This window comes from Gossypium hirsutum, chromosome D10, assembly GCF_007990345.1.
Source record: "Gossypium hirsutum isolate 1008001.06 chromosome D10, Gossypium_hirsutum_v2.1, whole genome shotgun sequence".
Taxonomy (NCBI): domain Eukaryota; kingdom Viridiplantae; phylum Streptophyta; class Magnoliopsida; order Malvales; family Malvaceae; genus Gossypium; species Gossypium hirsutum.
The window spans coordinates 33,859,823-33,931,911 of record NC_053446.1 but is presented as its reverse complement, the minus strand read 5'-3'; the positions used below and the strand labels follow the sequence as shown (position 1 = coordinate 33,931,911).

Here is a 72,089-nt window from a genome sequence, read left to right as displayed (position 1 = left end):
AAAGTATGCAAAATTTGTTAAACGATCAACGATTACCCAAATAGCATATTTCTTTTTCGGAGATAGGGGTAACCTTGATACAAAGTCCATAGTGACTCTTTCCCATTTCCATTCCGGTATTGTCACTCGTTGTAGCAAACTTGAAGGCATCTGATGCTCAGCTTTAACTTGCTGACATACCAAACATCTAGATACAAATTCATAAATACCACATTTCATTCCCGGCCACCAGTACATCTTTTTTAAATTATTATACATTTTATTACTCACTGGATGAACAAACATAGTACCATTATGAGCTTCATACAAAATCTTCTGTACAAGTTCCGAATTCTTTGGTACACATACTCTGCCTCTGAATAATAGACAATCATCAAACCCAATCTGAAATTCTGAATCAGAAATTGACTCACATTGTACCCGTTTAGCTTATAATTCATCATTATTTTTTTGAGCTTCGTAGATCTGCTGCAGAAATGTCGGTTTAGCTTATATCTCAGCTAAGATGGAGCCATCATCAGACAATGTCAATCGGGTATTCATTGCTCACAAGACAAACAAAGATTTTTTGCTCAGAGTATCTGAAACCACATTTGCTTTTCCCAGATGATAGTAAATAACCAAATCATAATCTTTTAACAGTTCAAGCCACATGCGCTATCTTAGATTCAAATCCTTTTGCGACATCAGATACTTTAAACTCTTATGATCAGTGAATATATGACACTTTTCACCAAACAAGTAATGTCGCCAAATTTTTAGTGCAAAAACAATGGCTGCCAATTCTAAGTCATGTATCGGGTAATTCTTTTCATGTTGTTTTAGTTGTCTAGAAACATAGGCTATTACTTTTCTTTCTTGCATCAAGACAAAGCCTAAACCATTCAATGATGTATCACTGTAATTTACAAATTCTTTACCCGATTCAGGCTGAACTAGTACTGGTGTTTCGGTCAACAAGGCTTTCAATCTGTCAAAACTCTGCTGACATTTATCAGTCCATTCAAACTTCACATCTTTCTGCAACAACCATTTCATCAGAGAATCTATCATCGAAAACCCTTTTACTAACCTCCGATAGTAACTAGCTAATCCCATAAAACTTCTAACTTTGGACACATTTTTCGGTGGTTTCTAATTAACAATTGCTAAAATTTTATTCGGGTCCACTCTAATGCCTTCAGTAGATACTATATGCCCAAGAAAACCAACTTCCCAAAGCCAAAATTCACATTTACTGAATTGCAACACAATTTTTAAATGGTTAACATGTTCATTTTCATCTCGGGAGTATACCAGAATATCATCAATAAACACCACAATAAATCTATCTAGAAACGGTTTGAAATTTCTATTCATTAAATCCATAAATACCGCAGGTGCATTAGTCAAGCCAAACGGCATCACAAGAAACTCAAAATGTCCGTACTTGGTTCTGAAGGTTTTCTTTGGCACATCTGACTCTTTTACTCGTAACTGATAGTAGCCAGAACGGAGATCTATCTTTGAAAACACTGTAGCATATTTTAACTGATCAAACAGATCATCAATACCAGGCAGTGGATACTTATTCTTAACTGTGACTTTGTTGAGCTGCCTGTAATCAATACAAAATCTCAACAATCCATCTTTCTTCTTAACAGATAAAACCGGTGAACCCCAAGGTGACAAACTAGGTCAAGCAAAACCTCTGTCAATCAGTTCTTGCACTGTGCTTTCAACTCTTTTAACTTTGTGGGGGCTGTTCAGTAAGGTGCAATAGATATCAGTGTTCTCCCTGGAATAAGATCTATAGAAAATTTAACTTCTCTATCCTGCGGTAATCCATGTAACTCCTCTGGAAATACATCCGGATATTCACAGACTACTAGCACTGATTTAATCTTCGATTCAGGTACTTTGGTATCCAACACATAAGCAAGATAAGCATCATACCATTTTCTAACATATTTCTGTGTTGATATAGCTGATATCACATTAGACAACCCGTCCACTTTATCAGATTCAATACAAAGCACTTCACCATTTTGACATTTCAATACAATATGCTTTTGTTTACAATTTACTACGGCATCATGCTGAGTTAGCCACTCTATACCCAGAATCACATCAAACTCATCAAATGGTAATAACATCAAATCAGACAGAAAATAGAAACCTCGTATCATTAATGGACAATTCTTACAAATCTTATCCACCATCACATACTAGCCTAGGGGTTTGAAACTTTAACCACAAATTTAGTAGACTCGACAGGTAAATTTTTATTAAACACTAAATTCGTACAAATGTATAAATGTGTTGAACCAAGATCAATCAAAGCAATAATATCAGTATCAAGAAGAGAAAAAGTACCAGTAATAACGTCTAGTGTATAGGCATCCTCACGTGCCTGAATAGCATATGTCATTGCCGATGCTCGTGCTTCAGATTTGACAGTTGCGTCTTTTATCGCACCTTGACTACCACTGACATTGTCGGGGTTACGAGATGGTCTACCTCTCAAGGCAGGGTTGCTCGACCTTGAAGTCTGAACAATATCTTTTTCAGGCTTTTTCAAGCAGTATCTAAGATAGTGGTTCAGAGAACCACATCTAAAGCAGGCTCCACTTCAAATGCGGTACTCACCAAAATGTAATTTATTACAATGTTTGCATCTGGGTTTGGGATTTCCAACACTTCCTGTACTTGCTATAGATGGGGCCGGAGATCTTGATTAGAACGTTGAATACCTTGGTCTCTCCTAGAATACCCCATAGATGTGGTAAAACGATCATGATTTTTCTTCAATTTCTTTGAAGCCAACAATTATGACTTTCCCATAAACCTTTTACTCGAAGTCCGGGCTTCCATCTCTTCTTGTCTCTTTTCTTTACTTAGTTTTTCAGTTTTATATGCTCGGTTGACCAGTACAAAAAATTATTTTAGTTCCAGAATTCCAACTAACAACTTAATGTCTTCATTTAATCCCTCTTCGAACCATTTGCACATGGCAACTTCAGTCGGGATACATTCTCTGGCATATTTACTTAACCCAATAAATTCTCGCTCATACTCAGATATAGTCATATTCCCCTATTTAAGCTCTAAAAATTCCTTCCGTTTCTGATTGAGGAATCTCTGACTGATATACTTCTTTTTGAATTCATTTTGGAAAATTTCTCAGGTGAAACCTCCCTTGGTACAACAGAAATTAGAGTGTTCCACCATTGATAGGCTCAATCTTTTAGCAGAGATACAACACATTTCAAACATTTAGCAGGTGTGCAAGATAATTCATCCAGAACCTTGATAGTGTTTTCTAACCAAAATTCAACCCTTTCTGGATCATCTTCAGCAGTAGCCCTAAAATCTTCTACCCCATATTTCCAAATTTTATCTACCGGAGGCTTACCAATTCTAATAGATTCAGTACCTTGTGGCATATCAGGAACTGATTGAGAAACAAAAGAGGGAGGTTGTTGTACAGTAGGATTTGTTCTTACTAATTCAGTAAACCATTTGCTCATCATTTAGAAAAAGGCTTCTTTAGCCTCTTCCCCTTGGCCCTCAGATACGAGCCTTCTACTACTTGAAGCTACTCTTTGAACTTAAGCTTAAGCGTTGCTCTCAACTTCTTCGAATTCAGCTCGATTGGACGATATTACTATATAAAAAACATGTTTAAAATGGTCAGGAGATATTACACTATCACAAATTATATAATGGCATGTATAGCTAGACTCGTACTTATTACGTTAGTCTAAGAATCGGTTAAACCGTAGCTCTGATACCAATAAATATAACACCATTAACCCATATCCCTCGCCAGCATAGGGTTATAGAGCATTACCAGAATTTACAGAACAAATACAGTTAATTCATATAATTTACTATTCATATTCGAAATCAATCATATTGTCCCTTAAATGGGAAAAATTACTATTTTGCCCCTATACTTTTTATTAATTACAATTTCATCCCTAGGTTCGGAAAATAAAATTCATGCAATTTAATCCTTATTCCAAGCCTAACTGATTTTTACATATAACAATAACAGTCCATGTATTTCACAAAAATCAGAATTTTTTCATGAATTTTACATCTTTTTAATTTAGTCCCTAAATCACAATTTCATGAAAATTTCCTTTACGAAAGTTGTTTATCTATCAATAACCTTTCCATTTCTACCATAAAACTTCATAATTCATGCATATTCATCTATGGTAAAACTTTAATACTTTGATAGCTTTACAAATTAATCCCCAAAATAGCTAGATTAGGTTACTAAAAACGGGACAAAATTACTTACCCAATTAAGCCAAGTAAGCTTGCTTGAATTCTTTTCTCTTAGCTAGGGTTTCCATGAAAATAATTTGGGGAAAGATGATATATTTTTATTTAATTAATTATCATATTTTCATCTTTTTATTTCCAATTTAGTCCTTTTATTATTTAATTTTCCATGGATGAATCATCATACTTATCTACTAACTCCATTTATGGTTTAATTACCATATAAGGACCTCAAATTTTGAATTCCATAGCTATTTGATACTTATAGCTACTAAAACTCCACTTTTGTATTTTATGCAATTTGGTCATTTATTAAATTAGACATGTAATTGGTAAAATTTTCTTAACGAAATTTTTATACGTTATTCCTATCATAATGCAGACCATGCACTAATATTAAAATAATTTTTCTTTCGGACTCGGATTTGTCGTCCCGAAACCATTGTTCCAATTTTACTGAAAACGGGTTGTTATATTCCTCCTCTTTTGTTTTTTGACAAAATAATAACAATTACACATTAACCATAGTACCCTAAGCTAGATGAAGAATTCTCTCTTTGTAATTGATCCATTATCACTAAAGGTATATCTTGAAAAACATGTGGATCTATAAGAAATTACTTCATCAATCTAGCAAGAGCGTATGCAATTGTATAAGCCTCCCTCGAGACATATTGGATCACTACCTTCCATTATCTTTGACACAGTTCAATAATTCTTATACTTAAATCCCTATTCAATTGGTCTTGAAATCTACCCTAATTGGATTCAATAGCAAGAACACAATTCCTTTCTATGAAGACATTTTTTGCATTTTGCCTACCATGCAAACTGGAGGCCATCATAAATAGCCCTAACTAAGCTTGCTCAACGTTATTTCTCCCAATTTTTCTTTCGATTCCACAAAGCCAATTGTCGTATTCCTCATTAGCCATAGTCGCTGAAAACCCTAGCCCCGAATAAGGATTACGTGCCCTACCCGTATTCAATTTAATGGATCCTGGCGTAGGTGGCTTTTATTAATGATTCTGAATCTGCCGCATATTTATACCATCTATTCGTCCCAACCTATGCTTGGTGACTTTCACCCAACACTAACTAGATTGGATAATTTGAGTATTGTTAAACTGCTCACCTTGGAAAACACATAAGTTTTTTTGTTTCCAAATTTTACAGCATAAAATCCCAAAAAGGGACTGCCAATCAACCTCATGAAAAACTAGTTCAAATTTTCTAGTCTATTCTTGATTGATTGGTTGTTCGATTATATCGAAATGCTTAATACATTAGAATTGACACCTCTAGCAGAAAACCTAGATAAACGAGACCGAGAAGAGAGTTTATCCTTAGATAGTTCGATATAATCCTGCCGATAGTGAGACCGAGAGGTAATCTATATGCCTAGGTGAGACCGAGAGGTAATCTTAAGTGGTATCTTTTAGTTTAGGATGAGACCAAGAGGAGATTCCTAACTAAGAGTGCAAACCAATAGGTTCATTAGTTTCATTAGCACTCAACTAATCAATCGACCATCGTTTAGATATTTACATGATCTAAAACATTAGGAATGAAGTTTAGCTTAGTTAGTATAATTAATAGTTTAATTTTAGTTTATAAACAATTTTATTTAGAATTGCACTAATAATTTTTGACTCGGTTAGATTAGTAATTGTTTAACTTGTAATTAACTTGAGAAACACATTTACCCACTTGGTAATCCTTTGGGTTCGACCCCTTAGAATACTTCAGTGTTCCATCAGACACTATAAATAATACAATCGACATTGTCCACTTGCAGTTAAAATCCACTTTTTAAATTGTTTCATAAAATTGTTTGTTTTTCTGCGCACAAGTGCGTGCAGGTCAAGTGCCAAATCCACCACCCAACAAGTATGTGCCCTTCCCACCATCCGACGAGACTGAGGGGGAGAAGAGGAGACTGATGATGATGAAGAAGACGAGGGAAATGATGATGATGATGATGATGATGATGATGGACCTTTCCCAACCTACAACTACGAGGCAACGTTCAACCTTAACATCCCTCGACGAAGGATCTTCGCATCCGTAATCTGAGCTAACAAAGCCCAACCCAACCTTCGGGTCAAAGGGCTACCAAGACATTTGTGGGCCGAGATCAAGGAAAATGAAAGAAATGATGGTTGAAGAGTCGAGGCCCGACTCTGATTAAATTGAAATTTTTTTAATTTTTATTAGGACTTGTATAATTTTTAACTTGGATGATTTTTACTTTTCTTCTTTAGTTAGATTTTATTTTTATTTGTTTTAACTAACAAAAAAATGTGTCTTTTTCTGTGTAGGAACCCCATATTTTGGATGACACAAATATTTTGAGCTAAAATGGAAAGGATAAGACGACCCAATAACAATTGCGACACTAACATGCCAAAATGGGTAATTTTGTTCCTTAATTTTATTTTGAGCACATTAGGAACAATGTGCCAAATAAAGTGTGGGGGTGACGTAGAATTTTCAATTTTTAATTTTCATTATTATTTATGTATAATTTTATCAATTTTTAGAGTTAACTTTTTTATGTTTGTGCTTGAACTTGTAGAAATACAATTGATTGGTTAAGAGCATGTATATAGGTTGTTTGCTTAAACTGTAAATTTAGCTTGAGAATAAATGATTTTAGGTTATTAGCATTTAAACTAGTTAGTTCAATTTGTTAAACTATGAATAGGAAAAATGAGTTAAATGTACCGAATGACATAAGTATATACAAGTAGGTATATATGTTAGTTGAATTCTAGGTTGTTTAAATTCGAATACTCAGTGATTAAATCCATGGTTATTGAAATGGTATAATATAATAAGTATAAAATCCTTACAAGTATGTGCCTTCAAATGAAAATAAATGAGCGGACAAAACCATTGTGAGGACTAAACGGATAAAAGCTAAGAGAGTGAAAAGTGATCACAATGATCACAATGGATTAAATTGAAAAATATGAGGAATTGAGAAAATCTCACTTATATTGGCACAAATACACATAAATTACTTGTACTTAGAAATATTGTATTAGAGTTCAAAGCATGGATAAAAGAAATTGAGTATTTAGAATTTGAACTATCTGTACTCTTCGACCATAGATGCTATACTCGTACCTATCTTTTGATAGAACCATATGTTTACTTTCTTTAACCTGTTTGTTTTGTAATATATTGAACTAACATGTATGAATGTGAAAATTGTACATCGTTTAAAAATCTAGCTAGAATTACTTGTTTAGAAAATTGTCCTATTGTCATCACTCCGATCCAGTCTCGTGTACTAAGCATGCTTAAGTACTTTAGTTTAGTCACGTGTTTTCGTTTTATTATTATTTTGTTTTTTTTTTGTTTTCTTTTTCGTTTTCTTGAGGACAAGTAACAACTTAAGTGTGGGGGTATTTGACCTACCACAAATCGTAGTGGCAGTTTAGGTACTTTTTGGCACTTAACGAGCTTGTTTTCTAGCCATTTTAACAACTTTTATTGCATATTCGGTTCTTTTAGCTTAAAATTAATTTTTTACAAAATAAGTGTTTTTCACACAATATTTCGAGTTAGTTGACCCATTGGGCCAATATCGACCTTAAGGTAGTTTTAATGCTTTAACTAAGTGTGCAGGACACCTATTTTTAAGTCCAAAAACATCAAGAACAAAAGTCAAGTTGCTACACAAGCTTCTGGGGTCGCAACAAAACCAAACCAATTCAAGAAGTCACATTCGAAGTTTTATGTCGCAACACGAATAAGTCTGTGTCGCAACACAGGTCTGACAAAGGGTAAAAATTCATTAACGGTGCTTCCATCCGTACAACCTATATTTAGTGTGATAGAACCCAAACCGTGTGGTTCTAGACATGGCTGTGTGGCTAACCACACGCCCGTATGTGCAAACCGTGTAACTCACTGTACCCGTGTAATATAAGGTCACACGGTCGTGTCGCCAGACCGTGTCACTAGGCCGTGTCACCAGGCCGTGTAACTCTTTGTGCCCATGTGGATCAACCTGTACCATAACATGCTAGAGGCACAAGCTTGTGTGGGTTGCTCATGTGGGTTGCTCGTGTGTGACACACAGTCGTGTGACAGCCTGTGTCCCAGGCCATAAATGTCTCAAAACATTTTTATTTCACAAAAAAATGCTTAAGTGCCTAACTATACACTTACATACATGTTCACAAGACTTTGGAATGCATTTTCAACTACTCAAATCAAGTTAAACAACCAACCTAGGTGCCTAACCAACGTGCCATCAATTCCTTTATACCACACCTAATTCAAACCATACTTACCATTTCATGCTTGTTCACTTATGCTTAAACATGGAATTAAGCATACATACCACATTAACTACTCATACCACAACATCAAAATGCACAACCCGAACACATTACATGTACTTATGAAACATTACGGAACATGATTAATGGTCCTATTACATGCTGTATAAGCCAAATCGAATTCATAATTTACCAAAGAACCTCAGATAGTGTGATCTCTTTGAGTTGATCCGATCGCCCTATTACCCACAAAATGTTATCCACAAGAAAGCACAACAAATGACGAGTAAACTTTTATAAAACTTAGTAAGTTCGTCAATTAAACGATAAAGCTTATCGAATTAAACATAATAATTCAAATAAAAATATTAATAAATCGAGTTCCTATCAACAAGGTTCTTAACATAATTCCTATCAATCACAAATCACAACAGGTGAGTAATGTTCAAATAATGGTTCAAATTAATTTTCCACATTTCAATAACATTCAGTGATTAATAAAACCATGCTCAATGAATGATATATGGATACGAGTACACGATAAACCATCTGAGAACACAACAAATACTCATATTAGCTAATCCAACCGATAACACACCCCGGCACCAAGTGCCTAGCCCATAGGCTAACGTCCGCCCCCGGTAACACGCCAAAAAAACATTGAAATATAACATGATAGTCCGCAACAAATGCATGACTTCGGTATTTTAGTGAAAAAGAGGTGTACTAAAATCCTCATCACATCCCATTCCAAGCCCGTACCGCGTGCAAATAACCTATTGGCATGCCAATCATACTTTATCCTACGTTCATCGGCTCTAAGCATCTCAATCAACAAAAAAACAATGTTGTCATGTCAATATATCAGTTCTCATTTACAAAGTATCATTTGTAGTAATAAACATTCAACAATTGAATTTCATCTATTATGCATTTAAAAATGTATTAAAAATTAACCAAACTAATCTGTAGCAATGTCAAAGTACAATGACTATTTTGCAACTTCTCTATGCCTCGATTTCAACCCATTCTTGATCTAAAATAATAATTTCATTAAATTCACTAATTCTAATAGAAAAATCAACTCATTTTATGCAATTAATTCATTTTTTAAATTATTATAAAATTACTCCCAATATTTCATTTTTTATGATTTAGTCCCTAAGCTCAAACTTGTAATTTAAACAATTTTCAACCAAATTCAAGCTTAGCCAAATTGTTTGGGACCCTAATACAATCCATATTTATTGTTATTACACAAAAAGTACATTTAATTTTGCTATTTCACATTTTAGTCCTTAAACATCAAAATTACCAAAAACTACTTTATAAAATAGTCATATTGGCAATAAAGTTTAATAATCTACCATTAAAATTCAAGAACACACTAAAATCATTAATGGAATAATCCATAATATTTAACAGTTTTACAAATTAGTCCTTGGGTTAGCTAAATCAAACTAATACGAGCTCAAAAACATAAAAATTACTAAAAACGGGTGAAATTTCACTTACCAATAGGAGATTAAAGTTTGACCAAAGCTTTCCCAACCCTAAAAATGGTTATCCGGGTTTTCTTCCACAAAGAAGAAAAGAAAATGATCATATTATCATTTTTTTTATTTTAACTTAAATTTTAATTATTTACAAAATTACCCTTTCATTACAACTTATAAAATTACTAAATCTTATACATATATGTCCATAATATAATTATATGGTTTAATTACCATCTAAGGAGAGTTTAATTGCACAATTAGTCCCTCAATTATTTTAAATTATTAGTTAATTAAGCTTTATTTCAATTTAGCCTTAAACTAATTAGGACTAAATGAGCAAATAGCCTAAAAGCTGGTGGATTAATTATATCCACCACCGCTTGGACTTTTTTTACCATGGTTTAATCACTATTTTGGTCCCTTTACTATTTTAAATTTATAGCGATTAACGTTGACCTCTTTTACAATTTAATCATTTTACCTTTATTAAGCATCCAATCGTCAAAATTACCAGACCAAACTTCAATTCACCTAACATACGACTATGTAAATATTTAATAAAAATATTCACAAGCTAGGTTTACAGAAACAGGGTCCCGATACCTTATTTTCTGAAACCACTTGACTTCCGGAATAACCACTCATACTAACCATTAATTCAATTAGTTAAAATTCATCAAATAAAAATTCAATATAAAATTATTTTTGAATCGTATAATTTAAATACTAATTATACGAGCTTACTCGTCGAATTTGTGGTCCCGAAACTACTATTTTCGACACCATTAAAAAACGGGCTATTATAGGAGTTTTTTTGCCAAGTCGTTTTAAGGTTTAGTTAGTAGATTTAGGATTTTAATTTAGGTTTATTTTCTCTTAAAAATAGTTCTATTTCTTGTTTTTCAACTTGGATTTGATTTGAGTCTAAGTGTTCATTGTTAAGTATTTTCATAATTTTCCTTTACGTTTCTTTTGCAAACGACGATATCTCGCTAGCTGTTAAAGGATTTCACAGATTCGAGCACATCCATTTTATCAAACATATCAATTTCTATCATTCTCTCCTTTTAATTTAATTTGTGTGTTTTGCATGATTAGTTTAATTCTAATGATGATGGTAATTAAATCGATGAGTGACTAAGTCCTTTAAGGAGATTAACGAGCAGATGTGGGAGTGATTAACGGAAGAATGAGGGTTTCCCATACGGATTAGTTGGTATACATTTATGTATGCTTAAACCCTAGGATTGACGACACTAGGAAATAATCTAGGCTAAACGAGGTCGAAAGATAAGTTTACCGAGTAAATCGTAATTTATCCCAATCAAGAAAGTGAGGTCAAAAGATAAGTGAGTACTGGTTGATTAATTAATTAGTAAAGGCTGAAAGGTAATACTAGTTAGTTAATAACTAATTCACTAAAACAAACCTGAGTTCTGGTGTTAATTATAATCACTGAAGCAAGTTAATCTTTTGTCTGTTAATTGAGATTTTCTTCGTTGATTTATTTTTTTCTAGTTATTTTATTTGATTTTATTTCATAATATTAATTTTAATATGCTTATCTATCGTAATATGATTTTTGGTGATTAATGTTTAAACCTATTACTATAAAAATAATTTTAAATTTAATCCATCCTCCCTTTGGTACAATCCTCGGAATACTTACCGGTGTTCCATTGTAACATTTCTATATTACAATTTGACTCATATATTTACGGACATCGCTATTTAATTCCTTATCTTTTGTTGCAATATTTTTTGTTCAAACGTTTGCACGTCTGGTGGCGGTCACACTTCTCAACTTCTTTTCATTAATTCTCCTACTCAAAATTACTTTATTTTCATAAGAATTCATTTATCTAATAATTTTTTCAACTTTTATCAAGAATTTATTGTATCCACTACCAGAATGGTGTCATGTGTTTAATTGAAATTTTTGGGGAGTTACAAAAATACATACAAAATTATAAGAATATTTATAAATAAATTAATACCCATTTTTCTATTTTTCTAGCATGAAATTTCTTTATTATAATAATATTTTAGAAATAAAATAATAATCTTATAAAAAAATAATACAATGGGGAAAACATAAAGAGGACTTAAGCATATTCATATTTTCCCTTTTTTTAACATTAATGACCACCATGTTTAGGTTGAGTAAAAAATTACAATTTAGGGGTGGGCACAATTGGGGGATATACAAGTTAGGATGAAGTCTTCGAGCCCTAGTAGGAGGAAGGTCATGCTAGTAGCTCTACAATTGATTCTTAGTTGAATAATATAACTGTTGGATCGTCAGTACGTCTCGTGGCACGGCGGAAAAATTATTCTGACGATCATCAACCATGGATCAATGCACGAGGAACGAATCAGGTTGAAATAAGGGTCGAAAATATACCTTTTCAAAACTGGGAGAATGAAGAACAACGTTGTTGATATGATTCCTTTGAACGATGTTGATCCCAAGCCGCAACAATAACGTCTTGGCTTCTACTTAATTCACCCAGTAAAAAACGAACAGCAAAATTCTCTTGAACTTTTCAGAGAGAAAAAAAAAATCAAAAACAGGTGTTAGATCTTTTGATATTATTTTTCTTGGTAACCCTAACACACTAAGGGATGATATTCCTTTTATTTTCTTTGATATCACATATCAGAAATAAAACGAGATTATTCCCTTATTATTAGAGAAACAAATAGAAAGTCGAAAAAAGAAATTATATTCTTTCCTAAGGAATATCAATTTCCCTGTCTTTTATATTTTGACGGAAATTAATTATTATAACTATTTATATTAATAATCTCAGGAAACTATATACAATTAATATTTTGTATGAATCAATTTCATATATTAATTTTATCTGTGTTCTCTATTTATGTACAAGTTTGTACATATAATGTGTTCAATATTTAATTATCAAATTAAATTAATTCAATATTTAACTATCAACTATAGGGTGTGGTCCTGTAAGTTCTTGTAATGTTAGTAGTAATACTAGAATGTTTCTAATATTACAAGCAATGAGTGACATCCAGCAAGGCATCATTGCTACCCAAGTTATAAGAAGTCGTGATTCGACATAACATTTTTGTGATAATCTTTTCATGTATTATATCCTTTTATCTTTAACATCTAGATTAGACACAAGTCATGGGATAGTCACACTTGTATAGTCCAATCCCACTTTTTTTTTATATTCTGAGTAGACTACTGTAAACAAATAAGTATGATATCTCATATAAACTTATTAGAGCATGGCTATGCCTTTCTAGTCTCCTCCACCAAGAGGCCTAAGATATTGCTCCCATTATATAGGAGGGATAAATCTTATTTTGATCAACCATATCCCTCTATATAGATTGCGACATACCCAACATTAGTCTTTATAATATAACCTGTTATGGTAGACGTTTGACTGTGTCAAAATATACAACTCACTATGTTGGGACAGTGATGACCTCAAGTCTGAGGATAATATATATAGTTATTACTATGAGTTGTGATTATTACATAATAATCCAATAACCATACTCATAGTAGGTCAGTCTAGTATGTTGCTCTCTAACATATGCTCGTGTATCAATTTTGACATCCTTCTATCAATGACAACACTTTGTCATCAATCAACTACACATTAGTCTCAATGCATTACCATTGTCCAAGCCTACAATAATACTTGACTAAGGACCTTTTAAGAATAATCATATTATTTTCAGGACTCTATTATTAATTAGTTTATTTGTACACGCAGAAAAAGAAACTGAAATAATAATGACAATATCTTATATTAACAAACAAGGTAAAACGAATATGTGATTACAATCATCTCATGATTGGTCTTTGAGCATACTCTAACAGTGACGATAGAGGATGTGAAAATTGATAAGGGTAAGCGTTCGATCGAATCGAATCGAATGAAAAAATTTTGAGTTAGTCGAGTTTACGAATCCTATTTTATCATCCTAACTCGATTTGAAATTTCCTCGAATCTAATCAAGTGAGATGAAATTCAAATCAAACCGAATCGAATCGAATATATTTGTTCGAGTTAAATTAAAAAATAATTTTGGTGTTTCTTATTTTATGTAATTTTAAAAAAAATTAAAATGACTATATAAAGAAAAATTGAAGTGAACAAATAAAAGCAACTAATTGAAAAAGAATAAGAGGATTTTGATTTTGGGGGGTAAAAAGGGGAGGGAAAGTAAAATTTTTGAAGGTAAAGGGGATAAAAAATTGAAGAGAAGAGTTGGTGGGGCAGAAACGGGAATGGGGGGATAGGGGGTAGTTTAATATTCGATTTATTCGAATTATTCAAGTTATTAGAAATCGAAAACTCATCTTGATTCGAACTTGAAATTCAAAAAAAAAAATTCGAGTTCACTTAATTAACTTGATTCGAATAATTCAAAAATTGAATTTTTTCGATTTTTTCAAGTCGAATCGAATTTTACTCACCCAAAAAAATTGAGGAATTTAGAATAAGGGTTATTGGTGCTAGTTGTTCTGAGTGTAGGCGATGTCAAGTGCTTGAAAATTTTGGCGAAGATTAAGGAACAAGGCTATATATATAATAAATAAATTATTATTTATTAAACAAAATTATATTTGATAATATGTTTTGATATAATAAATTGAAGTGTTTTTGAATAAAATTTAAAATTGAACAAAACTAACAAAATGATTTTTCAATTGAAGTCTAAGAGACAAAATTTTAAATCTTTGTTTTGAACACTTAGAATATTTTTGACAAAGTTCAAAAATGAATTTAAACTCTTGAACTTGATTGAAATAGTTCTAAAACAATTGAAAAGATACTCCCTACAAAAAGTATCAATATTTTCCAAAAGGTATTAATGTCAATATGATTTTTATCGATACTAAAACTACTGTTTGACTTGAATAAAAACAATAAATATCAATACTTTTAAAATTATATCGATATCAAAATTTTATATCAATACCAATTTTACATTTTGTTTTTTTGATCTTTCAAAATTTGACAAAAAGTATCGGTACCCGTAAAATTATATCGATACCTTTTATCAGGTATTAGTAAATCATCCTTGGTATCTTTAAAAACTAACTTTAACGGTCACTGAATTAGACATTAAATACTACTAGTATTGATAATCGTAGAAAAAGTATTGATACTTTTTGTTGCTAGTGAATTTAATGATCTGATATTTTCATCTCCAACGGCTCTATTTATTTTCTCAATAACCACAATGGTTGGAAATTAATTAGAGGATATAAATACCAACTTCTAAAGGTCCTACAATAACAAGAGAAAATATTCTAACTTAAAGATCAATCAAAACAATCTTTGTGCCAAATATTTCCATACTTTATTTCATACACTTGTGAGTTTTATTTCCATTCTATTTGCTCAAGTGTTTTTCATTGTAATTGAGCTTAATTTGCAAACATATCAATCTTGTAAGGATTATTTTCTTTATTTGTTTCTTTGTATCTCTTTGAGAGGGTTTGTGTCTTAAGGTTTAGGTAGAAACCTTAAGGGAGTTTATAATGTTAAACGTTGTTCTCAAAGGTTATAAGATTAGTGAATTTGGAAAAATCCTTAGTAGTGGAAAGCTAAGGTCAGGGAGTAGGCAATTGGGGTCGAACTACTCTAAATTCTTCTATTCATTTCTCTATCCTTTCTCGCTAGCATTCACAAAATTTTTAAAAGTCAATTCACCCCTCTTGACGATTTTTGTTTGATTTATTGAGCTAACATTATTTATAAAATAAAACTATAAAAAAAGGAAAGGAAAATCTTAAATTTGGTTTAAGTCTTGTAGTTTTTTTTAAATTATTTTATTTATAAAATTATAATTTTAATAAATAAATTACATTGTAAAAAAGAAAAAATGTGTATTAATTTGTTTATAATTTTGTATGTATTTTTAAAAAATATTATGTATTTTTTATAGAAACATAAACTTTTTAAAAAAAAATTACTTTTTAAAGTTTTAAAAGTTTTTTTTTTATTTTGAATGTTTTAGAATAAAAATTAAATTGATAAAATCTGTAAAGTTGGTGGCTCAATTTGTTGAATATTTTAGAATTAGGATCAAATTGATAAAATCTGTAACTATTGGTGGGGTAACTTTATTATTATACCAATAAAAAGTACTTTCGTAGTGATTGAACATACGAGTGACCAAAATACTAAATTTCAATAATTTTATTAACTAAAATAGAAAATGATCAAAACAGAAACATACTAATAATTAGGTGACTATTATTGTAGTTTACCCTATTTCTTTCCACTATTGTGTCTTTCACCCTTCTGTTTTATGTTGAGGGAGACTGACGCTTTCTTTGCACCAAAGCACACCTTTTGATCATTTGTTTTATATAACCCTCTATCTTCAGGCCCAATGGTAAATTCTTTAATGAAATCTAATATTTTGAAAAAAAAATTCAAATTATGCTAATTTACAGTTCTAACACGAATATAACATGAAAATAAAAATAAAACACGACAAATTAATATTACAAACACAAAGTATAAATAAATGTGTCAAATCTATATTAAATTAATGGTTAAAATGTAGATATGAGTATTGAAATTTATCATTATACTTTATTTTATTAGCATTTATTATTATATTTTATAATATAATTAAATTGATCACACAACTTTAAGTGATTTACTTTTATCACTAAAATTTTGAATTTCACTTAATTTAACCCCCTAAGTTTATTTTTAATTAAGTTTTACTGTTTAATATTAATTTTGATGATTTAAAATAAATTTTAATAAGAAAAATATGATTTCAAATATTTTGTTTTAATAGCTAAAAAAGGTAGACTTGAAAATTAAAAAATAAAAAATTACATTTTTTATAAATAATCTTGATACCATATTAATTTATTATTTTTAATTACTAAAATTTCATTAAAATTTTCTTCAAATTATTTTAAAATAAAAATTAATAGTAAAAACTTTTAATTAAATTTTAGTGATAAAAACCAATCAAACAAAAATAAAGTGGCAAAATTCTAGGTAAAATTAAAATACGATAAATTTCTCTTTAGTTTAAAAGTAGAATGACAAATATTGTTGCAATTATATGTTTTTAAGTAGTTTGCACATCAACCCTTAGATTAATTATTATCATCATAAAATTTATATGAATATTGTACAAGCCCAAATTGTCCGGCCTACTAAAAAACCAAATTAACAGCCCAATTGACCCAATACACTACCCAATAACCAAATCAGCCCAAAACTAAAAAAACAAAAACCCTAAAACCTTTAGCACAACTCCTAGCGCCGTAGCCTAGCAACTCTAGCCGCCGCGCGACTCGGGGCCACAATCCTCCCTCCGCGCGATTTGCGCCTCCACATACATACGCCCTCTTCGCCAACGAACCTGCAAAAAAGGAGGCACACAAACGCAACAAATATTGTTGGGGAAATAGATTTTTTATTTTTTATTTTCTTTCGGCTATAAAAGGGCCGTTATCAAATCTGTAATGGAAAAATATGGTATGAACGGAGAAAATACGCAAGAAATAGAAAAAGCACTGAATACAGATTGTTTTTTGATTCAAGGTGAAATTTCTTTTCGTTTTTTATTCTCTTTATTTCATTTGTTCTGATTTAAAAAAGAAATAATAAAAGAAAAGGGAGGAGGCTTACCTGCGTGGTCTTGCCAATGAAACCCGAAGCTCGCTTCGCCTTGGACGGCCGGGGTCTGGACTGGCCGATTGGTTGAGGGCAGCGGCGTAGGGAATAAAACCCTAGCAGAGGGAAAATGGGCAGCATCTGTTTTAATTTTTTATGCTGAAAATGTTTTCTGAAATGTTTTTTTTGTTTAAATAATGATTCAAAACAGCGCCGTTTTAGCCAGGCTTGACTCGCGCGGTGACCCGACCCGAAGGGGAGGATCGGCGCGCTCTGACGTCAGAGGGGAAATTTGCGCGTTTGGTCCTTCCTTTTTGTAGCGCACTTCAATTAAACCATTTTTTTACTTATTTTAAAATTGGACTGAATATTTGATGTCCGTTTCAATTTAGTCCCTTGCTACGCAGCGTTTTGGAAGGAGGGAATAATTTCCCTTTTAGTCCTCCACTGTTATGCGCGCATTTAAGTTGGTCCTGATTTTATTTTTTTTTTATTTTTATTTTTTTATTTTTTCTAAATTCGTTTTTTTCGTTTTAATTCAGTTTGGCCCATTTTTTTTTCCTCCCTTCATTATTTTTATCCTTATTTCTATATTTCAAAAGCACGCACGATTATATATACATGCATTTCAATGTAATATACGTACTTGTATATATACATTTCGTGCAGTTTTTTTACCTCTACATATATATTATTATATTTTAATTTTTTTTACTTTCATAAATATGCGTGTACCTATGATTTTTATATTATTCTTCACCATTTTGAAACACATATATATGTGTATACATACACATGTTCTTCGTATTTTACAATTCAAAACACATTTTTTATATTATACATATATACGTTTTTGAGTTATTATAAATATTTCTCTTATTCTAAATGTACACCGTTATTTGTACTCATATTATATAGGTTTTAATATACATATGCGTATTTTCATGATTTACTAATACATACACATATACATTTTTATTCTGTAAATATATACACATGTACATGCTTTTATGTTTATTTTATTTTCACGATTTCCAAATACATACATGCATTTTTATTATATTTTGATTGATATATCCCATTTCATCTTTTATGTGTATCTTTGTACATATGAGTTAAATATATGTGTACACATATTTGTAAATTTAATTATATAGTGTACTTGTATATATACTTGTGAATATTTATTCATATTTGTCTTAAACTAGAGTATTTGTTTCATGTTATGCCTTAACCCTTTTTTAGCATCTCTTTTAAAACATCTATTTTGATTTTCTCAAAGTATTTAAATCGTCCTATTTTATAAATTCCAAAATATTTGGCATTCATGATTCTCGTGAAAGATCGTGTCCTAACTTACTGGATCGCGATTATTTTTTGATGAATTTAGAAAGCCAAGTATTTGTTTCGCAATAAATTCAAATTTTAAATAAAAACTTATTCTCGGGAATTCAAAATGTTGGGTCCTAACTTACTGGTCATGACATTTTCTTCTCGAAATAAGAATTTTCAAAAAAAAAGGCAATATTCGGGTATTTTGAAGATTTAAAAACATTGTGCCCTAACTCACTGGGTATGGTGTTTTATTTCTTTGAAATAGAAATTGTCTTATTATTTTAATTCGTTCATGAAATAAAAAGTTTCCTTTTAAAATGTTTTCAAATTTTCGACACCAAGGCATTAAAAAAATCAATTTGGTACCAATTTTGGGCGTTACGAGGGTGCTAATCCTTCCTCGTGCGTAACTGACTCTCGAACCTGTTTTCTCAAATTTCGCAGACCAAAATTATTTTTAAGGTGGGCCGATCACACCTTAATAAAGGATCGGTGGCGACTCTAGTTTTGTTTTTTAAAGTCGACAACTAAATTTTTGTTTTCAAAAAAACGATTTCGACAGCTTGGCGACTCCACTGGGGACGCTAGAGAGTCGAGCCATAAATTGATTATGTTTTGTCTTTTTGTCGAAAATCAAAAGTTTTAATCACGATTTCCTTTCGCATTTATTCATCCTCATCATGATATGTTTGCATGATTGGACCAAGTCAAATAATCTGCATTTGCATTTTACATTACATGGTCAGTTTTACCCCTTTAAGTGGGAGCGAGAAACTAGTCCTTCATGAGGTTTTCACCTCTGTGCAGGGTAGTGGACCGCTTTCGTGATACATCCGTACCTATGTCTTCGTGAGATTTTCATCTCCGTGCAGCCATAGGGAAATGTATTCCCCTGAACTGAACTCGATCCATATGAGCCTATAATGGGTGAAGATCGAGGAATCTGCTGGTTCGGGTACCTTTACCTTAGAAGCCAAACCGCATATAGTGAACCTTAGGAACTTACCCTAGGTAGAATTACTCTAAACCTTAGTAGATACCTGACTAGGAGTTTTTATTATTTCTTGATTGTATTGGATTTAATGTTTATACCTGATACTAACCCGTTTTGTTTTGTTCTGGTTATGATTGCATTGCATTTACATTTTAGAAAAGAGATGTTGATTCGAGTTTGATTACTAATTTAGAAAGCCTATCATAAGAAAATGGGTTTTTTGATAAAATAGAAAATAGTACGGCAGCTTGAATATATTCCAAGAAATACAAGAAGGGCGATGGAAGAATTCGTGACTTTACTTCGGGGCCCGAGGATTCAAGATGATTGTCCAAGAGCTTTCAACATTCCATATTTCTTAAAGAAGCTAATGAGCATTGCGAGGATAGGCAGACAACGGATTGTGACCAGAATCAAGCAGAAAGAGCTAGCAGTGACATCCTTTGGAAGTTCGCGAGGTTTATCTTAACATCTGGATGAAGAAGGAGAAGATGTCTTTGTTTGGAGTATGAGGGCAAAGTCGTATATATATCCGCTTTATGTAAAGAAATTTGTCCTCTAGTAAAGTTTTCTAAATGGAATTGAATCAGAATTAACGTCTCTTTATGCATTCATCTCATGCATCGCATCATATGCATTAAAAACCTTTAATTGATCCTAATTAATTAAAATTATTGCTCAGTTAACCTGGAAACCAACCAACCAACCCGACACCGATACGACACTCGAGCAAAGACAAAAGATATGGATCAGAGATTAGAAAAGCTCGAACAGTACCAGAAGGAGATGGAAGACCAGCTTCAGCTACAAATGCAGGAGCGGTTAGACAAGATGAAACAAGAGATGTCTGAGAAGATGCGAGAATCCCAAGAAGATATAGTGGCAAAGTTAACCCAACTGATAACTAAGGGAAGTGATAAAGGAAAGGGCCCCATGGCAAATGTCGATGAGGGAAATAATGATGAAATTCTTTACCCTCCAGGTTTCACCCCTCCACATATGCGAGCCCAAGCTGAATACCCGCGCAAATCTACTGTCACTATCGTGCCTCAGCAGTTTCGGGCTGGTATTTCGAACCTCCAAACTGGGCTGGGTTCTAATCCTGAAAATAATCATGTTAACTCTGCCATTCCTGACTTTGATGAAGTGGTTGAGAAGGAAAGAATGAAGGAGGAGTTACCGAAACAGTTAGAGGAAAGGTGTAGGTGGCTCGAGGAGAAGTTCAAGGCGATGGAGGTCACTGAGAGTTATCGAGGCATTGACACAAAAGAGCTGAGTTTAGTTCCAGATTTAGTACTTCTTCATAAGTTTAAAATGCCTGAATTTAAAAAGTACAATGGGACAAGCTGCCCAGAAGCTTACATCACCATGTTCTGCAGGCGAATGGCGGGACATGTTAATAACGACCAACTCTTGATACATTGTTTCCAAGACAGCCTTGTAGGGGCAGCATCCAAATGGTACAATCAATTGAGTCGTGCCACGATTGGTTCATGGAGGGACTTGGCGCAATCATTCATAAAACAATATAGTCATGTGACAGACATGGCTCCTGATAGAATCACCCTTCAGAATATGGAGAAGAAGCCGAGCGAAAGCTTTAGGCAGTATGCACAGAGATGGAGGGAGGTCGCAGTCCAAGTTTAACCACCACTCTTGGAAAAGGAAATGACCATGCTATTCATTAACACCCTGAAAGCACCTTTCATCACACATATGTTAGGAAGTGCCACAAAAAGCTTTCCTGACATAGTCATGAATGGTGAAATGATTGAGAGCGCTATAAGGAGCGGGAAAATTGATGCAGAGGAGAGTAACAAGAAGTTAGTCCCAAGGAGAAGAGAAAATGAGGTGAACAACACGGGTTACTCTGAATCATTTACTGTTAGTCATCTAGGAAAGGGGGTTGCTAGTCAACAAAGTTTATTGAGACAGGAATCTGGAGAGAAACCAGGTACTGAGAAGCTCTAGTTCACGCCAATTCTGATGTCGTATAAGAAGCTGTACCAAAGTTTATTCGATGCACACGTTATTTCTCCTTCCTACATAAAACCCCCACAACCTCCATATCCCAAGTGGTATGATGCGAACGTACAATGTGACTACCATGCGGGAATTACATGGAACTCAATCGAGAATTGCATTACCTTCAAAAAGCTAGTTGAAAAACTCATCAACATGGGTGTTGTCAAGCTTGATGACTCATCAAGTGCAAAAAAATCCACTTCCCAATCATGATTGACAATAGGGTGGATGTAATATATGAAGAGGTGCTGGGGGTGTTCACATCAGTGACATATACGAAGAAACAACTGAAGAAGGGACCTTATCATATATTCGCCCTTGTAAACCTGAGAGTGTTCTAAATAATTAGACCGCAGAAGAAACCCTGTAGTATTTAGAGTTTGTTAGAGTAATGTTCAGAACACACTTGTTGCTTTTAGCCTAGAAACAATAAGAATTTCTTTGTGAAATAGACTGACGTCTAAATATTATTATTTTAATGAATAATTATTGTAATCATCTTTGAGCAAATGTTATTTCAGTCTTTACGTTTTCTTCATTCTATTGGATTTCTCCTGCAAAATCATTCATTCATTCATTCATATTATTCATACATTCTTTTGTATATTTTTTGGTACCCACTATGGGTCCCCAAATATCAATGACATGAATGACACTGCTACAGATTTAGAATCTCCTTTTGAGTGAGACATGTGTTTAGAGGGATCTCACAACTTTGAAGATGACATGGATCGTAGCTTATTTCTAGACTCATTAAGGATGGTAGAGCAGGAAGAAAATTTTACCTCATGAGGAGACAATGAAGACTGTGACCTTGAGGCAACATGCATAACCGAAAAAACAAAGCAAGACATTGTTGGGTTACTTCAAGCATTCAAAGATGCCTTCGTAAGGACATACCAGGATGTGCCCGGTTTAAGCGTTGTTATTGCAATCTGAACAACAACACGATATCAGAAATTTGTAGTATGTTCAAGGTAAATATCATGAATGGTGCAGTGAAAACTCTACCGGGGCAATGCCACTCTTTTCAGTTTATCACGATTTTTTCATTGAAGTTGAAATTCTTTCTCTTCGAGTTTTGACTGAGCTAAAGTAGGATAAAGATCCAATCCCGACACGATTAGTTGAACTTAATTGAAGAAAAAGGCTAGAAACTATTCATCAGGGTCAGATGTACCAAGAAATAAACGATGCGAGCCTATAGCAAAAGGTTTGTCCCAGAGAATTCCACGATGGAAACCTAATGCTGAAGAAGATCCTCACTCTACAAAAAATATAACGGATGCCAAATTGGGAAAAACATTATGTTATAGAGAAGGTCTTTTCCAAAGGAGCTTTGATTTTGAGTGAGATGGATAATAAACCTGCAAAGTCCTGTAAACTTAGGTTCAGTCAGGAAATACTCCGCTTAAAGAATGAGATGACCAAGGTGAAAACCCACAAAAGGTGCTTTGAGTCCAAAAAAATAAAAAGAGAAAAAGAGAAAAATGGAGAGGCCAAGGTGAAAACCCGTAAAGGGCACCTTGAGACCAAAGGGGATTTGAGTTGAAAACCCAAAAAGGGCGGCTCAAATATTGATCAGAATGGGGTATGAGATTATTGGAGCAGCTCAAGTACTAATCAGAATGGGGCATGCAGTGGTCTTGCTATACCTGAATCAATAGGAAAGGGTAAGCGACATCTTGGGTATCGACAAAGTACTTCTAAACACATGTTAAACTCAGAATGGTCTTCAGAAAGTTTGTACAGAGAAGTTCAAGCTACGATATCTGGGGCACCTAATCCTTATACCATTTTTGTTATTCTTGGAACACTTCATTCATTTCCAATATACACATTTCTAAATCCATTTCTTTGTCATTTATCTTTATTATCTTTGATAATTTATTTATTTCGAGCTATGCTCAGAACCAATTCTATTCTTACCCATTGTTATGATCTCTTGCAAGCATGTTGCATTAGAATAATGATTGACAGGCTAATAAAACTTTCAAAAGGGAAGTTTTGCATATTACTCTAGAAGCTTCTAAATAATACTGGAACCTGAAACAGGACTATTGTTTAGAACGCACCGGGTTGGAAATCTAATAAGGAAGAGTCTAAATTAAGACTATCCTTTTGAGTTTTGTTGTCTAAAACATTGATTGAAGAACGGTAAGATGTCGTGTTGGTGACAAAGCCTCAATGAACAAGCAAGCAAATATCACCGAATAATAAGAAGAAGTTGTTCTTGGAGAAGAATATTCTTCATTTGTGCATGAACATTTGGTATGATTCCCTAGAAATGGTGAAAATGACAAATGAGCTTCACATTCTACATCCCTGTGTTGTGATAGCAGATGATTAAGAAAAGGCCAAATCTTTTTACTCTTGGGTTACAACGGGAGAAAGATGGTACAAATTTTGCATCCTAGTGGATCAAACTTGGAGGTTTACAGTGGGGGCAATCTGTCAAGTGTTTCTTTGGAGACGCCAGTTGAGCAAGAAGGTGTTATAACACATTAGTGATGAAACCTTAATAAACTTGGAGTAATAATAACTCAAGCGTTAGAATATCATTTTCATGACATTCTGCATTCATTCAAATGTCATTCATACATGTCTAGTTAGGAGCATTGGATTTATTATGATCATGACATCCTAATCACTAGGCATAATTAGGTCTATAAAGTGAATTATACAGGTCATGTTCCCCAGAGAACAAATCAATGATGATAGCAGATCTTGCCTTCCTGCATCGACAGTGAAGCGGATCAAAGACACCAGACTTGCCTCCCTCAATTGCAGTAGAGCAGGTTGAAGATAGCAGATCTTGCCTTCCTGCATAGACAGCGAAGCAGATCGAAGATGGCGGATTTTACCTCCTCGTGGTTACGGTGGAGTACATTGAAGCCAGTAATTCTACTTCCCTGGGCAGCAGCGGAATAAATTGAAGATAACAGATCTTGCCTTTTTGCATAGACAGCGAAGCAGATCGAAGATGGCGGATTTTACCTCCTCGTGGTTACAGTGGAGTACATTGAAGCCAGCAATTCTACTTCCCTAGACAGTAGTGGAATAGATTAAAGATTTCAAATCTTGTCTCCCTAAGCAGTAGTGGGGCAGATCGAAGATGGCGGATTTTACCTCCCTAAGGTTACAGTGGAGTACATTGAAGCTAGTAATTCTACTTCCCTGGGCAACAGTGGAATAGATTAAAGATTTCAAATCTTGTCTCCCTAAGCAGTAGTGGGGCAGATCAAGGATGGCGGATTTTACCTCCCTGAGGTTGCAGTGGAGTACATTGAAGCCAGTAATTCTACTTCCCTGGGCAGCAGTGGAATAGATTAAAGATTTCAGATCTTGTCTCCCTAAGCAGTAGTGGGGCAGATCAAGGATGGTGAATTTTACCTCCCTGAGGTTGCAGTGGAGTACATTGAAGCCAGTAATTCTACTTCCCTGGGCAGCAGTGGAATAGATTAAAGATTTCAGATATTGTCTCCCTAAGCAGTAGTGGGGCAGATCAAAGATGGTGAATTTTACCTCCTCGTGGTTACAGTGGAGTACATTGAAGCCAGTAATTCTACTTCCCTGGACAGCAGTGGAATAGATTAAAGATTTCAAATCTTGTCTCCCTAAGCAGTAGTGGGGCAGATCGAAGATGGCGGATTTTACCTCCCTGAGGTTGTAGTGGAGTACATTGAAGCCAGTAATTCTAATTCCCTGGGCAGCAGTGGAATAGATTAAAGATTTCAGATCTTATCTCCCTAAGCAGTAGTGGGGCAGATCAAAGATGGTGAATTTTACCTCCCTGAGGTTGCAGTGGAGTACATTGAAGCCAATAATTCTACTTCCCTGGGCAGCAATGGAATAGATTAAAGATTTCAGATCTTGTCTCCCTAAGCAGTAGTAGGGCAGATCAAAGATGGTGAATTTTACCTCCCTGTGGTTACAGTGGAGTACATTGAAGCTAGTAATTCTATCTCCCTGGGCAGCAGTGGAATAGATTGAAGATTTCAGATCTTACCTCCCTAAGCAGTAGTGGAGCAGATCAAGGATGGCGGATTTTACCTCCCTGAGGTTGCAATGGAGTACATTGAAGCCAGTAATTCTATCTCCCTGGGCTGTAGTGGAATAGACTGAAGATTTCAGATCTTGTCCCCCTAAGTAGTAGTGGAGCAGATCAAAGATGGTGAATTTTACCTCCCTGTGGTTACAGTGGAGTACATTGAAGCCAGTATTCTTATCTCCCTAAGCAGTAGTGGAGCAGATCGAAGACCCCAGTCTTATCTCCCTGAAGTTGCAGTGGAGCAAACAGAAGTATACCAATCCTATCTCCTTGAAGTTGATTTGGAGTGGATTAAAATCACAGATCTCATCTCTGTGAAATTGCAGTAAAGCAGATCGCTTCAGATTTACCTTTAAGTTGTAGCAGAACAAGTTGAAGCTATAAGTCTTATCTCCCTGAAGTTATAGTGGAATAGATTAAAGATAGAAAATTTTGTTCTTTTGAGAAGCTACAGCATACGAATCCTATCTCCCTAACATTGTAGTGGAGTAGATTGAAACACTAGTTCCTATACTTCTAGAGATGCAGTAGGAAGGAACGAGGCTACCTAAAGAAGAGAAGCATTGAAGAAATTGAGGCTCAGTAAAACCGGGCACAATTGGGCCTTGTAGTCTTTGTTCTGTTTCCGTTACACGATAACGAGCAAAGAGGGGCAACTGTACAAGCCCAAATTGTTCGACCCACTAAAAAACCAAATTAACAGCCCAATTGACCCAATACACTACCCAATAACCAAATCAGCCCAAAACTAAAAAACAAAAACCCTAAAACCTTCAGCACAACTCCTAGCGCCGCAGCCTAGCAACTCTAGCCGCCGCGCGACTCGGGGCCACAATCCTCCCTCCGCGCGATTTGCGCCTCCACATACATACGCCCTCTTCGCCAACGAACCTGCAAAAAAGGAGGCACACAAACGCAACAAATATTGTTGGGGAAATAGATTTTTTATTTTTTATTTTCTTTCGGCTATAAAAGGGCCGTTATCAAATCTGTAATGGAAAAATATGGTATGAACGGAGAAAATACGCAAGAAATAGAAAAAGCACTGAATACAGATTGTTTTTTGATTCAAGGTGAAATTTCTTTTCGTTTTTTATTCTCTTTATTTCATTTGTTCTGATTTAAAAAAGAAATAATAAAAGAAAAGGGAGGAGGCTTACCTGCGTGGTCTTGCCGATGAAACCCGAAGCTCGCTTCGCCTTGGACGGCCGGGGTCTGGACTGGCCGATTGGTTGAGGGCGGCGGCGTAGGGAATAAAACCCTAGCAGAGGGAAAATGGGCAGCATCTTTTTTAAATTTTTTTATGCTGAAAATGTTTTCTGAAATGTTTTTTTTGTTTAAATAATGATTCAAAACGACGCCGTTTTAGCCAGGCTTGACCCGCGCGTTGACTCGACCTGAAGGGGAGGATCCGCGCGCTCTGACGTCAGAGGGGAAATTTGCGCGTTTGGTCCTTCCTTTTTGCAGCGCCCTTTTTTTTACTTATTTTAAAATTGGACTGAATATTTGATGTCCGTTTCAATTTAGTCCCTTGCTACGCAGCGTTTTGGAAGGAGGGAATAATTTCCCTTTTAGTCCTCCACTGTTATGCGCGCATTTAAGTTGGTCCTGATTTTATTTTTTTTATTTTTTCTAAATTCGTTTTTTCGTTTTAATTCAGTTTGGCCCATTTTTTTTCCTCCCTTTATTATTTTTATCCTTATTTCTATATTTCAAAAGCACGCACGATTATATATACATGCATTTCAATGTAATATACGTACTTGTATATATATATTTCGTGTAGTTTTTTTACCTCTACATATATATTATTATATTTTAGTTTTTTTTTACTTTCATAAATATGCGTGTACCTATGATTTTTATATTATTCTTCACCATTTTGAAACACATATATATGTGTATACATACACATGTTCTTCGTATTTTACAATTCAAAACACATTTTTTATATTATACATATATACGTTTTTGAGTTGTTATAAATATTTCTCTTATCCTAAATGTACACCGTTATTTGTACTCATATTATATAGGTTTTAATATACATATGCGTATTTTCATGATTTATCAATACATACACATACATTTTTATTCTGTAAATATATACACATGTACATGCTTTTATGTTTATTTTATTTTCACGATTTCTAAATACATACATGCATTTTTATTATATTTTGATTGATATATCCCATTTCATCTTTTATGTGTATCTTTGTACATATGCGTTAAATATATGTGTACACATATTTGTAAATTTAATTATATGGTGTACTTGTATATATACTTGTGAATATTTATTCATATTTGTCTTAAACTAGAGTATTTGTTTCATGTTATGCCTTAACCCTTTTTTAGCATCTCTTTTAAAACATCTATTTTGATTTTCTCGAAGTATTTAAATCGTCCTATTTTATAAATTCCAAAATATTTTGCATTCATGATTCTCGTGAAAGATCGTGTCCTAACTTACTGGATCGCGATTATTTTTCGATAAATTTAGAAAGCCAAGTATTTGTTTCGCAATAAATTCAAATTTTAAATAAAAGCTTATTCTCCGGAATTCAAAATGTTGGGTCCTAACTTACTGGTCATGACATTTTCTTCTCGAAATAAGAATTTTCAAAAACAAAAGGCAATATTCGAGTATTTTGAAGATTTAAAAACATTGTGCCCTAACTCACTGAGTATGGTGTTTTATTTCTTTGAAATAGAAATTGTCTTATTATTTTAATTCGTTCATGAAATAAAAAGTTTTTTTTTAAAATGTTTTCAAATTTTCGACACCAAGGAATTAAAAAAATCAATTTAGTACCAATTTTGGGTGTTACAAGGGTGCTAATCCTTCATCGTGCGTAATTGACTCCCGAACCTGTTTTCTCAAATTTCGCAGACCAAAATTATTTTTAAGGTGGGCCGATCACACCTTAATAAAAGATCGGTGGCGACTCCAGTTTTGTTTTTTAAAGTCGACAACTAAATTTTTGTTTTCAAAAAAACGGTTTCGACAAATATAATACTTTAAATTTGATTACAGTACCTAAAATTACACGAAAACTACAAATAGTGCATGGATTAAAAGCATGGCACCCTCCCATTTTTTTTTATCTTCGTTTATACTTTAATCTTGTAATAGTCAAACAAAAGGATCAAACATTTTAGAAAGGAGGGTCCAATGAAATTTGTGGAAGAGGCAAAACATCAAAGAATTTTAATATCTATGTATATATATATCAATTAGATTTCATCTCAATATCTACATTCTCATTAGAAACAATTTCAGAGTCATCCTCAGGAAGGAGGCCAAGTAGCGGCAAAGAAAACAATGAACTGAGATTGCATAGGATTATCAAGGAGGATAAGTTGTCAAATTTATCCTTGGTTACACCAAATACCTGGGTCAGTACTGCACCTAACAGTCCCCCCACCACACTGCCTCCGTTTGATATGGACATCAGAGTTGCAAACAGTGTTGCTTCCATCCCTTCCGGACATAGCTTGGCTGCAAGTACAAGAACCGGCATGAAAGAAACCTGCAACGTTATCAAGTGCAAGCAACATCAGCAGCGAACTTGGAATGAAATAAAAGAAACAGTTCAGTTTTAAACTAAGTTAGTGAAATTGAGATGAATTCCAGATATAGGTACATATCTAAGAATGTTACGTTTAATCTTAAAAAAAGAAAAAGAAAAATGTTTTCTATTGATTGGAGGATCACATCCTCCTAATTATGTTTGATTAAATGTTACATAGATACTATTAAGAAAATGAATGTTTTATAGTGTAGATCATACGTACATGTTGAGATATCATAACTATTGTCCATTACAAAAGGGCCTCTGGGGAATTGAAAAATATTATAGACTTTGTGAAAAAGATTCAGATTATTACATCATGCATAAGCTGTAACTCATTAATTTATGCTGCTGAAGCTAAAGAAATTTCTTTTACGTTAAAACATTAATTTTATTAAGAAAAGAAACACTTAAGATGAACCTTATAACATGCAGTAACTCAAAAACCCATCCATTGCACTTTGCACCTATTAATCTAGAAAACTCCTGCCTGTCCAACAACAGGCGTCTAATAAATCAAAAACATCAGAACAAATAAACTTAAATTACCTGACCAAGGACAGTTAGAATCAATGAATCCCCAATCGCAAACCACTCATCACTTATTCCTAACTGCCGGTTCAATCCAGTTACCAGCAACACCTATGCAAGGATGAAAATTATATATTAAAATTGATGATAAGCACTGTGAAATCGAGTGAGAGAAGAGAGGAAGAGAGAAGGGGGCTGCTGTGCTGCTGTTACAGCTTGCTGTTTTTTAAAGAAAATAAAAAAGGCTAATTCTGAAAAGTATTTCTTGCATATGTACATTACCTTACATAACCTATTTATACTAGTAATTAGATATACAAAGATGTTATAATCCTAACTTTATGCTAGTCTAGTCAATCCCTAGAATCATAACAGAATAAATCCTCAAGATTACTATCACATCAAGCACAATAAGCAAACCATCTTAAATATATGAAAGCATAAGTAAATAAAGACACAAACCTGAGTCATTCCAAAGGCTGTACCGATAATTGTTGTGGCAAGAAAAATCTTCCGCAATGGAACTCTTTTTAAAAGTCCATTATACAATCCAACTCCGACCAATGATGCAACCGAAGTGACAAGTTTTACACGTCCTAGAAATTCTGGGGTGAAACCAAGTTTATTTGTGCTGAAATGAAAACAGCCTTCTGTTGCAGATATGAAGATTAAGAAAAATAAGATGCTGACAAAGAAATTTAAACAAAACAGAACTTACGTGAAGTAAAAAACGGCGGAGTCTGACTGCGGTGTTGCTTGCCACAAGAAAATAAAAACGGTGGGAAGAAACACATTGGGTTCTCTTACAGCATTCCACAACTGAATAATATTCTCTCTTGAGCTTTCAAGAAAGCTAGGGTTGGCTAAAAGAACATTTTGCCCTCTTGTTGGGCCAGGCACATGCTGTTCTTTTACAAGAACAGCAACAGCAGATGTTATCATCGGTAGCAATGCAGTGATACCAAAAACAAACCTGAGGCATTAAATTGGTGACGAAATGGTTAAGCAGAATTTCTCTAATCCTTCCAACCATATCCACAAACAAAGCAACTCAAGTACCTTACACCATAAGCATCCACTAGCGAACCACTAAAATAGGAGCTCACAATACCACCAAAAGCAGAGGATCCCCAGCATAGAGACTGAAGAGATCCAGATATGGTTTGCGACTCCCCACGAGCCCTCTCCACAACCATGGAATCTACAACCTGCACCACGCAACATTTTCTAACATAATCCAAGAAATATGACTAGAACAATAATAGGATAACACCTGAACGAGAAACTTTTCAGCCTAACATTTAGAATGCTTCTTAGTAGTGCACGTGTGCACTTGCTCAATCAATCATGTGTATGTTGCTGATAGAGAGAGAAAAAGGTGCTAAAAGTAGTGTCTGCTAAAGTAAGGCATACACTAAGAATACAATTCACAAGTAATACAAAAGCTGCTAAAGCTTTCTAGTACTTGGTTTAATTTCTTCGGCTTGGTAACGAATGTGCTCGATCAAGATTATAAGGATCTTTTATGCTTCACCTATGAGCCATGCATCCAAAGAGGATGTCTAAAGTTCTCAGCTCCTTATGGCTTACAATATTAACTTGCTATTTTATTCTCATTTTACTTGACACCAATTCATGATCAATAAACATTGATAGAGGATTATGTAACGTTTCTCTTATAATAAATCTTGGCTGCATAGAGAACTTTGACTTCAAATGTAACCAACTTAGACTAGATAATAACATTAACATGGAAAAAAGATACATCACAAGAATGTGCAGGTATAAGAAATCATAGAAACCCTGAACTGCCGTTGCAGAAATAATCAACTTTAAGTGAATAACTGAAAGAATTCTGCAAAGCGGAAGAAACTTACAACATCTGAGAAAGCAACAGAAAGAGATCCAATAAGTATGCAGACTACAGCACCATACTTGCTGTCAACAAAGGTGGCCATCAAACTCCATGAGAGAGCACCAAGAAGTCCAGATAGAACCAAGTATGACCTTCTTCGATAACCAAATAGTGGGAATGAATCACTGCAAAACCATAGTGCTACTCAAACCAAATCTAGAAACAAAATACATAACAGTTTCAAATATGATCAGAAACAGAAAGAGATAGCTAAGAGAGCCGCACCTAATAAACCCATAAAGTGGCTTAACAAGCCATGGCAGCGAAGAAAAACCGGATATCAAAGCTGTCTAGTCAACCAAATACAACTTGTCAGTCCTTTAAGACGATTATATGATAAATATGCAATAAATGCAACACAAATTTACTAAAATCTCTCTAAATAGGCTAGTTTAGTATTGCAGGAAAGTTATTTCATTGACTGTTTTCAGAGCTGGACCAAAACGGCCGGTCGGATTAGAAATCATTTGGGATACCAGTTCGAAGATAGAGGTTAAATCTATTGACCCGTAAATCGTTATAGACCGATTGAACCAAGTTAAAATAACAATTGAATTAGTTTTCTCTATTTTTAATTTTTTTTACTTTTATGAATTTGTAATAATTTATTTAATTGAATCGAAAGAAATGATTAAACCGAGGACGGGTGACCAAGCCGATTTAGTCATTAGTCTAATTTTAAAGAAAGAAAAATAAAAATAAAATATATAAAAGAGAAAATAATACTTTTTATCTTTTTATTGTTCATGTTAATTTTTAATTAGTTATCTTTTTTCTAGAAAAATAGACTAACAGATATTGAATTAACAAGGTAGCAACTTGGAAGTATAGGTTAGCAAGTTGAAAAAAAAAAGTAATTTTGTATCACTTACAAGAGAAAAAAAGTTTAAATACCAATTAAGAAAATGATATAGTTTAAATAACAGTTAAAATCCTTTTATATAAATAATAAAATTGTGCATTTAGAAGTAAAGCCTAACTTAACTGTATACAATTACTAAATTAAACTGCTGGAGAATTCAGTTCAAAAGAGCATACCTCTGCAGGATCCAGATGCAAATCATCTTTCAAGTAAAAGCTAACAGCAAGCCTCGAAAGGCCTAAAGCGCCTTGAACGAAGTAGACCATAGCAACCGCCACACTGTCTGGAGAAAAATCAACGCCGAAAATTCTGAATCTTCGGGCGTTGCCTGTATACCTGTCTTTCTTCCTCGAACTAGCGACCGAACTCATCGAGGTACTGGACTCTTGCTCCATCGGTATCGATTCTCCATTTCCAGAACCTCGGTTAAATAAATTAAACTTAGATTTTTCTTTCCTTTATTTTCTCAAGAAAAAAGAAGAAAAAAAAAACTTACTATTTCTAGAATCTAAAAGCGACTCGTTTCCTCTGGATGAAAGCGGGAGAAACATGGACGTATCGCTTCGTTTCTGGGTATGTTTACGGCGAGGCCTGCGGCGACGAGAGACCGCCAAGGGAACCATCGGTCTAAGGTGGCTTATTTGACGGTGATAAGGAGAAAGTGGAGAGGAGAGGGAGGACAAAATGGGGTTTTGGGACGGTAAGATTGAGGATAGAGAATGTAGAGCCATTGAATTTGGATTTTCATAAAAGCTTAATTACGTAACGAAGTTTAGACGTTAGAGGAAGAGAACTTGAAGTTTAAAAAATATAACCTTATTCATATCCCTCCAAGTTTTTTAAGAAAAAAAAAGCAATTAAATCTCATCAAATTTTGAGTTTTTGAGTTAAGATTCTTTAACTGTTAGACTGATAACTGTAACCCAGATGTGAGTGTTAGATCTTAAATTAGCAAAAATAAAATTAATATTTTAAAATTATTTTTTTTAAAACTACATAATAAATCAGGACAAAATGTTTTGAATTTGGACTAGAATTATAAAAACATAACAAAATTTATAAAAATTATAAAAAATCATTAAAATTATACAATTTTTAAAAGTATTAGATATTAATAAAATAAAAATAAAAATTTATAACATTTATAAAAAATAATTTATTATTTTTATGTTTTAAATCACAAAACAAACATAAACATCTTATATCATAAAATCAATATTAATATTTTTTTATAAAATTTTATGGTTTTTAACTCATTTTTAATAATTATTTTTTATACATTTTTATGGTTTTTAGTAAATTATTTTTTATAAGTTTTATAAAATTTTATGGTTTTTAATTAATTTTTTATAATTTTTATAAACTTTAATCATTTTAATGATATTTTATAACTTATTTATGTTTTTATAATTCTAAAATGAACTTGAACAAATGGGTGTTTAGATTCAAATGAACCTCAAAAGCTATTTGTCCAATTCATTGGTGTACTATTTTTTAAATGATTTGAAATATTTTTTTATTTTTTTAATTTTTTTGCTGAGTGGCATTGTCATGCCTACAATCGATCCATGTCATCATTGGAGTTAGTTTCTAGTTGTCAACGTTGGTCGAAAAGGCTTCATTGATCAAAATTGTCAGTTTAGGGGCTCAATTGGATGCAAAATGTTTGAAGAGGCTTAATTGATTCTCTTGAAAAAGTTCAAGGGTAAACTATACCTAAAGTCGCTAAACTTTTAATAAAATTATGTTTTGGTCACTCAACTTCAAAAGGTTACAAAATGGTAAATGAACTATTTGAAAGTTTTCATTTAAGTTATTGTGCTATTAAAACTGATGATGTATTGCCTTCTTTGTTCGCACTAGAGTTGCCTATAGGCCGGGTCGGGTTTAGAATGGACCAAGGGAAAATTTAGGCCCGTTTTTTAAGCTTGGTCCAAATAAAAATGATAAAACCTGAGCTCAACCTGGCTCGCCCGTATTAAATTTTTTATATTATTTTTATATATAAATAAATTTTAAAAATATAATACATCAAATGCACTAAAAATATTAAAATAAATATTTCCTAATAAATAGAAAAAAAAACTTAAGTAACACTAAGATAAGTGCAACTTAGCATGCAAATACCTCTAAAATAATAGCAAAATTAATAATAAAACAAGAATTATACAATATTTAAACAATAACAAAAAATAGTACCAATATAATGTATGTGAACAACAATTTCGTAGTGTGAACATTGCAGAACCGAATGGACATGGTGTGAACAGCAAGTGTGAAAAGAATGGTGCTGCTTTGGGAAGAGGATCGGCCAAACTTTAATTCATTCTTGGGAAGCCGAATAAAAAACAGCCACATTGATGGCATTTTAGGTGCATGAACAGCCCTTGTGATGTGTTCATGGGAAAAATCGGCTGGACTCCTTTAATTTATGTGATCTCCACAAAAAAGGTGTTTGGAGAAAGGCAATCAGCAGCCTTTTCCTTAATTGCAAGTCAAAGTGCATGCTTCTCCATTAATTACCGTCCATTAAATAAGCACATGGAAAAAAAACACCAGCAGCTCCTGCACATTAAATTGTTCTTTAAATTCGGCTGGACTAGAATTCAACAACAAGACACATTAATATTTTGCAGCAGCCTCCTCTTTAATGCATTCCATGCATGCTTTCTTCAGCAGCTCATTAAATGGACGTCCCTTGCATGTGGAACAGCCCCTTTAATACCTGTCTTTGCTGCACATTAAATCCAGCCAGCATGCCTCCTTTAATGCCGCCCAAGGGAGTGTACCTGCAGACAACAATTAAATTCGGTCATTGCATATTAATGTCTGCTCATTAAAATCAACATCTAAGACAAATTAAATCCTGCACATTAATTCGGCTAGAACATATTAAATTTATGTAATAGCTTAAGGCACATTAAACATTTGCAATAATTTAAACATATTAATACTTAAATTAAGATGTCCAGATTTTAAACATATTAAAGTAACTTAATTTATTTGAGCTGTCATTTAACTAATTAACTAACTTCATAAATTTATTCCAGAAATTTTTTAGAAACGCATAAAATAAAAGATGGAAACGAGCTCATTGAGTTGGAAACAAGCTGAATTGAGCTCAACAAGCTGGAAGCATATTAGTTCAGCTTGCAAAGAATTGCAAGCAGCGCGAAGGGTACGAATCCAAGAACGAGCTCGGGGCGTGGTCGTATCACATAGACAAGTCTAGTTCGCACTATTTGCACCAATTGAAAGCTTTCATTCTGTAACACACCAAAATTCTTATTCTTAAATTGTTAAATTGTGTCAAGTAAAATCATTTGTTCCAATGGATAGGTGTTTTGTTTATGTGTCTGAGGTCCTGTATTCAAATATTTTCCCTTAAATTTTTATTACTTTTGTCCCAACCTCTAACCTAGAAGAGTTGGCTTATTTTAAATTTTAAGTGTTGATTGAAAAAAATGAGTTTGCTGGTTTAATGGTAAGGCTTTAATTTAATCAAAGTTATTCTGTTCAAATCTTGAGTGTGCAAAACAAAATTCTTATTGTTTTTCTCTGTCTGTGTTGCCAAAGGGGGTAGAAGTTGGGTTGAATTTGAATTCTGGGGAAAATTTGGTAAGAATAACTAACTAGATTTAGTGGGGATATGGGTAGTTTTTCTAAAATTATTTTTTTTTGAAAAATTTCCCAAAAGCCTCCCTCTCTTATCGCCTTATTTTCCCACTTCCAAATTTTCTCATTTTCTTATTTTCTTTCCCAATTTTTACTCTCTATTTTGGTTTCCCTTAAATTTTTATTACTTTTGTCCCAACCTCTAACTTAGAAGAGTCGACTTATTTTAAATTCTGAGTGTTTATTGACAAAAATGAATTTGTTGGTTCAGTAGTAAGGCTTTAATTTACTCAAAGGTATTGTGTTCAAATCTTGAGCGTGCAAAACAAAATTCTTATTGTTTTTCTCTGTCTGTGTCGCCAAAGGGGATACAAGTTGTGTTGAATTTGAATTTTAAGGGAAATCTGGTAAGAATAACTAACTAGATTTAGTGGGGATATGGGTAGTTTTTCTAAAATTCTTTTTTGAAAATTTTCCCAAAAGTCTCCTTCTCTTACCGTCTTATTTTCCCACTTCCAAGTTTTCTCGTTTTCTTCTTTCCTTTCCCAATTTTTACTCTCTATTTTGGTCTTCACGTTAGCAACTTTTGGCTCTCTTGCTTTCCATTCTAGTTTTTTTTTCCATTCTTCCTTCTTTCTGCTACTGATTTGATTTGTATCAACATTCATGCCTGGATTTTCGTTGTTCGTCATGTGTGGTAAGGGAAAATAGATTTAGTGATTGGATTTTCTTAATGTGATCTTTGTGTATTCGTTTGCTTCTTGAGAATATTATTTTTTGGTTTGACTTAGTCCGAGACATTTAATCAGTTATGTTATGTGATTTTGTTTAAGTGAGAATCAAGAGGCACACTTTCTTTCAGCTTCGTGAATGCGTTTAAATCTCTGCCGCTAAGGCTAATCTACAAAATTAGTAACTCCAAACTTAGAACGAGACTAAATTAGATTGGATTTGCATTAACGAAGTTTCAGATCCAAATCGACAAGTAACTTACACTGTTTTTCTTCGTAACGAGTGTGCAATCTGTAGAAAATTGATCAATATTTAGAGAAATAAAACAAAGAAAATGATAAAGAATATAGTGAAAAGAGAAATAATTTTTATGGAAGAAAGAAAACACCCTTTCTAATAAATTTTTATTTCACTCACACTTAAAAATTCTTCATCACATACAACTCTTTATATAGGAGTTGTAAGTGACTATTCATCTACATAAGGAGTTGAACTTAAATGCTATAGGAGTTGTAACTATTCATGTGTATAACTTTTTATATTCAAGTCTCTTCACTCTTCATATTCAAGTCTCTTCACTCTTCATATTGAAGTCTCTTCACTCTTCATATTCAAGTCTCTTCACATTTCTAACTTTTCATAATTTATTTGTGCAAGATTAATTTAATTATGTGCCAACAATGCCTCCCTTAAATTAAACTTGCTTCGAACTCCAAACCTTTCAACATTTTTCTTAAAGACTTGTCCACTTAGCGGCTTTGTGAAGATATCAGCCATCTGATCTTCTGTCTTGCAATATTTAACTTGAATATCACCATTATTCACTAGTTCCCTCAAGAAGTGATACCGAATGCGAATGTGTTTTGTCCTTCTATGAAGAACTGGATCTTTTGTGACCGAAATAGTAGAACTATTGTCACAAAACAAAATCGTTGACTTGCTCTGCTTTTGCTTAAGACTCTTCAAAATTCCACGTAACCAAATCAATTGACATCCTGCATAAGATGCAGCGATATATTCAACTTCTGTAGTCGAAAGCGCCACAACTGATTGCTTCTTTGAGCTCCATGAAACTGCACCACTACCAAGGTGAAAAACATAACCAGAAGTGCTTCTGTTATCATCAATGCTTCCTGCTAAATCACTATCCGTATAACCAATGAGATCAACTAATGTATTAGCTTTATAGAAAATTCCATAATTAATGGTTCCCTTCACATATCTCAATATTCTTTTGGCAGCCTCCCAGTGATTGAAGTAAGGTTTCTCCATGAATCTACTCACCAAGCTAACAACATACACGATGTCAGGCCTTGTCGAAGTCAGATACATCAACTTCCCAACCAAACTTCTGAATATGGTGGAATTGATAAGCTTTCCTTCACCCTCTTTAGATAACTTCAGACTTGTAATGCATAGAGTAGAGACTGGATTCGCATATTCCATCATGAACTTTTTTAGAACTTCCTTTGCGTAGCTCTCTTGTGAAATAAAAATTTCTTTCTCGGATTGATGAACTTCAATGCCAAGAAAATGATGAAGTTCTCCCAAATCTGTCATCTTAAATTCTGCCATCATTAAGTGCTAAAATTCTTTCAACATCTTCACATTATTTCCTATGAAAATAAGATCATCAACGTAGAGACTTACAACCATGAATCTTCCTTGAGAATTACCTTTGATGTAGAGAGTATGCTCATATGGAGATTTCTGGAATCCACACTTCTGAAAATAAGAATCGATGTGGCTGTACCAAGCTCGGGGTGATTGCTTCAATCCATACAAAGCTTTCTTCAACTTGTAAACTTTTTCTTCTTCTCATTTTTTGACAAACCCTGGTGGTTGATCAACATAGACTTCTTCTTTGAGAACATCATTCAAAAACGTAGATTTTACGTCCATTTGGAACATTTTCCAATTGTTTTGGGCAGCAAGAGAAATAAGTAACCGAATTGTCTCCAGTCTTGAAACTGGAGCAAATACCTCTGTAAAATCTTCTCATTCCTTTTGCTTGTATCCTTTTGCAACCAGTCTTGCCTTGTACTTGTTGATAGAGCCATTCGGATTCATCTTTGTCTTGTACACCCATTTGACTCCAATTGAATTCTTGTGCAGCGGCAAATCTGTGAGCTCCCATTTATCATTGTTTTCAATTGAGCAAGTCTCTTCTTTCATGGCTTTCCTTCATATTTCTTCTTGATATGCATCATCAAAAGAAATTGAATCTTCTCCTGCAAAGAAGGCAAAGAATACAACATCATTTTACACAACTTCATCAGTTACATTATATAACTCTTGGATGCTTCTCGTTTTTCGGATCGGGCTGGATGAAGAAGAATTTGATGAAGAACTTGGGGAAGCAGGAGGATTTCCTACTTGAGTATCATCTTCAACATTCTCAATTACTGCCTCTTCTTCTTCTTCAAGTTCAAAAGGAAAAATTGGTAAATTTTCCTTTTCAACTTCCATATCTTCAAACATGAAATTTTCATCAAACCGAACATCTCGGCTTATCACAATCTTCTTTGTCACCAGATTGTACAACTTGTATGCCTTACTTCTTTCACTATAGCCAATGAAAATGCATTTCTCTGACTTGTCATCCAACTTGCTTCTCATTGCATCTGGAATATGAGAGTAAGCAACACTCCCAAATACTCTAAGATGACGAACACTAGGCTTTGTACCATACTACGCCTCATGTGGTGTGCAATTCTCCAAGCTTCTTGTCAGTGATCTGTTTATAAGATAAACTGCACAAGAAACAACTTCAGCCCAAAATCTTCTTGATAACCTCTTCTTATTAAGAAGACATCTAGCCATTTCCATAATTGTTCTGTTCTTTCTTTCACATACACCATTTTGCTGAGGTGTATGGCGGACTGTCATTTCATGCCGGATGCCACTATCTCGGCAATATTTCTCAAATTCTTTTGAAAAATATTCACCTCCATGCTCTGTTCGCAAGGTGTTAATTTTCAGCCCAGTAAAGTTCTCCACTTCTGCCTTGAAATCTTGGAATCTCTGAAAAGCCTCTGATTTTTCTTTGACATAATAAACCCATAACTTTCTTGAGTAATCATCAATGAAAGAGATAAAGTAACGATTACCTCTCAAAGATGAAACTGTCATTGGACCACAAAGATCCGAATGAATAAGTTGCAATGGTCTTTTTGCTTTCCATGAGGATTGAGAAGGAAAAGCAATTTTGTGTTGCTTTCCAAGCTGACATGCTTCACAAACATCATCAAGCCGATCGGTTTATGGTAAACCTTTGACCATCATCTTCATTGAAAGCATCTCCAAATTTCCATAGTTCAAATGTCCATATCTATCATGCCATAACTTTGAAACTCCTTTATGAGCACCAATAAAGCAAGACATATTCTGATTTTGAAGGGTGAGAGAAAAAGATTATTTGATGCCACTCCAACTTTAGCAACAACCTGATTTTTCTTTTACAAATAGCAAGCCATGTCACGAAAATGAATATCATACCTCTTCTTCAAGAGATGCCCAACGCTAAGCAGATTATTTTTAAGACCAGGAACAAAATAAACTTCAGACATTTTCTCTACCCTTCCTTGCTTTGTTTTGAACTCCAACTCACCAACACCGCTAACTTTGTAAGCTTTGCCATCTCCTACTTTTACTTCTCCACAATCAGATTCAAAGAACTTCGAAAATAAATTTTTGTTACCTGTCATATGCTTGCTAGCACCACTGTCTATGTACTAGACATCATCAATCTCTCCACCATGAGATACGAGTAAAAAGTTTCTTACTTTTGCTGTTGATTATTTTGTACTATATTAGTTTCATTTTTCTCTTCTTTCTTGTACCAACATTCACTTGCCAAATGATCAGGTTTGCGACAATGATAACATTCAAAATAGCCACGACCTCTTCCTCTTTGATTTCCACGTCCACGTCTTCTTTGTGATCCTCTAAAATTTTGACTTTGGTTGCTTCTTTCCATCCATTCTCTGTGCTTGCATCTTCACCTCTTTCACGAGCATTTGAGCTTCTTCCTCTAAAATTTCTACCTCTTCCACGACCACGATCTCTCCATCTTTGATTTTTAAAATCTCCCTTCTTCTCATTTAGAGACAACTTTGACTGGAGTGCTTGATCTAGATCTACTTCTTTCTTCTTCTTGTTTAATCTTTTTTCATGGCTTGCAACGAACCTATGAGTTCATCAATAGTAATGGTACTCAAGTCCTTTGATTCTTCAATGGCTACCACAATGTAGTTAAATCTGGAATCCAAAGAACGGAGAATTTTTTCAACACCACAAATATCATCCATAGTTTCACCATTTCTTTTAAATTGGTTGACTATGGACAAAACCCGTGAACAGTAATCAGAAACTGATTCCGACTTTGTTTTTTGCAATCTTTCAAACTCCCCTCGAAGAGTTTGCAACCAAACTCTTTTCACCTTTTCATCCCCTTTGAATGAATTTTGTAAAAACTCCCATGCTTGTTTTGTCATAGTGGCACAAGCTATTTTTTCCCAAGCCGCTTCATATGATTGAACTCCTTGATATATCCAAAATAAGGCTCGCTGATTTTTCTTCTTTGATCTTTTTAGACTCTCTTTTTGAACTTGTGTTAATCCTTCCTCCTCTTCAGCCTCAACTTCATTATAACCTTTTTCAACAATCTCCCAAACTTCTAGAGATCCAAGAAGAGCCTTCATTTGGATATTCCATTTGCCATAATTTTCTTTGGTTAATTGGGGAACGAAAGAAAGAGGAATAGAATTGTTCATTTCGATCGAACAAGGCTCTGATACCAATTTGTAGAAAATTGATATATATTTAGAGAAATAAAACAAAGAAAATGATAAAGAATATAATGAAAAGAGAAATAATTTTTATGGAAGAAAGAAAACACCCTTTCTAATAAATTTTTATTTCACTCACACTTAAAAATTCTTCATCACATACAACTCTTTATATAGGAGTTGTAAGTGACTATTCATCTACATAAGGAGTTATGACTATTCATTTACATAACTTAAATGTTATAGGAGTTGTAACTATTCATGTGTATAACTTTTTATCTTCAAGTCTCTTCACTCTTCATATTCAAGTCTCTTCACATTTCTAACTTTTCATAATTTATTTGTGCAAGATTAATTTAATTATGTGCCAACACAATCAAGACTCGTCGTCACTACTGGTTTGGGGCATTAGAATCAGTACCTAAGACCAAAATATCATAAAAAACCAATAAGTAAATGACCAGAAATGGCTACAGAGTTTTCAACCAAAGAAACACAAGTTAATGAAACATTAATGATATTAGGTTTCACACTTACGCTTTCTCAATACTAGATCTAAGTTAACAATCCAAAAGAGATTGAATGCACTATTGTTTAGCAATATTTGTGGTTGCTCTAACATAGAATAAATTATGGATAAATGTGTTTAAAAGTGCAGAAAATGAAAGGAAACGACAGCCCAAAAATGGTGAACAAAGGGGCTATAACCACTCTCAACGGCAGAAACAATAGTGGTTGTTTTGGGCAGTTCAAAAGGGATGATTAAAGGTTGCAAAGAGGTTGTTTTGAATAGAAAAAGGAACACAAAACCTAGCTAGCAAAATAGCATCAACAAAACAACAGAAAAAGAAGATAAGAAAGGGAGCAATCGACACCACACAAGAAGGAGAAGAGGCAATAAAAAGAGAAGTGCAAGGCTAGGGTTTGGGCGGCACAAAATGGAGAAAGAAAAAAGAAAAATGAGAGAAGAATAGAGAGAAAGAAGGCTTGGACAACTACAACAAAAGAAAAAAATGAATAAAGGCTGAATAGAAAATAAAAAAATTGACTTTTAAATCTAGGTTAACTAGGTGGGACGACACAAAAATAGGAAGGGAGCAAAATTGCAACAATTTTAATCAATTTGCAAGGGAAGGGATTCAAACTCTAGTCTCTAAGCCAATTACACTGTCTCCTTATCTTCTCTTAGCTATTAAGCTAATGGCTCATTCTTGTCATAATTTTACGAATTTAAAATTAAGAGTTTTAGATGTTACAGTTATAGGGTTTGTTTGCACGATCGTGTGGCTCCAACCCTACACGGCATTAGGCTATTATATGACTTGCCCACACAACCATGTCTCCACCCCACACAGCCTCAACCTTCCACGTGGTCAGGGGAGATGGCCATGTGACCCATGTTTGCAGAATTTTTCTTTTTTCTTTTTGTTTCAAATTGATCCATGTTTAATACCAGATTGATTTAAGTTTTTGTAAGCTCAATATAAACCCGAATTCGGTTGTAATGCTTGTTATACTTGATTATATGTGATGTATTTATATGCAATTGAAATTTTGAATTATAATTGCATGTAAATGATTCGTATTTGTCTGTAGCATTCTATTACTCAAGTTCGACGTCCGGACTAGGTAAAGAGTGTTACAGCTTGTATACCGTTTACACGGTGTCGCTCTAAAGAGCCTGTAGATCATTTCACGATGTAGCCAAACTTCCTCAAATCCCTTTTCAATTTGTCCATTCCTCCATTATGCCAAATTTTTTTATCTTCAACTAACTTGCCAAAGTAACTCCCTCTGTACTCTGCATTTTATAAACATACATTTCACACATAATATTACACTTTTTACTCTAACATGTAGTACACCACATATCAATACATCAATACACAACCACATATTGTATCCAGAGAACATACTCACAATCATTCATATATTTCCACAGAGTTATACATGCATAGCTTACTCATTCGTTGTAATCATATACAACCATGGAATTCAAACTAAACTCAAAGTAGACATACGAGCAAAACATTCAAGCAGCACAACAACAAGCAAACATCAAAATGGGGTATAAAAACTCACATGCTATCCTTCATCCTCGCTAGCTTAGCTTGTCCGAATGTCAGTGCTTCCTTCGTCCTAGTAGCTAAGCATGACAACCAAATATAATGATTAAATCGGAGGCATTCAAGCTTTATATCCCCAAATCCAGTTTTATGCAAAAATTTTGAAAGATTTCATAAACCCTAACTCCTCTTTTCTTCAATTTCACGAATATAGTAAGATTAAGAAGCTTACCAGTTCACCGGATTCACTACATTCCAAACTTAAACCTCACGATCACTGCCCCATGCATGACATTCCTTAACTTTCTCTTCTTCAGAGCAACCAAAGAAGATAATGCAGAAAAGAAGAAAAATAATAGAAATGAGGAGAACTATGCCTCTAGAATAGTCCTTCTTACACGTATATATAACCTTCCACACACAGATATCAAAGTCCCACATAACCGTTCGTCAATAATCATTCTACCTCCCACTAAGGAACCAGTCGGTTCCAACTTAACTAAAACAGAATTAAGATCCAACTATTTACCATTCAGCCAATAAAATTTTCAGATTTTTTAGTAGAGTCCGTCGAATGTACAAATTCTTGCAATTAACTCCCGATCCTTCTTAATTTCGGACTTTAATAGGAACTGGGTGTGACAAATTTAGTCCCTAATGCTACAAAATTATCTAACAAGTTTAACTTGCTTCTAATTTAGTCATTATCATAATCTAAGCTTGGTAACTATCAATTTATTCAAATCGAACTCAAAATCATTAATTTTACTATAATGGAAACTTGCTAAATATTAACTAATTGAATAAATTGATATATGGGCTAGCTAATTCAAGCTATCATGATCAAGAATCTATAAAAAATTCAAAGAAATTGCTAGATTACCTTCACAAATTGATAGACAAAAGTTTGGTTGAAAGCTTTGAATTTCTATTTTAATGGCTTCAACTTGGGAAGGAAGATGACAATTTCATCTTTTCATCCATTAACTTGACTATTTATAGATTGATTAACACTTAATTAATCATGATTAGTTAATTGTTTAAGGTTTATTTATTTACTTAATTATAAGATTAAGATTTAGTGGAAACCATCATCGCCCTCTACTATCACATATTTAAAATTAGTTAAATAACCATTTTAATCCTTTGGATAATTGCTAACTAGTTTCCCAAACATTTTCTAAATTAAAGTTCAATAACTATTGAACTTTTACAATTTAGTCTTGAAGCTTCAATTAACTATTATCTCGGTTAAATTACTTAACCAATCTTTAATATATTTTCATATTACTTCGTAAATATTTCTATTTTACTTTTACGGGCTCAGTTTATAGAAATAAGATCTCAAAACCAAATTTTTTGACATCACCTAAAAATTGGATCGTTACAGTCTTTATCTATATAAGTTTTTTTAATTATTTATTAAAATGTAATCCAACTTGTTAGTTATTCTAAATAAGGATAATTCTTATTTTAATTATCTTAAAATTATTTTTTATTAATTTAATCATTGTCATTAAAAAATTGATCAAACTTGTCACTCTACCCTTAAATCCATCTATTCTACCGGTAGGTTTTTTTGTTTTTTGTTTTTACTTTTTTCTTGTATTTTATTCATTATTCTTTTTTTTTCATTTGATTCATTACGCTACTCTTTCTTAACTGCCACATTCTGGTAGCACCATTAGTCAGAAAAATCACCAAGTAGTCCATCTTTCCTTTCTCTTTCGATTTAAAAATTCAAATATTCTTGAAACCCGCAAGAAAACCACGATAATATTGAGTCAGATTCAAACTTATCTTGTCCCGATCTACTACCTTCGTCGTTAGATCGCCTAGGGTACTTAATATATGGTTCTCCTTGACCGAATAGATCCTGTCACCGTTCAAATTGTCTAATGGAATTCCAGAGCTTAAAACCCAAATTCAAATAGAGATAAGTCCCCTTCTCTTTATTTTTTTTTCAATCTCTTTTCCTCCTTTTATGAATATTGGTTTTTCTCTTCTTTGTTTGCAGGTTTGGATTAGCTTCTTCAAAACAGTAAGGAGCAACTCTTTTTTTTTTTTACTTGTGTTTTTTATATTTTGGTTGGATCTTTTGTGTTGTTTTTTTTTTTGTATCATTCATTGTTTATGGTTTGTTCTGGTCTTTTAGTATGGTGATTAAAGTAGTGGGTGCTTTTAGGTTCAATGGCTAATGAGGTGGAGGTGGAAGCAGCAATGGTGACGGTGAAAGTGTTGGATGATGAAGGAGATGTTGTGTGGGAGATGGTAGTATTAGACAGTGATTGGGGTTTTGAGTGGCTAAGGGTTGTGTCAAATATGACAATGGTGATGAGGGATTTAGAGTGGAGAGAAGGGATAAGAAAGGGGGTTGTGTGAGCTTGTTGATGGTGGTTTAGACAGTGAATGGCGGGAAAGGTGAACAGTGATAGAGAGGAAAAAAATGAACAAAAAGAAAAATAAAGAGAAAAAGAAGAATGAACAAAAAAATGAACAGTGTTTTGGATGGAAGTTCCGAATTTGTTTTTTTTTGAAAATTCTCTAGAAATTAAAACTTCCCTCAACCATGCATGCAAGTTTGATTTGGGAAGGAGGTATTTTTGACAGAAAAAAGAGAGTTATTACAAGTGACATCAAAATGTTCTGACCTAAGATATTTTTGAAGATTCATCAAAATGCCCCTTGAAATTTTTCTTTCATATTTTCTAATTTATTTTTTTGTGAAATTTCTAAAAAAAATCATAGATCTACAAGAACAGATTATGGGTTCCTTATCCATTTTGATCATCCTCCTTTCTAATTTTAGATATTTAAATCTCTATATAATAGCTTAACCCAAAATTAAGATAGAAATGCTCTCTTTTTTTTTTAAGTTGTTGATGTAAATTTTGAGATTTTTCTTATTTTTTTTAGTAAAAAAAATCTAATCATATTATTCTTAGAACCGTTGGAGATCATCTGTATTATTGTTAAATTCAATTTGACACAAAATTGATGAAAAAGAAGAACAGTAAAAAAATGATAGACATAATTGGAAATGAAAAAATCGCTATTACTTGTGTTGCTAAATTGTCTATTCTTACCCTTATCGACCGAATATGAATTTAGTAAATTTGTTGAATAAATAAGGAATGGTATTCCATGGAATGGCTCGTTCAGTTAACCAAACTAGTGTTTTACTGTTCATTAAAGAATAAGAAGGAAATGGAATAGTGATTCCCTCCAACCAAACGTGTTATTAATGATGGAAGAGATGATTTAACTGTAGTGATTAATTTAGAGAAAAAAAAGAAATAAAAATAGGAAAAGGAAAGAAATAAAAGGAAGGAACTAAAAAATAGACTTTTAATGAAAGAAGAGATAATTTAATGGCATTGTAATCAATTTGATCAATTATTTTAGCAGTAGTAACTAAATTAAAAAATAAATGTGATCAAAATAAAAATAATCAATTTAATCAATTATTTTAACAATAATAACCAAATTAAAAGAAAAAAAGTGATCAAAATAAAAACAATCCACTTTGAAGTTACTAACGAAATAATCTACATTTATTTAAATAAACAGATTGCTTTTCATTTATGAAAAGGAAGTTGCTAAATGGAGACGATTCCCAGATGTTGCAATATTTAGTGGCATCCTTGCAATTATAGAGTTGATGAAAATTTAATTTATTTTTAGTTTTAATAGTTTTGTTGGTTTATTTCACCCTTTAGTGCATCAAAATGTCCAATTTCCCTGTTCACTTAACCAACCCACTCAGATTACTTGAATTTTTCGAATGAGAATTAAATGAAGCAACCATGAATGACGAGTTTTCTAGCAGTCTACTCTCATAGTCACCCTAGTAAATTTAGGGTACTAAGAATAGTACGTTTACCTGCTGTTAGACCAGGTTACTTAGCCCGACCCGAAGGCCCGCCTAAAAAGTAGGAGGGTTTGGGCAAAAATATAGGCCCGGAAAATAGACTTGGGAAAAAAATAAGGCCCGTTTTAAAAATGAATTGGGCCTCAGGTAAGACATTTTTTATTCCGAGTCTGGCCCTTTTTCACTAAATGACAAAAATTTATTATTATTATTATTCTAATGATATTTTCTTGTTGTTTTCTCCCCCATTATGTTGTTACTATTTTGTTGTTATTATTTGGATATTGTATAACACTTGTTTTATTGTTAATTTATTATTATTATTTTAGAGACAATTTCTTGTTAAGTTGTATATATCTTAGTATTATTTAAGTATACATATTTTTTAAAATTTATTTTTAATTTGTTCAAAAATATCTATTTTAATGTTTTTAGTATTTTTGATGTATTATATATATTTAAAAATTATATAAAAATAATATAATATAAAAAATTAATATGGGCGGGCCGGGTCGAGCTCGGATTTTAGCATTTTTATCCGAGCTGAGCTTGGGCAAATTTTTAGGCCCATTTTTTGGGCTGGCCCGAGCCTAGCAAACGGTCCTAAATTTTTACTTGGGCTTGGCTTGAACCCAGCCTGACCCATGATCACCTCTACCTGTAATTAGTGTAAAAATAACGGTGACAGTAAAATTAAATACTACAACATAAGACAAAGAAAAAGCTAAATGCACCGCACTAAATATAAATGACCATCTAAAAGTGCCTTTAACAAAATTTACTTCTATCTTTTTCTCAAAGGAAAAAAAGAATTGTGAAATTAAAAAGAAAATTCATAAAAACCTATAAATGTTCATACCTAAATTTCAAATAGAGTTAATCGAAAATATTAATCAAATGATGCAAAATGAACTACTATAAAAGTAGAGCATCAAATTTTGAACAAATAAAAGTATATATTATAAAATTTAGAGAAAAATCTTAAAATTATACATAAATTTTGATTTAATATGTAACTTAATGTATAAATTTTAATTTGTGTAATTATACACAATTTTAATTGTAGTTCAAATATCTATATAAAACCTTAATTTTGATTCAATCATACACATTTAAATAAATACCTCAATTTATTTTTATATTAAATAAATATAATTATTTATATATATAATATATAAATATAAAATAATAAATATAATAATTTATAAAATTTAAATTAATTCAAAATTTCATATATATATAATTACATAAAATCATCTTTTATATATAAAATTATATGTGATACCGGTAAAAAAAATAATGAAATATTAATGTAACAAAGAAAATCTTCTTTTTTTGCCATAAAATCTGATTAAAATTGGCCATTGCTGCAGCTGCAGCACGAATATTACACATCTCACCAATGGCGGCAACCTCTCTGTCTCCTGTAATAACTTCTCAAGCCTTAAAAGATCTCACAAACCAAACCCTACCCAAAACCAATGACTCCTCTCCGACTGGTTCTTTGAAAGATTGCAGAAACCTGACTGAACTCAGAAAACTGCACTGTCAAATCGCTAAGCAAGGACTAATTCACCGTCCCTCTACTGTAGCGAAGCTTATCTCAACATGTACTGCGTTGGGTACTTTTGAGAGCTTAGTTTATGCTAAAAATATCTTAAATCAATTTAGATACGATAATCAAAATGATGGTACTTTGTTTATGTACAATTCACTGATTAGAGGTTATTCTTCTATTGGTCTTGGCAAGGAAGCTATCCGGGTGTATCTTGAAATGCTGAGTCTGGGCATTTCGCCTGATAAATACACGTTCCCCTACTTACTAAGTGCGTGCACAAAAATTTCAGCGACTGCTGAGGGTTTTCAGGTTCATGGATCGGTTATAAAAATGGGTTTTCAAGGAGATATGTTTATATTGAATTCTTTGATTCACTTCTATGCAGACTGTGGGGAAATTGTGATGGGACAAAAGGTGTTCGATGAAATGATTGACAGAAATGTTGTATCTTGGACCAGTTTGATTTGTGGTTATGCAAGGTCTGGTTTGGCTAAGGAGGCTGTTGAATTGTTTTTTGAGATGGTGGAGGAAGGTACTAGGCCGAATTCAGTTACGATGGTTTGTGTAATTTCTGCCTGTGCAAAGTTGAGGGATCTTGAATTGGGTGAGAGAGTGCGTGGATACATTAGTAGCTTGGGAGTGAAAGTTAATACTTTAATGGTGAATTCGCTTGTGGATATGTATATGAAATGCGGTGCTTTTGATACTGCAAAGCGGCTGTTTGATGAATGTGAACAGAAAAATTTGGTTGTTTGCAATACAATAATGTCAAATTATGTGCATTCCGGGATGGTGAGGGAAGCACTCTTTATCTTGGAGGAAATGCTGAGACAGAGGCTGGTGCCTGATAGGGTTTCTATATTATCTACAATCTCAGTGTCTGCGCAACTAGGCAGCATTTTTTTGGGAAAATGTTGTCATGCTTATGTTTTGAGGAATGGACTTGAAGGTTGGGATAGTATTTCAAATGCTCTAATTGACATGTACATGAAGTGTGGTAAACAGGAAGTGGCATTTGCGGTTTTTCATCGCATGGCTAACAAGACAGTTGTATCATGGAATTCGGTAATGGCTGGTTATATTAGAAATGGTGATCTCAGTTCAGCTTGGGAAGTTTTCAACAATATGCCAGAGAGTGATCTTGTGTCTTGGAACACTATAATCAGTGCTTTGGTACAAGAGAGCATGTTCGAACAAGCCATTGAACTTTTTCGAACAATGCAAAATAAAGGAATAAAAGCAGATAGGGTGACTATGGTGAGTATTGCATCTGCCTGTGGATATTTAGGAGCACTTCATCTTGCCAAGTGGATCCATGCTTATATCAAAATGAACAAAATTCCCTGTGACATTCGTCTAAGTACAGCTTTAGTTGATATGTTCGCTAGGTGTGGTGATCCTTCAACTGCAATGAAGATCTTCAATAACATAGAAAACAGAGATGTGTCGGCTTGGACTGCTGCCATTGGAGCAATGGCTATGGAGGGAAACGGCAATCAAGCTATTGAGCTTTTCAACAAGATGCTTCGACAAGGAGTCAAACCTGATGGAGTAGTATTTGTGGGGTTGCTAACAGCCTGCAGCCATGGAGGGTTAGTCGAGCAAGGGCGAGATATTTTCAAGTCGATGACGTCAGTCCACAAAATCTCTCCCCAAATTGTGCACTATGGGTGTATGGTTGATCTGCTAGGCCGTGCTGGATTCTTGGAAGAAGCTCTAGATCTCATAAAATTAATGCCAATGGAGCCTAATGATGTAATTTGGGGGTCTCTTTTAGCAGCATGCAGGATGCACAGAAATATTGATATGGCAGGATATGCAACTGAAAGGATGAAAGAATTAGCTTCTGACAGAACTGGTATCCAGGTGCTTCTGTCTAACATATATGCCTCTGCTGGGAAATGGACTGATGTTGCAAAGGTGAGGCGGCAGTTGAAAGAGAAGGGGGCTCGAAAAGTGCCTGGATCAAGCTCAATAGAGGTAAATGGACAAATTCATGAGTTCACTTCGGGTGATGAATCCCATCCAGAAATGATGCACATAGCTGCAATGCTAGATGAAATGCACTGCAGAGTGGAGGCTGCTGGACATGCTCCAGATCTTAGTAATGTTCTACTTAATGTTGACGAGGAGGAGAAAGAATACGTACTTAGTAGACATAGTGAAAAACTAGCAATTGCATTTGGGCTAATCAGCACCGATCAGGGCACATCGATCCGGGTTGTTAAGAATCTTCGAATCTGTTCTGACTGCCATTCATTTGCCAAATTAGTGTCAAAAACTTATAACAGAGAGATTATTGTGCGAGATAATAACAGATTTCATTTCTTTCAGAGAGGGTTCTGTTCTTGTAACGACTATTGGTGATATCAACTTGTAACTTCACTGATTCTTGCGTTCGCAGAATCAAAATAAAAAAGTTGCATTTTTATTTTATTTTTCACATGCAATGGCCATTATTTCATTGTTATATAAATACACCTGAAGCTGAAATGAACCTCGTAATAATCTTTCATTCAGATACAAGACAACAGCAGGCTCGACATCCAGACTACATTTTCTCCAAAAGGTTTATGCAATATAACATGATAACTACAAACACACATGGACAGAAAGAAAGAAACTAGTACCTTGTGCAATCCTTTTCATCCTGAACGTATATTGGAACTACATTAACAAAATAACAACATTTTTACAGGATGAAATGGAGGAAAGATGAACATTTTCCAAACCTCCTACTTAAAATCCATATTTCTTTTTGTCACAGAATCAGGGGCAGGCCATGTGAAACCTTGTGGACAGTTCTGCATGCACTTCACAATTGAAGGAAAATGGAATCGATGAAAGCATGGTGCATTGGATCTGACTGCCACAGTTTGGCCATGTGATGATGTGATGAGGTCTGTCGATGAAGTTCTTCAACGAGCCAGACAGTGGCTTCAGCTTTGCAAGGATGAATGATGATGTCAAGGGGCCTATGCTCGTCCTCACTGCCGACTCTTGAATGATCCCACTGTTTTAGGAGAATGTTAGTGAGGTAATGCAAAGGCTGCCCATATAATTGTTTGATGGATCTGCCTAATCCCATCCATGTGGTAAACGGAATAACAGAGCCCCGTTGTGTCGGAATTGGTAATTGCTTCATATATTCCTGATAAATTTCAGCCTTTCTGATCAACAAGCCTGATATCATGAAACAAGGATTTTACAATGTATTATAAAAGAAAGCATATTCCCCATACAAAAACTACTTTTGACATTGATTATTAACAAACAATAACACGGAGACACTTGATCTCTTTGAAAATTTGAAGATGAAATTGGCTAAAAATAGCCCCATATCACAAAGGTAATAATAACTAGCTAAAGCGAAGCTACAGGTCAGATTCAACAGGGGGATGAAGGAGTTTACACGAACAAAGAATTATAGGTTTCAACAGATGGAGCAAAAATTGAAACCCATTTAACAAAATTACCATCAGAGGATAATTCTTTAGGAGGTTGATCAACTGCGACATTTTTGGTTCCATCATTGACCTGAACCTCGACATCGAAAGAAGAATATGATGATGATGATGATGATGATGATGAAGATTCATCTGATGAAATTACATCAACCTGGTCACTCCATGGCAATGCCCGCTTCATGATGTTCACACTGCAGCCTTCCAGAAATAGAACATATTACTATCCCCAGATAATAAAATTCGAAGCTACCCATATTTAAAAGGAAAAAAAGGGAACCCAGATCAAATTAAAAGAAGAAATGAAATAGAATATTATAATTTCAATGTAGGGTTTCACATCGGGAAACATTGAAACACTCTTACCCGAAATTTCTCTTGTTAACAGAGAGAGAAAGGGAATGTAAGTTGCAGTTCCTTTGCATAAACCCTAACAAATCCCTTTACCTCCCGGTTTTTAGATTGATTGATGACTTGTTTGGCTACTGGGAAAACCTCAAATTTCGGGAAATAACCGGAAAAAAGTGAATATTTGGATTTTTTATAGTTAAATTATACTATTTTCTTATTTTGGTGCTTAAAAACATATGATATTTAAGTTGTAATTTTTTCTCAGGTTGATACTTCCTTTAGACAAAATTTAGTTAAATTATTAAATCTATTTGAAAAAAGAATTTAACTAATACTTTGTTTACTAAATTATGTTATTTTTTCGATTTTGACATTTAAACATTTATTTAATCATAAGTGATACCAAAACTATTTTTCTTAAGTTGATACTTTTGTCTTTAGTGAAATCGTTAATGTTAAATTTTTTTTAGAAAAAAGATAACCTATTAAAAATGATCTTGTAGCAAATAAGACAAATCATTATTTTCTTTATATACATTTAAAAATTATTAAAATTTCATAAAAAAAATAGAGAGAACTAATTCAAATAGTTTTTTTTAGCTTAATTCAATTGATTTGTATTGGTTCGCAAGTCAACCAGTTCAACTCCTTTCTTTTGGTATATTCTCAATCGATTTAGTTTGGTTCTAAAAACATTGGTCTTGATCGATGAAAGAATTTTTTTTTGATCTTATCAGGTCGAGCAAGTAGGTAGTGAAGTTCGAAAATAGAATCAATCACCAACATTTTGACCTAGAGAGGGTCAATTTCAAACCCCGTTCACATTGCCGGATATTATAAAGGAAGAAGAAAGAAAAAATATACAAAAATACAGAGAAATAATGTAAAAGAAAAGAAAAGAAAAGAATTAAAAATTATTTTTTAAAGTTTATATGATGTGACACTCTACTATTATTGAAATTTTTTCAATAGATATAATATTTTAGTATAAAATGAGTAACAAAATAATAATTGAAGTACTACTTGTGATTAAAAACAGTTTAGTACTAACTTGAGAAAAATATTATTATTTAGCTTTTTTTTAAAAAATTAATAGTTTGACTAACTAAGGTATCAATTTGAGAAAAAATGTAGTTTAGATACTAAAATAGGAAAAATAAAAAATTTAAGTATCAATTTGTGGATTAAGCCTTTTTTTATATCAATATATTTGGAATTTTAGAAGGGTTATATTTGGTAAATTGAGATTTCTTTTGCCTCAAATTGAAATTTCAACTCGCATATGTATTTAAAATTGAAAATGGTTGTATACGTTAACTAATTTTTATCCGGATTTGTTATTTTTACCCCTCACTAATTATGGGTAAATTTTTGTTTTAGTTAATTAATTAAAAAATTATAATTTGGTCAATGACATTTTTGAAAATCTTTTCTTTTTGTCACCCTATTGTTGTTAAGCGACACTTTATAGTTGACATAAAAACAATTTTAGTCCTCGGATTTTATACTTTCTGTCAATTTTACCTTGATTATTATAAAATGATAAAAAATGAAATTCTTTTTAAAAAATTAGAAAATTCTAAAATCTAAAAATTATATAAAAGTAGATAAAATTTCAAAACAAAAAAAAAGTGAAATGAGAGAATTATTTTAGACACTCCAAATTTTCTCTATATATTATCGATATAGAAATATCTAATACTCATTATTTTTAAAAATAATGCAAAAAAATAAAAACATTAAGAAAATTTATTGGTTCTCTATTTTTTTTTTACCTCTTCAGTTTCTTAATATAGCTTTTTCGTTATAAAAAATCAGAGTATAATTTATTTTTACAATTTGAATTTTGACAAATATTTTAAATGAACTGAAAATTTGAATTTTTTTTTGAAAAATGTGGTATATATTGTTTTTTGCTAAAAAAATAACATGAGAGTCGATTTCATACATCTCTATAATATTAGTTCTAGATATTCTTCAAGGGCATGGAACTCAATTAAACCAAATTTTATTTGATAAATTAATTTGATAAAACAAATAAAATGTTTTTGAATAAAGATGGTTTTTGTGCAAAGAATTAATCTCAAAGTAAAAATCCATTTTAAAGTCTTTCTAAAACTTCAAATACTTTGAAAAATAATTTGAACACTTAGAAATATTTTAGACAAGTTCAAAACCCTTCAAACATTTTAAACAAAGTGAAAAATTGCTCCCTAAACAAAAAGTATTAATACTCATTCGTTTTTTGTCAATATCTTTATTAGTATCGATACAATTTTTGCATTCTGACTTCGAAATTTTTTTTAATCAAACACATTGAGTATCAATAATTAAAATTAAGTATCGATACCTAGATAATTTTATCGATACATTGGTTAGTATCGATATGGATTTTTCATTTTGACTTCGAAGGATTTTTAAGCAAACACAAAGTATCGATACTCATAAAAAAGCATCTATAACTTTTATCAAGTATCGATAAATAACCTTTGGTATCGATGTAAATAGGGCTAACGATCACTAAATTGTTGCATTAAATGCTAATAGTATCGATGCCTATAAAAAAAGGTATTGATATCTGTTGTTGCAGGTGACATAAAGGTACTGGTATTTTCATCCCCAATGACTTTATTCAATATCCCAACAACCACAATGGTTGGAAATCAATTTGGGACTATAAATACCAGCTTCCAAAGGTTCAACAATAAGTAGAGAGATTAAAAAACTTAAAGTGCTATTCTATCAACCTTAAAGCTCAATTTTCATATATTTTTTTATATGCACTTGTGAGTATTAATTGTTTTTCTTTCAACTCTAACTGTTTTTCTTTGTCTTTGTACTTAATTGACAAACACTATGATCTTTTAAGGATTATTTCTTTGTTTGCTTGTTTGTTTCTCTTTGAGAGTGATTGTGTCTTAAGATTTGTGTAGAAATCTTAAGGGAGTTGTAAGGTTAAACCTTATCCTCAAAGATTGATCAAATTAGTGAATTTGGGAAAATACTTAGTTGTGGAAAACTAAGGTAGTGGAGTAGGCAATTGGGGCCGAACCACTATATATCATTCTATTCACTGTTTTATTCTGTTCTCCTTGCTTCCACAAATTTTTAAAAGGCCAGTTCACCCTCTTTTGGCTAATTTAGTTAAGTTATCAAGCTAACAAACTCGACTTGAAAATATTACTAATTTGGTTTTAAGAAACACCGAGGAAGCATGTAATGATCTAACTTTTTTTATTTTTTTAATGTGTTATTGGATTCTATTGAATGATAAGTTTCATTAGTTCACGTATATATTTGTTCTTCAATAACAACATATTCAATATTTTATTTTTCTAGAATTTGTATATATTCTATTTTTAAATAATTTTGAGTTTTTTTTATAATTTTTATATATAATTAAGTTCAAATTAAGAGAAAATGTAAAAGGTGAGGACTAAATTTTTTTTATACTAACTAAAAAGTGTCACGTGACAAAAAAAAATAAAAAATGTTAATTAGTGACCAAATTGTACGACCAAAAGTGTATTATAATAAATGTAAATTAATTAAAAAAACTTGAATTAATTACTATTTGCGGTAATATGTTGAAAGTCAACAATATATCATTTAAAAATAAAGAAAACAAAAGTTTATTATTAAATAATATTATTTCTAGCTCGAATCTAAAAAAAGAAAAATTCAAGCTCAAGCGTAAGTCAAACTCGTCAAGATCCACCTAAATATTTTGTTTTACTTTAAAAAAATAATAAATAATACTTTTAAATTAATTAATGATAAAAATATTTAAATATTAATATAATATAATATTATTTTTAAAAGAATAAAATGAGTTAACTCAACCTTGCTTGGAGTTAAAAACTTAAACTCAAACCTAATCTAAAGCAAATCAAACCATGAACACCTCTATCAAGAAAGCCTTATTTTCTTTTTTGTATGATACCTTTAATTTAGACGATTTAATTTTTGAAATATCAAGAGATGTGGATGAATGAGAGTTTGAAATGTTCTTGTTTATTTAATTTTTTCAAAATTAAAATTTATTTTAGTTTTTGAAAAAAAAATACATTTTAATTCTTAGAATTTTAAAAAATATTAATATTATTCATAATTTTAATTGAAAATATACATTTTGTTATAAAATAAAAAAGATGGAGAGAATAAAAAATAAAGAAAATATGAAAGAGAATGTACTTTATTGATTAAAAGGGATGATTATAATGTTTCATCAAAGTCTCTATTTATAGGCATAAGTAGTATAAAAGAAGTAGAGATCTAATTTTAATAACTATTAGAATTTAAAGTACATTAAAACTTTATCTTAATCATGATAGACATCCACTTAATAATATATTTATAACACTCCCCCTTGGATATCCATTGGTAGATAATATGCCCTGTTAAAACATTATTAGGAAAAACCCTGTGGGATAAAAACCTGATGAAGGAAAAAGAGTACACAATCTATAATACGCATAATATGCTGCCTCATTAAAAATGTTACCAGGAAAACCCAATGGGACAAAACCTTGGTTAAGGGAAAAAGAGTACAATACGTATTTACTCCCCCTCATGAACACATCGCATACTTTCTCATATTCTACGTATTCAATCTTTAATACTAGTTTTTCAAATGACTATTTGAATGTATTGCTAAGCATTTATAGTACCATTCTTTTGAAAGTCATGAGTGAAGAAAATTTGGAGAAATATATTTTGATCTCTTCAGGAGATTCAACAATAATCATAACAAACTTTAATAATGATTCTTTTATAAAAATACAAATAGGTATCTTGGATCATTTTATAATTTTCTTTCAACTACTATTGACTAAGTCAAATTTATCACATATGTTCAATTATTTCAATTCATATAAATGAATAATTTCCTTTAGAATTTCAATATGCTTCTAGCATTCTAAATCCTTCAAGGATTTTAATATAAACTTTACTATATAGTGATTTATAAAGGTTGTAACAACAACCATTACCCGCAAGTTAAATCTTTTTATGAATTGTCAAAATAATATGTCTAAAGGTTATTGCATCCACCACAAAAGAATACTATATCTTTTCATAATCAATGCCAGGACTTAGCAAAAAAATTTATATTTTTATTCTGCTTTTGCAAAACCGCTTCAATTGCACCCTTACTGGCTTTATACCTTTAGATATTTGGATTACTGGTCCAAAAATTCCACGAATTTAATTGTACTTTAGTTGCGTCTTTCTATTTTGATCAATTTATTCCATATCTATATTTCTCAATAGATTTATTCAAGATCTTCCTTTTATTCCATTATTTCAATAATAATATTGCATGGAAAATCATTTTCGACCACTTTTATTAATCGGTTCCACATTTTCTTAAATTGACATAACTTATCAAGATCTCTTATTTTCATTATTTTAAAATTCAGTTTTAGGTACCTGAATCACTTCTGGAGTTTTACTTATTAGTTATGTCTTGGGTCTCTTTTAGAGCACCCGCCTCCACTACATGACCATCTAGAAGAATTTTCATCTTTGCAATCGATCAATCTATTATTTATTCTAACTAATTGTCCTACTAGGACTGTAACACCCTAAACCCGACCTAGACGTTATGGCCGAATTAGAAAGTGTAACAAGGAAGGGTTTTGAAAACAGTGTTACTTCGATAAAACTTGTGTAGTTGTTCGATAAATCATCCAAATTCATAAAACCCATATTTATTTTTATAGCTATTGCTGGAAATGTTATTCAATTGTTTCATTTTCCAAAACTCAAATTACAGCGGAAGTTAAATAAAACCGATACATTTTGGAAATCTGGTTTGTAATTTTAGGAAAACCTTTATTTACGTAAAACCGTCATTTTCATAAAACATTTTGTCGAAGCACGCAAATTATAAAAAGAAACCAAAATCAACTGTTAAAAACCATACAGTTCAGAGAGTCCTAGAAATTACAAACTCTAAAATGAATCCAAAATTTTAAGTAAACCATAAATTACTAAGTTTAAACAATTTACGGTTGAGTGGTCACCGTTGAGTCTCCATCGCACTGATCCGCCTAAGTCTGAGGATTACCTGAATAGAACAGAAAAAACAAAAGTGAGTTTACTTAAACTTAGTGTGTAACCCAACAGACATAGACATACTATACATACAGAAATCACATACACAGTCATATTCAGATTCAGATAACATAAATAGATATGCAGAATCCTACCCCCATCCTCTACACACCAACTCTGACCGTCCCATCACACCGTATGGGGTTAAAGACACCCACTTATCCCTGCACACCATATTGTGCCATTACGACATATATCAGATAATGTGAAGCCAAGCTGCCAGAATATAGGCGATGATCGCCATATAGAACACTTCCTCCACATATACAAATCCCACCCCAAATAGATATATATAATCAGAATAATCATGCTTACATGCTCATTTACATTTATTAAATATATACATATACATCAGACTAAACAAACATGCATAACAGTGTCATACTCAGAGCAGAATATTAGATTATCAGATCACATAGTTTTAGGGTTTGGTTAGCCTTTACTGACCCTACGATAGGCCCATAGTCGATCGGAATGACCCGTGCGGCCCTAGGGAAAATTTTAAAAAAAATGACCCCACATGCTCGTGTGGGCTTACACACCCAGATTGGCCTTGCCCGTGTGGCCCATACGACCTGGCCCAAAACCCACATGTTTGTGTGACATGCCCGTATGGGCCGACACGTCCGTGTGGCCCAGACGCCCAATTTGGCCTAGCTCGTGTGTCCCACATGGCCACATTCACACCACTACACGGTCGTGTCTTGCGCATGACCATGCCCTCGTCAATCACACGATCGTGTTTCGTACATGGCCAGTCACACGACTAGGCACACGCCCATGTAGCATCGACAGTAAGGTTTTTTGGCTTTCGCTGAAACTCATTTTTCTAAATTTGGGAACACACCTGGTACGGTTTCGATGCAAAAACACTCCTGAGCCAAACAACACTTAAAATCGACATAGCAAACCCCTAAAATTAATCTAAAACCAAGATTAATTTGAAGCCACGGAACCAACAAAAGTTTAATTCAATCGTTCATCACTTACCCCAACACCCACATGATTTCGACTACAAATCAGCACGAGGAGAGCTCCGTTCTACACAATTCACTGCTGCCAAAACATAAAATATAAAATTTCAATCGATAATTTGGAAATCAAAACTACAGAGCAGTAGTGTAACGACCCGATAGTCACGAGTATCAAAAAATGTATTCTAAGACTTCGTTCCCGTAAATTAGATTCGTAAATATTTATTAAAAATATTTACGAAGCTAGTTGTGTAGTTAATTAGGTTTTATTAGGTGAATTTGTATGAATTAAAAGAAATTAGGTATAAGGACTAAATTGCATATAGGGTGAAAGTTAAATTATAGATTAAAGAAAAAGTAAAAGGACTAAAGAAGCAATTATGCCATTACTCATAAATGAGGCGACATAAGTGTTTATTTTTAAAAAAAATTAAAGATAAAATATATATTATTATAATATTATAATATTATATCTTAATTCTTAAGTATATATATTATTATATTATAATGATAAGATAAAAGAAAAAAAATAGAAAAAGAAAGAAAGATACAGAGAAGCAAAATGAAAAAGGAAAAAGAGGAAAAAAGAAAGGAAAAAGTAAGGCTTAGAGTTTCAATTGTTCAAAGCTCAATTGGTTAGTCAATTTAGCTCTTTTTTCTTGTAATTTCATGTTTTTGGAATCCTGTTATTAAATACTACCCGACCCATGTCAAAATTTTAGAAATTATTGAGTTTTTTAGTGATGTCTTTTGGATTGACGAATGCTCTGGTAGCATTTATGGTTTTCATGAATCAAATTTTCCAACCGTAGTTGGATCAAATTGTGATAATTTTCATTAATAATATTTTGGTCTATTCAAAAATTGAATCCGAGCATGAGCAACACCTCAGAATTGTTTTACAAGTGTTACGAGAGAAACAGTTATATGAAAAGCTTAGAAAGTGTGAATTCTGGTTATCAGAGGTTGTATTTTTAGGTCATGTCATCTCAGCAGATGGAATTAGAGTTGATACGAAAAAGATAGAGACAATTGTTTAGTGAAAAGCACTGAAGAATGTGTTAGAGGTTCATAGTTTTCTTGGACTAGCTGGTTTTTACCGAATATTTGTAAATGGATTTTCAAAGATAGCATTGCCGATGAAAAAGTTGTTGTACAAGAATGTTCAGTTCGTTTGGGATGATCAGTATCAAGAAAGTTTTGAGAAATTGAAGTAGATGTTGACTGAAGCGCTGATTTGGACCTTACTAGAATCGGGAAAGTATTTCATTATTTATACTAATGCTTTTTTGAGTGGTCTTGGTTGTGTTTTGATGCAAGATGGGAAAGTGATTGCTTATGCGTCTCGTCAACTGAAAATGCATGAACGTAATTGTCCGACGCACGATTTAGAGTTAGCTACTGTGGTTTTTGCCTTAAAGATCTTGATACACTACTTGTACGGTGAAAAATGTTATATTTATACTGATCATAAGAGTCTCAAATACCTTCTATCTCAAAAGGAGTTGAATTTGAGATAGCGTCGTTGGATAGAACTTCTAAAAGATTTTAATTGTGTTACTGATTACCACTATAGTAAAGCTAATGTTGTAGCTGATGCGTTGAGTAGAAAATCAACAATTGAATTACGAGTAATGTTTGATCAGCATAATATCAATGATGATGGAAGCTTATTGGCTGTATTAAAAATCAAACCGGTAATGTTTGATTGGATCAAGTCAGTACAGTTAGAAGATGACAAGTTGGTGAAGAAAAGAGAAATGGTTCAGAATGGTACATTAGAAAATTTCAGTATTGATGATTATGGTTATTTGAGATTTCATAATTGAATTTGCGTCCTGGATGTTTCTAAATTGAAAGAGTTGATACTTCACGAAGCTCATGATAGCCTTTTGCTTTGCATCCTAGAGGAACAAAAATGTATCAATCTACAAGAATCTTATTAGTGGCTAGGAGTGAAAAGAGATGTGGTTGAGTATGTGGCTAAATGTTTAACTTGTCAACGAGTTAAGGTAGAACATCAGGTTCCTACTGGATTACTTCAGCCTATTACTATTCCTGAATGGAAATGGGATTGTATCACGATGGATTTTGTAATGGGGTTACATTTATCGACAAGTAAGAAAAATGCTTTTTGGGTGATTGCTGATCGACTTACAAAATCAACTCATTTCATTGCAGACAGGATTGATTGGTCACTTTAAAAGCTTGCTGAAGTTTATATTCAAGAAATAGTGAGATTGAACGATGTTCCTATGTCGATAATTTTTGATCGAGATTCGCGGTTCACTTCGAGATTTTGGAAAAAATTGCATGAATCTCTTAGTACCGACTAAATTTTAGTACAGATTTTCATCTGCAGACTGATGGGCAATCCTAGCGTGTTATTCAGATTTTGGAAGACATGCTTTGTACTTGTTTTATTGATTTTAAATTAGGTTGGGAGCGTTACTTACCTTTGGCCGAATTTGTATGCAATAATAGTTTTCAATCAAGTATTCAAATGGCTATGTATAAAGCTTTATATGGTCGTAGATGTTGATCACCTATTTGTTGGATGGAATTAAGTGAAAGAAAAATGATCGGGCCAGAATTGATCCAAGAAACAGAAGACATTGTTAAGAAAATTTGAAGCAGATTGAAGGGAGATTTTGACAGATAGAAATCATATGCAGATTTGAAACCTCGAGATATTGTATATTCTGTTAGCGATAAAGTATTTCTTAAAGTTTCACCTTAGAATAAAATTTTATGATTTGGCTGAAAAGGGAAACTGAGTCCTCATTTTATTGGATCGTATGAGATCACGGAAAGAGTGGGACTAGTTGCATATCGTTTAGCTTTGGCTTCTGAATTACAGAAAATACATGATGTTTTTCATGTTTCAATGCTTAGAAGATATAGATCGGACCAATCTCATGTTATTTCAACGGAAGATATTGAGATTCAACCTAATTTCTCATACGAAGAAGAACTGGTTGAGATTTTGGCATGAGAAGTGAAAGAATTGCGTAATAAGCGAGTTCTATTAGTGAAAGTATTATGGCGTAGTCATAGTGTTGAGGAAGCGACTTAGGAACCGAAAGAAGCTATGAGATCTCAGTACCCCCACCTCTTTTCGGGTAAATTTCGGGGACGAAATTTATTTAGGGGGAGAATAGTAATGACTCAATAGTCAAGGGTGTTAGAAAATGTATTTCTGAGACTCCATTCCCTGAAATTGGATTCGTAAATATTTATTAAAAATATTTACGAAGCTAGTTTTGTAGTTAATTAGGTTTTGATTAGGTGAATTTGTATGAATTAAAAGTAATTAGGTATAAGGACTAAATTGCATATAGGGTGAAAGTTGAATTATAGATTAAAGAAAAAGTAAAAGAACTAAAGAAACAATTATGTCATTGCTCATAAATGAGGCAGCATAAGTGTTTATTATTAAAAAAATTAAAGCTAAAATATATATTATAATATTATAATATTATATCTTAATTATTAAGTATATATATTATTATATTATAATGATAAGATAAAAGAAATAAAAATAGAAAAAGAAAGAAAGAAACAGAGAAGCAAAACGAAAAAGGAAAAAGAGAAAAAAAGAAATGAGAAAGCAAGGCTTAGGGTTTTAATTGTTCAAAGCTCAATTGGTTAGTAAATTTAGTCCATTTTTCTGGTAATTTTCATGTTTTTGGAATCCCATTATTAAATACTACCCAACCCATGTCAAAATTTTAGAAATTATTGAGTTTTTAATTGATGTCTTTGTTCAATAATTTTAGTATTAGGGATTAAATTGATAGATTTTTAAGTTAGAAATGAAAAAGGATTGAATTGTAGAATAAATTGTAAATTTTGAGTAATAGGGATTAAATTGTTAAAAATTTGAAATTAGGAATTTAAGTGAGATTAGGGAGTTAAATTTAGTTTAAAGTAGAAATTGCATGAAAATATAGGATTAATTGTAAAGAAATAAAGTTAGTCTCGATTTAGGGACTAAATTGGAATTTAAGTAAATATTGAGTGAAAATTTAAAATATTAAATATGAGATTGAATTGTATTGTGTTGATGAATTTTAATTGTTTTAATTTTGCAGCTAACATCGTACTAGAACCCTCGACTAAAAAGGGAAAAGATAAAGTCGACGAGGAATAGCTCGGAATTTGTAGTTTGTATTTCTATAATCCAAAGCTAGTTATTAATTGTTGTAATTTTTATTTAATGTATATGGTAAGTGTTGAGGTGAGTAAATGATATTTTGATAATTGATTGAATGAATTGAATTAGTAGATATATCTATTGAATGGATTGATTTTTTGAATTGAAATGAATATATGTGTAATTATGTGATTATTTGAAAAATCAGTATTGGATATTGATTATTTCTGAAATGTGATATTAAACCGTATTAACTGTATTGGGCTGAGTCGGATATAGATGGCATGCCATAGGATTAGAAGAGTTTAAGATTTCTTCAACTTCGAGTCGATGAGACACTGGGTGTCAAATTATTACTTTAGATATATTTGATGAGGCACTAGGTGCTAATTTACTTCGGTTTAGCCAATGAGACAATGGGTGTCAAATTATTACTTCGAATTATCCGATGAGGCACTGGATGTCAAACTGGTGTGTTTTGGTTGGATCCCTGTATCCGTCCGAGTCTGAGTCGTGTTAATAGTATGTGAAATAAAAATGGGATAGTGAATTGAAATACAGATTGAGACACATGAATTGTGTATTCATGAATTGGATATGGAATGAACAATATTGTTGTTTAAATGATATGCGTATCATATTGTGAAAAGCTATTATATAGCAAATGATGAGAATTGAGTATGGTATGAATGATGTATTTATGAATTGAATATTGAATGACTAATGTCATTGTATGAATAAATGTGGTTTTTAATTTTCAATTGTGCTTATAATTAAAATGTGCATATTATATTATCTTGCCTTTAAATATTCAGATTATAGAAATACCACTGAGTTTTACTCAGTGTACAGTTTTGTTTTCTGTGCGCAAGTTAAATACTAAATTTTGATTGTCGATTCAGCATCCAACAACAATCCTGAACTCAAACATAGTGATGTTTTTCCTTTTGTGTCGGCATATACCTAAGGTGTCTAAATATTAATCATTTTGTGGATTGATTGTAAATAAGATTATAAGTTAATATTGGATGGTTATATACATATAAATATGTGTTTATGTTTGAGGTCATACTATGGCAAGTTTAAGTTAATGTTTAAATGAACATGAAATAGGTAAAATAGATTTAATTTGGCATGTTTACAAATTGGATTTGAATGATGTTGTATTGATATGTTTTGATGATATAATTGTGGTAACTATGAGGGTACATTGGTTAGGCACCTAGGATGATTGTTTTGACATATTTTGGATGTGTTTGATTGTGTTTTGAATTGATTAAACGAATGATTTTTGAGTTGCTTATTGTTCAAGCTTACAGGGAATGGTAAACTTCTTGTTAAAGGTACATTTTGAGTTCACACGGCCAGACACACGGCCTGACCACATGGGCGTGTGAACCTTACAGCTTTGAAAATTTTTATTATTTTTTGAAAAATTCTCTGAGTTTCTGAATTAGTCTCGACTTGTTTGAGGGCTCGAATAAGGGACAATATGTATGAGTTTGATTGGTTTTGACTTGAATATTATATGATATGAAATGCATTGAAATTATGTTTGTTTGATCGGTAATGCACCAAAACCTATTCTGGTGACGGATATGGGTTAGGGGTGTTACAAGTAGAGCCACTTACCAACAACCGAAGGAAACAGAGAAACAAATTACAAATATGTAACGACCGACCAAAAAAGAATAGAGGAAAGTAGCAATTGAAAAAGGAAAGAGCAAAAGGGAAAGAACACAAAATTTACGTAAGTTTTCTTTTTTGGAAAGAGGGAAAAATTTTGAAAAAAAAGAATAAAAATAATAAAAATTAACTCCCAAATCCCTCAAATTTCTCCCTACTAACCCACTAACAAAAAACCTTATCAGAAACCCAACTCCACCAAAACTATAACATACAACCGAGCAAAAATTAGTTACCACGCTCGCACAGGTCTTGAAACAAGACCTCTAACACACCAACCCCTTTATCACTCGAACTAGCAGACTCATTTTGATATAAATTAACAGTCAGTTTAATATAAACCCATTCAACAAGGGTAAGGCTAGGATCAGAAAAATGAAAAAATTTGGCAAAGGTGAGACTTGAACCCAAGACCTCTCACACACCCAAGAACACTTAACCACTAAAGCAGATACACACTTGTGATAGATATTTACAGAAATAGAAATTAATTTACCAGGACGTTACAACTCTACCCCCTAAAAGAAATTTTGACCTCGAAATTTACCTGATTAGAACAGATGAGGATACTGTTGACGTATCAAGTCCTCAGGTTCCCACGTGGCTTCCTCAGTGCCGTGATTCTGCCACAGAACCTTTACTAAAGGAATGTAATTCCTCCTCAGAACCTTAATATCACGATCTAGAATATGAACCGGTTCCTCCTTAAAAGTCAAATCCGATCTAATCTCAATCTCCTCAACAGAAACAACATGAGATGGATCAGACCGATACTGCCTCAACATCGAGACCTGAAACACATCGTGGATATGGTCCAACTCCGAAGGTAGCTTCAACTGAGAAGCGACCGATACCACTTGCTTCAAAATCCAATATGGCCCAATAAACCTAGGGCTTAACTTGCCTTTAAGAAAAGTGAAGTCACCCACAGAGTACTTGATATCTCTCCTCTTCAAATCTGTATAATACTTCTATTTATCAGAAGCCGCCTTTAGATGATCCCGAATGAATCTAACTTTATCCTCGGTCTCAAAAATCAACTCATGACCCAAAATCTGACGTTCACCCAACTCAGTCCAGCATAGTGGAGTACGACAGTTACGACTATACAAAGCCTCGTAAGGTGACATCTAGATGCTAGACTAGAAAATGTTATTGTAGGTGAACTCAGCTAGCGGTAAAAAATTCTCCCAACTGCCTCAAAAATCAATTACACAACTCCGAAGCATATCCTTCAGTATCTGAAGCACCCTCTAAGATTGACCATTGACCTGAGGATGGAACACAGTACTGAAGTCCAATCTCAGACCCAGAGTCTCGTGTAATTTCTTCCAGAATCGAGAAGTAAAGTGAGGATCTCTATCAGATATCATCGAAGCAGGAACCCCATATAGTCTTACAATCTCAGATATATAGAGCTTCACTAACTTCTGTAGAGAGTAGTCCGTTCGAATCAGAACAAAATGAGCAAACTTGGTCAATCGATCCATGATGACCCAAATAGAATCCTTCTTAGTGGGTGTCAAGGGTGATGCAATCGAGACCTAAGAGCTATCAAGTTCTAACAACCCTTCTCTCTAGCTGCCCAAAGGACCTATTACTCGAGCTAGGGCTAAGAAGTTCAAAGATGCAATTTCAGCTTTAGTTGATCGGGTTTGGGGCGAATCCTTGGCTGGTCTTCTTGAAAGCTCATGGACCAGCAAGACGAGCAATCCGTGCACTCTACTTCAGGCTCACTCAGCTCAACTTTAGCTCAACGAGCTCATTCTTAGCTCATTTAGCTCATCTTTAGTTTATTTGAGTTTACATTTATTTTGCTAGAATAATTATTTAATTTGTCATTAGTTAAAGTAGTTAAGTAATTAATTAAGTATAATTCTGGTCAAATAATAATTGAGTGTTATTAAATATGTCCTAATTAGTTTAGTGTCTTAAATATGTCCTAAACTCATACAAATGTTTAATTAGTTCACCAAATTTTATGTGCAGATTTTTACATTCATTTGCGGCCGAATTTAATGATTTTGATGCATGATTAATTTGTTGATTTATTTCGGTGCAGGAATCTACCTTGGACGGCATGGGTGCATGCACCTTAGGTTCAATGCATTTGGGCGATGCATGCATGGTTCTCCAAATGAATGTTCAGCCGAATTTTTCATCTCCAAACATCTACATGCTGCTCATTTTTTAGCATTCACACCAAAGACTATTCAACTGATAATGTTCACACCAAGTGACTCTCCATAACCGACTTTTCACACTTGTTTTGGCTGTTCAAGACCCTCTTTAATGTTCCTAACTTTTCAGCCAACAAGTACAAATTTAAGGAGTCATTTAAAGGCCTGGCCGAATCAAGACATGGCCATTTGACTACCGGTGCATTCATCTCTACAAGATTCATTTGCTTAATTCTTAAGTTGCCCATTGGAGCTCCCATTTAGTCGAATCTCCTTAGGGAATTAATTCTGGAATTTTCTTTATTTTTCTTAGCTTTTAAGTTTGTCTATTCGGCTAGCTTATGAAGAACTATAAATATTTGATTGTTCATTTGTAAAAGGACTTTTGCCAATTTTATAATATACTGAATATTTTTGTGAGAATTTTCTTCTCTCAATTTCGTCCAAAGACTCTGTTGGTTTATCTACTAGTTAGTGGCGTCAACCCTACTCTTTGCAAACCGAACTTTTCATTTTCAACCAAAGTGTGGCTTTCTACTTATACTAAGGTTCCTATCTTTGATAGATAGTGGGTCGAGGTCCTTTTACATCGTTCATCATCCACCTTAAGAACATATAAGATTCGGGTCAACACTTAGCCTTAGTTTTGGTTCTTTCCTGTTTTTAAGCCTATCAATCCGTTTTTCATTCAAACCGAATTTACCTTTCTCAAACTAAATCTTTTCTTTTAGTAACAGAACCTTTGCACTTAAACAACTCCATTGTACATAATTTGAACCCAAGTGCCATTTCAAAGACTACTACATCTTTACTTGAAGCAATATGAACGAGAATTCTTTGTTAGACAATCGGGCAACAAAAGTGACTCAACTCAATCAAATGAGGTTGGTTTACATCAAAGGGCAACGCACTAACGAAGTCTATCGTAGAGAGAACCCCTTGACAAACCATCGATAATAACCCGCAAGACCCAGAAAACTGTGGATCTTAGATACGTTCTTAGGCTGTTTCCAATCAAACATAGCCTCGATCTTTCTTGGATCAACTCGAATCCCCTCAGTAGAAACTATGAGCCCTAGAAAAGTCACCTTACGCAACCAGAACTTGCACTTGATCAACTTAGCGTAGAGCTGTTTCATACGGAGTATCTGAAGCACTACTCTAACATGTTCATCATGCTCATCCAAAATATTGTCGATGAAAACCACGAAAAAGTGATTCAGATATGGCTGAAAGACTTGATTCATCAGATCCATTAATGCAGCTGGATTATTTGTCAGACCAAAAGGCATAACTAGGAACTCGTAATGTCCATAACGAGTCCTAAATACAGTCTTATGAACATTAGCTTCCTTAACTCTAAGCTGATGGTACCTAGAATAGAGATCTATTTTCGAGAACACTGAATCCCCTGGGAACTAATCAAACAGATCGTTGATCCTCAGAGGTGGGTACTTATTGTTCACCGTTAGTTTATTCAGTTGCCAGTAATCAATAGACATCCTCATGATCCCATTCCTTTTCTTAACAAACAAAACCAGTTCCTCCTACAGAGACACACTAGGACGGATGAAATGACGATCCAGAAGCTCTTGAAGTTGAGCCTTAAGCTTTGTAAGCTCCTTCGATGCCATATGGTATGGAGCAATAAACACCAGAGCTATACCCGGTAGAAGCTCAATGCCGAACTCAAATTCTTGATTCAGAGGTAAACCCAGTAACTCCTTAGGAAAGACATTCAGAAAATCCCTCACTGTTCTGATATCTCCGATAGAAGAGTCCCAAGAAATAGAAACACTAACGTAGGCCAAATACACCTCACACCCTTTTTGAACCAGTTTCTTAGCCACAAGAGCGGAGATCACATTGAACATATAATCTCGACACTTACCGATCGCAACCACCTCCTTATCATCCTCAGTCCTCAGAACGATCCTCTTAGTCGCGCAATCCAAATCGACTCGATGCTCAACCAACCAATCCATACACAGAATCAAATCAAACTCCCCAAATGGTAACTCCATCAAATTTTCCAGAAATACAACCCCTTGCACCACTAATGGAACATCCCTATAAAGTTTACTCACCCTAACAGACTGTCCCAACGAACTCAGTACTGTAACACCCTAGAATTTGGGCCTAGAATTATTGGGACTTGAGCAAGGGAATGATTAGGAAACTGTGCACAAAAATATGTCTGCTTTAGTGGTTAAGGGTCTTTAGAGGAGTTGGAAAATTCCTAGGTTCAAACTTGGGATTCAGCAAAAAATTTGGTTTTAAGTGGATAAAATCGTGGATGCTTGGATGTAGGCCTTTGAAATTATTGTGTTAAAAAAATGTCATAAGGAAGCTTGTGGTTTAGTGGTTGTGGCGTCATTCAGGTTATAAGGGAGCCTGGGTTTAAGTCTTGGCTCTTGCAATTTATTTTGTTCTTTTAAAGGAACCTAGACTTTGGCCTTTAGACCTTTTTATTAATTCAAGATAAAATTTGTCACAAAAGAGCTTGTGGCAAGGAGGCAAGTGGCGTGTTGAGCTATTAAGGGGGGCTTGGGTTCGAATCCCAGTACAAGCAAAAAGGATATTTATTTTGCTAGTATGTGGCGACAGGAGTTTGAGGTGGTTTTGAACTTTGTAAGGTGAAGTTTGAATTGGTCTTGGATGGAATTGTGGAGCAAATCAATGAGGAGATTGGGGAGAAAATTAAGGAAATTTGAAAATGGGAGGTTGGTAGGGTGTTATGGCCGATTGGGACTCTAAGGCTTAGTGAAATTCGGGTAAGGGGAAAGGAATGAAGCATTTTTGGCACAAGGCAATTCTTTGTTCGGTTTTGAGAGGGTTGAAAGGAAGGTGCCGAATGTTCTTTGAGATTTTTCTACCATTAAGGGTTACTTTTGGGTTAGCGTTTTAGCTAGTGAAGTGATCAAAATGGAATGGAGCATTTTCGGCACAAGGCAATTTTTTGTTTGGTTTTGAGAGGGTTGAAAGGAAGGTGCCGAATGTTCTTTGAGATTTTTCTACCATTCGAGTTTGCGTTTTAGCTAGTGAAGTGATCAAAATTTCCACTACTTCTCCTCCTTCCTTTATTTTATGAATAGGTAACTTTTTTTTTGGTCTCATTTTTCTTTCTCTGCTGAACACCATATTCTGTTTTCTCTACTCTTCTAACAGTGCCGCATACACTTCTCTTCTCTCTTCTCTCCATTCTTTTATTTTCTTTCAAAGCCGAACCTACTCACTATCTTCTTTTCTCTGCTTCCCACTTTCTCCATCCCAATCGATTTCTTCAAGGCTCTTTTGTGTACTTTCAGCTACCATCCTTTCTCTATTGTGCTCGGCCAAATATACCTAAGCTTTTCTAACCAATTTCATCATCATCAATTTCGGGTGTTAAAATCTCGAGAAGAGAAAAGGGGATTCTCTAGTGTGTGGAGGCGTTCCAAATCTTCCCTTCACCAACCGTTTGATTGTTAGGGTAAGTTGGTTGGTAGGTCGAATATGTTGTGATTTTGGTGTTGGATTTTTC

At 33.2% G+C, this 72,089-nt stretch overlaps 4 protein-coding genes and 1 long non-coding RNA gene across 6 annotated transcripts; 2 read left to right on the top strand and 3 right to left on the bottom strand.

Moving 5' to 3' along the window:
* Positions 1-29,324: 29,324 nt before the first annotated feature.
* On the bottom strand, positions 29,325-33,865 carry LOC107914883 (folate-biopterin transporter 1, chloroplastic). Its single transcript, XM_016843931.2, has 9 exons — positions 33,503-33,865; positions 33,183-33,427; positions 32,370-32,434; positions 32,107-32,269; positions 31,289-31,437; positions 30,948-31,202; positions 30,692-30,860; positions 30,248-30,340; positions 29,325-29,656 (listed from the first exon to the last, which is right to left on the bottom strand). Exons 1-9 carry the CDS (start codon positions 33,735-33,737, stop codon positions 29,357-29,359), a joined length of 1,674 nt encoding a protein of 557 aa, XP_016699420.2. The 5' UTR covers positions 33,738-33,865; the 3' UTR covers positions 29,325-29,356.
* Positions 33,866-45,839: 11,974 nt separating this feature from the next.
* LOC107915122 (uncharacterized) lies at positions 45,840-46,708 on the top strand. The gene is made up of 2 exons (XR_001689202.2): positions 45,840-46,250; positions 46,395-46,708. It is a non-coding gene; the product is annotated as an uncharacterized lncRNA (long non-coding RNA).
* A 2,702-nt stretch (positions 46,709-49,410) lies between these two features.
* LOC107914881 (pentatricopeptide repeat-containing protein At3g22690) lies at positions 49,411-52,074 on the top strand. The gene has a single exon (XM_016843927.2). It carries the CDS (start codon positions 49,483-49,485, stop codon positions 52,003-52,005), a length of 2,523 nt encoding a protein of 840 aa, XP_016699416.2. The 5' UTR covers positions 49,411-49,482; the 3' UTR covers positions 52,006-52,074.
* A 52-nt stretch (positions 52,075-52,126) lies between these two features.
* LOC107914882 (protein RDM1) lies at positions 52,127-53,646 on the bottom strand. 2 transcript variants are annotated; one of them, XM_016843928.2, is made up of 3 exons: positions 53,469-53,646; positions 53,115-53,296; positions 52,127-52,821 (listed from the first exon to the last, which is right to left on the bottom strand). In XM_016843928.2, exons 1-3 carry the CDS (start codon positions 53,525-53,527, stop codon positions 52,454-52,456), a joined length of 609 nt encoding a protein of 202 aa, XP_016699417.2. In that variant the 5' UTR covers positions 53,528-53,646; the 3' UTR covers positions 52,127-52,453. The 2 variants fall into 2 exon arrangements, with proteins under 2 accessions (XP_016699417.2, XP_016699418.2); XM_016843929.2 differs by having other exon boundaries at positions 53,115-53,303; positions 53,469-53,529.
* A 16,467-nt stretch (positions 53,647-70,113) lies between these two features.
* LOC107915475 (uncharacterized) lies at positions 70,114-70,551 on the bottom strand. The gene has a single exon (XM_016844632.1). The coding sequence runs from the start codon at positions 70,549-70,551 to the stop codon at positions 70,114-70,116; it is 438 nt and encodes a 145-aa protein (XP_016700121.1).
* Positions 70,552-72,089: the final 1,538 nt, after the last annotated feature.

Excerpts from the sequence above, each read along its gene's own strand:
- LOC107914883 (XM_016843931.2), bottom strand. The coding sequence starts at position 33,737 with ATGGCTCTACATTCTCTATCCTCAATCTTACCGTCCCAAAACCCCATT. Across the intron at positions 32,270-32,369 it reads CCACTTTATGGGTTTATTAG|TGATTCATTCCCACTATTTG; the intron begins GTGCGGCTCTCT and ends ATGGTTTTGCAG. Across the intron at positions 31,438-32,106 it reads CTGTTGCTTTCTCAGATGTT|GTTGTAGATTCCATGGTTGT; the intron begins GTAAGTTTCTTC and ends TGCGTGGTGCAG.
- LOC107914881 (XM_016843927.2), top strand. The coding sequence starts at position 49,483 with ATGGCGGCAACCTCTCTGTCTCCTGTAATAACTTCTCAAGCCTTAAAA.
- LOC107914882 (XM_016843928.2), bottom strand. The coding sequence starts at position 53,527 with ATGCAAAGGAACTGCAACTTACATTCCCTTTCTCTCTCTGTTAACAAG. Across the intron at positions 53,297-53,468 it reads GTTAACAAGAGAAATTTCGG|TGTGAACATCATGAAGCGGG; the intron begins GTAAGAGTGTTT and ends GGAAGGCTGCAG. Across the intron at positions 52,822-53,114 it reads TAAAGAATTATCCTCTGATG|GCTTGTTGATCAGAAAGGCT; the intron begins GTAATTTTGTTA and ends TCATGATATCAG.
- LOC107915475 (XM_016844632.1), bottom strand. The coding sequence starts at position 70,551 with ATGGATTGGTTGGTTGAGCATCGAGTCGATTTGGATTGCGCGACTAAG.